Source organism: Triticum dicoccoides, chromosome 1B (genome assembly GCF_002162155.2).
Source record: "Triticum dicoccoides isolate Atlit2015 ecotype Zavitan chromosome 1B, WEW_v2.0, whole genome shotgun sequence".
In the NCBI taxonomy this organism is placed as follows: Eukaryota; Viridiplantae; Streptophyta; class Magnoliopsida; order Poales; family Poaceae; genus Triticum; species Triticum dicoccoides.
This window is the reverse complement of record NC_041381.1, coordinates 478,382,804-478,454,892: the sequence shown is the minus strand read 5'-3', so window position 1 is coordinate 478,454,892 and position 72,089 is coordinate 478,382,804. Positions and strand designations below refer to the sequence as shown.

General features: G+C 44.2%; 1 protein-coding gene and 1 long non-coding RNA gene across 4 annotated transcripts; one reads left to right on the top strand and one right to left on the bottom strand.

Moving 5' to 3' along the window:
• Positions 1-36,458: 36,458 nt before the first annotated feature.
• On the bottom strand, positions 36,459-42,146 carry LOC119342665 (nodulation protein H-like). Its single transcript, XM_037614111.1, has 9 exons — positions 41,652-42,146; positions 41,016-41,110; positions 40,531-40,731; positions 38,339-38,453; positions 38,002-38,246; positions 37,591-37,849; positions 37,230-37,409; positions 36,960-37,115; positions 36,459-36,864 (listed from the first exon to the last, which is right to left on the bottom strand). The coding sequence occupies exons 4-9, from the start codon at positions 38,357-38,359 to the stop codon at positions 36,703-36,705; spliced, it is 1,023 nt and encodes a 340-aa protein (XP_037470008.1). The 5' UTR covers positions 38,360-38,453; positions 40,531-40,731; positions 41,016-41,110; positions 41,652-42,146; the 3' UTR covers positions 36,459-36,702.
• Positions 42,147-42,436: 290 nt separating this feature from the next.
• On the top strand, positions 42,437-62,241 carry LOC119342646. 3 transcript variants are annotated; one of them, XR_005165650.1, is made up of 6 exons: positions 42,437-42,573; positions 42,655-42,740; positions 43,343-43,428; positions 43,518-43,624; positions 44,116-44,214; positions 62,186-62,241. It is a non-coding gene; the product is annotated as an uncharacterized LOC119342646 (long non-coding RNA). The 3 variants fall into 3 exon arrangements; XR_005165652.1 differs by lacking the exon at positions 62,186-62,241 and adding an exon at positions 57,317-57,844; XR_005165651.1 differs by lacking the exon at positions 62,186-62,241 and adding an exon at positions 51,634-52,684.
• Positions 62,242-72,089: the final 9,848 nt, after the last annotated feature.

Below are 72,089 nucleotides of genomic sequence, written 5' to 3'. Positions count from 1 at the left end.
AGTTCGGAGTCCCGGATGAGATCGAGGACATGACGAGGAGTCTCGAAATGGTCGAGACGTAAAGATTCATATATTGGATGATATGGTTAGGCCAAGGGGTCAAGCCCATGAGGCTTTAGGTCGGTGCAAAAGGAGTTTTGCGGAGGCCAGGGGGCCAAACGCCGAAGACCCTGGCGTCTGGCCCTGGGCCAGACACCGAGGCCCATGGCGTCTGGGCCAGACGCCAAGGATTGTGGCGTTTGGTCCTGGAGTTCGAGTGGGACTCTTGCCTTTCGGGCAAAACCGACTTTGAGGAGGCTTTTGCTCCAAGTTTCAACCCCGGGGCTCAACATATAAATAGAGGGGCAGGGCTAGCACCAAAGACACAACAATTTATCCCTTGGATCTCTTAGCCATGTGCGGTGCCCCCCTCCACCATAGTCCACCTCGATAATATCGTAGCGGTGCTTAGGCGAAGCCCTGCGACGGTAGAACATCAAGATCGTCACCACGCCGTCGTGCTGACGGAACTCTCCCTCGACACTCGGCTGGATCGGAGTTCGAGGGACGTCATCGAGCTGAACGTGTGCTAGAACTCGGAGGTGCCGTAGTTTCGGTGCTTGATCGGTCGGGCCGTGAATACGTACGACTACATCAACCGCATTGTGCTAACGCTTCCGCTTACGGTCTACAAGGGTATGTAGACAACACTCTCCCCTCTCGTTGCTATACGTCACCATGATCTTGCATGTGCGTAGGATTTTTTTTTGAAATTACTACGTTCCCCAACAGATCACTATGAGGAACTTGAAAGACGAAAGAACCAAGATTTTCCCTCAACTACGAGGGGAGGTAAGGAACTGCCATCTAGCTCTGCACTAGATTCTCCTTCTATTTTGAGTAAGCTTGCGACACCTAAACCTGCTACTGCTATGAATTTTGATATGTCGCATGTTATTGATGATGTCACTTCTGCTATGCATGATACTTATGATGAAACTACTTCTGTGCGTGATACCACTTTGCCATTAGGTGAATTTCTTGATGAACAACTTGCTAGGGTTAGAGAAAATGAAATTATTGAAGATGCCATTATTGATGATAGTGATGATGAAAGTTCTCCCCCTGATTATGAATTACCTATTGTTCCTGAGGGTTATGTTATGGAAGAGGAAGCTGCTAGAGCTATCTTTGCTTGTAAAGATAGGTATGATCTTAAAAAGTTATTAGCTAAATGGAAGCAACAATCTCTTAATGCTAGAATGAAACCTGACCCTGCTTTTGCTACTTCACGTATTTGTGTTACTGATAAGGATTATGAATTCTTTGTTGATCCTAAGATTATTACTTTGGTTGAATCTGATCCTTTTTATGGCCTTGAATCTGAAACTGTTGTGGCACATCTTACCAAGTTAAATGATATAGCCACCATGTTTACTAATGATGAGAAGTCTCGCTATTATTATATCCTTAAGATATTTCCGTTCTCATTAAAGGGTGATGATAAGACTTGGTTTAATTCTCTTGATCCTGGTTGTGTGCGTAGTCCCCAGGATATGATTTATTACTTCTCTGCTAAATATTTCCCTGCTCATAAGAAACAAGCTACCTTGCGGGGAATATATAATTTTGTGCAAATCAAAGAAGAGAGTCTCCCACATGCCTGTGGGAGGCTTCTCCAATTACTTAATGCTTTGCCTGATCATCCTCTTAAGGAAAATGAAATACTTGATATCTTTTATAATGGACCAACCGATGCTTCCAAGGACTACTTGGATAGTTGTGCTGGTTGTGTTTTCAGGGAAAGAATAGTCGACGAAGCTTACTATTGAATAATATGTTGACTAACGAAAATAATTGGAATCTTCCTGAGCCAATTCCTAAGGCAATTCCTGAACCAATTGAGCCAACTCCTGAGCCTATTCCTAAACCCACTCCAAAGAAGAGAGGTGTTCTATTTCTCAGTCCTGAAGATATGCAAGAGGCAAAGAAATCAATGAAAGAAAAAGGTATAAAAGCTGAAGATGCTAAGAATTTAGCACCTATTGAAGAAATACATGGTCTTAATATACCACCTGTCGAAGAACCACATTGTCTTGATAACCCGACACAGGTAGTAAAGGTAAATTCTCTCTATAGATATGATAAAGTTGAAATTCCGTCTACTAAATTTCATAGCCCATGCTTAGATGAATTTGATGACTTTATGGCTAGACAAGAAAGTTTTAATGCTTATGTTGGTAGAGATTAAAGAATAATGCTTTCGAGATAGGATGCTTGAGTGATTATATGGCTAGAGTTAAAGGTGAACTTAAACTCATTAGCAAATATGCTTCTATGGTTGCCACTCAAGCTGACCAAGTACTTAAAGCTCAAAATGATTTGCTCGATGAATTAAATAATAAACCTGACTTTGCTGTTAGAGTGGCTACTAGAACTGGTAGAATGACTCAGGAACCTTTGTATCCTGAAGGCCACCCTAAGAGGATCGTGCAAGATTCTTAGAGAAACAATTTAGAGGCACCTAGTTCTTGTAAAAAGAAGAAAAAGAAAAATGATAGGACTTTGCATGCTTCTAGTGAACCTGTTGTAGACACACCTGAGAATCCCAATGATATTTCTATTTCTGATGCTGAAACACAATCAGGTGATGAACATGAACCTAGTGATAATGTTAATGATAATGTTCATGTTGATGCTCAACCTAGCAAAAACAATGAAGTAGAGATTGAACCTGCTGTTGATCTTGATAACCCACAATCAAAGAATCAACGTTATGATAAGAGAGATTTTATTGCTAGGAATCACGATAGAGAAAGAGAACCATGGGTTCAGAAACCCATGCCCTTTCCTCCTAAACCATCCAAGACAAAGGATGATGAGGATTTTGAGCGCTTTGCTGAAATGATTAGACCTATCTTCTTACGTATGCGCTTAACTGATATCCTTAAAGTAAACCCTTATGCTAAATATATGAAGGATATCATTACAAACAAAAGAAAGATACCGAAAGCTGAAATTTTCACCATGCTTGCTAATTGCACTTTTAAAGGTGGAGTACCAAAGAAACTTGGAGACCCCGGGGTACCAACTATACCATGCTCCATTAAAAAAAACTATGTTAAACCTGCTTTATGTGATCTTGGAGCCGGTGTTAGTGTTATGCCTCTCTCTTTATATCGTAGACTTGAATTGAATAAGTTGACACCTACTGAAATATCTTTGCAAATGGTTGATAAATCAACTGCTATACCTGTCGGTATTTGTGAGGATGTGCTTGTTGTGGTTGCAAATGTCACTATCTTAACGAACTTTGTTATTCTTGATATTCCCGAGGACGATAGTATGTCGATTATCCTTGGTAGACCCTTTTTGAATACTGTAGGGGCTGTTATTGATTGCAACAAAGGCAATGTCACTTTTCATGTTAATGGTAATGAGCATACGGTACACTTTCCGAGGAAACAATCTCAAGTTCATAGTATCAATTCTATTGGAAAAGTTCCAACTATCATTATTGGAGGTTTTGAATTTCCTCTCCCTACTGCCAAGAAAAAGTATGATATTCTTATTGTTGGGGATGTTCATATCCCCATTGAGGTAACTTAGTGTTATTCGAAATTTCTCCGGTTCCGTGTTATTCGGGATGAGTTTGTTTGTTAGTGGATTCATTTTGATGATCATGAGATGGATGAAACTAGAAGGCACAACCTTCTGTACCCTCTTTTTACTTTCTGTTATTAGAATAAATAAAGCAAAAATAGTATTATCTGTCTGTTTTCTGAATTATCCATGCAATAAAAAAATATCCCAAAAATAAAAGTGCTCCAAATGCCCTGCAAATTTAGTATGATTTTTTGTGGAATATTTGAGGATTTTAGGCACTAAAAACACTACAGGAGGGGCAAGCACCAGGCCACAAGAGTGGAGGGCGCGCCCCTTGTCTCGTGGGCCCCTGGTGGCCCCCCTCCACTTATGCCAGCACCCACACACTCCATATTCTTCCCAAAAAAAATCCCCATCCAGCTCAAGCATGAGTTCTAGCTCATTTTGCTACGATTTTCGATCTCCTTGCTCAAAGCTCCATTCACAAAACTGCTTTGGGAGATTGTTGCTTGGTATGTGACTCCTCCATTGGTCCAATTAGTTTTTGTTCTAGTGCTTTATTCATTGCAAACTTTTACTGCATAGGTGACCATGTTCTTGAGCTTACATGTTAAATTTATGAGGTCCCAAGTAATTCTAATGCATGATATAGGCTCTAGGAACTTGTAGGAGTAGTTGCTATCAATCTTGTTTAGTTTTATTAACTTTTATTTTCAAGTTACTAAAATTTCAGAAATTTTCAGAAATATGTCTAGGAGAATGTACCAAGGTGGTTCCTCAGTAATGAAAGGACCCAGGATTGCTATACGTGAGCAAGACTATGAACTACCGAGGGACGCAGAAGTACGAGCTTGTGAGTGGCCATCCGAAGATTTTATGGTCAAAGCAGGATTTAAGGAGGAATTTGACGCGTATGTGCGTAATGCCGATCTGGAGGACTTCTTACAAGATAAGTGTCCTCAGTACTATCAATTGACTGATTCATTTGTGCGAAGGTTTAAATATAAATGTACACGTAATTCTCTGAGTGTCTTATTTGATATCTATGATACATCTTATACCATGGACTTAGAGGATTTTACAACTGCTTGCAAACTTCCGCAGTGGGGTAATATTAATGATCCCCACAAATCTGAATTTAGAGATTTTCTTGCTAGTATTACTGTGGGAGAATCTAGGGACATAGCACAAGCTACCATAGGGAGCATTCATTTTCCTGCTATACATTATTTTGCTCTTTTCATTGGTAGATGCATTAACGGTAAAGATGAAGCATGTCATATGTGTGTCCCTGATCTTTGTGTCCTTAAGAGTGCCGTGTTAGGTTATAAAGATTATAACTTGGGGCAATAGTTGCACGTAGGTTGCATAATAATGGTAGAGCTGGAGATTTATTTGGAGGAATTTATGCGACCCGTGTGGCAAATTATCTTGGTATAGCCCCACGAGAGGGGGATATGATGTTGTCTCTTGCTTATTTAGATTATGACGCTATGGTCCAACATCATTTTCTTAAGAGGAATGAACAATTCCTCCAGTATCGACTAATCTTTGACAGACGTAGCGCTGTCCATGTTACTCTTCCCGCTCCTTTCCTTTTTGATTACCAGGCAAAAGGAAGATATGTTGTTACCAGGGAGGAAGCAGCTAAACACGAGGGGAGAGCGGAGCCGGTTCGCCAGCATGCCACAACTCAGGAGGCATTTGTTGCTGCATCTCAGTACGACCCCAGTTACAACTACGGATATCAGCCAGGCTACCCTTGGTATTAGACCAACTTAGGCCAAAAGTCTAAGCTTGGGGGAGTACATATTTCTCACCGACTTTACATTCATGTTCACACACTATTCTAGTCGTCGGTGCTCATACTCTTTCATTGTATTATCCATGCTAGTTTAATTTTCTTTTTCTAGCCTTTTTCTTGTGAGCTTGATAAACCTTAAGAAAAAAAAATAGTTAGTTTAATTTCCATGCTTGTAGTAGAAATTAAAATGAAAACCCAAAAAGATTTCTCGTTCTTCTGTTACTTGTTGGGAGCTTTCCCGTGTAAATAGTTTTATTTTCTTTTCTTTCCTTTGGGGGTTGAGAGTAGAAGACCATGTTGAAAATGTTTAGTGGCTCTCATATGCATGATTGTTTATTTAACTTAGAGCCCATATTACTTTGCCTTCCCTCTTGACTTGAATGCTTGCAGATTCCAGCTTAGTCCAATGCACGTGCACTATTATTATTATACACATCGTTCAGTTGTGCAAGTGAAAGGCAATAATGACGATATATGATGGACTGATTGAGATGAGAGAAGCTGGTATGAACTCGACCTCTCTTGTTTTTGTAAATATGATGAGTTCATCATTCCTGATTCAGCTTATTATGAAGTAAACATATTTGCAATGACATTTAGAGATTATAGTTGCTTGTCCCATGCTTGATTAGCTATGAGTTATAATGTTTTACCTTGCGTGCCAACATGCTATTAAAATGATTATGATGTGGTATGATGGGATGGTATGCTCCTTTGAATGAATTGAATGACTCGACTTGGCACATGTTCACGCATGTAGTTGAAACAAATCAACATAGCCTTCACGATATTTATGTTCATGGTGGATTATATCCTACTCATGCTTGTACTCGGTCTGAATTAATTTTAATGCATGTTTATGACTGTTGTTGCCCTCTCAGTCGGTCGCTTCCCAGTCTTCTGCTAGCCTTCACCTGTACTAAGAGGGAATACTGCTTGTGCATCCAAACTCCTTAAATCCCAAAGTTATTCCAATGAGTCCACCATACCTTCCTATATGCGGTATTTACCTACCATTCCAAGTAAATTTGTATGTGCCAAACTCCAAACCTTCAAATGAAATTCTGTTTTGTATGCTCGAGCAGCTCATGTTTCAACTAGGGCTGCCTATATCTTCCATGCTAGGTGGGTTATTCTCAAGAGGAGTGGACTCCGCTCCTCATTCACGAGAAAGGGCCGGTAACCGGGATGCCCAGTCCCATGATCCAAAAAGATCAAAGCAAATCAATATAATTAAACAAAACTCCCCCAGGGCTGTTGTTAGTTGGAGGCACTCGTTGTTTCGAGCAAGCCATGGATTGATGCTTGTTGGTGGTGGGGGAGTATAAACTTTTACCATTCGGTTTGGGAACTGCCTATAACTCATGTAGTATGGAAGATACAGCCATCTCATAGTTGTTGTGTTGACAGTGAAAGTATACCGCTCAAAATGTTACTCAATCTCTATTTTAAAATCGAGCTCTGGCACCTCTACAAATCCCTGCTTCCCTCCGTGAAGGGCCTATCTATTTACTTTTATGTTGAGTCATCATCCCTCTTATTAAAAAGCACCCGCTGGAGAGCACACTGTCATTTGCATTCACTACTATTGGTTTATATTGGGTATGACTTGACTGGATCTCTTTCACCATGATTTACAATGTTTAGTCAGTCCTTGATCTTTAAAGGTGCTTTGCATTTATGTTTTGCGGTCTCAGAAAGGGCTAGCGAGATACCATTTTGTTATATCATGTTATGATTGTTTTGAGAAAGTGTTGTCATCCGAGTTTTATTATTATGGCTCGCTAGCTGATTATGCCATTGATATGAGTAATTGTGAGACCTAGGTGTTATTGTGAGTATGATTAGTTCATAATATTTGCTAAAGCCTGAATGCTGGCTTTGCATGTTTACAACAACAAGAGCAAACAGAGTTTGTAAAAGGTTTTCTTTATCACTTTCAGTTTATCAACTGAATTGCTTGAGGACAAGCAAAGGTTTAAGCTTGGGGGAGTTGATACGTCTCCAACGTATCTACTTTTCCAAGAACTTCTACCCTTGTTTTGGACTCTAACTTGCATGATTTGATTGAAACTAACCCGGACTGACGCTGTTTTCTGCAGAACTGCCATGATGTTGTTTTATGTGTAGAAAACAAAATTTCTCGGAATGACCTGAAAATCCACGGAGGCAAGTTTTGGAAAATATAAAAAATATTGGCGAAAGAAACAAGACCAGGGGGCCCACACCCTGTCCACAAGGGTGGGGGGCGCGCCCCCCTGTCTCGTGGGCCCCCTGAGGCTCCACCGACCCCAACTGCAACTCCATACATTCCGTTTCACAGAGAAAAAAATCAGAGAAAAAGTTTTATCGCGTTTTATGATATGGAGCCGCTGCCAAGCCCTAATCTCTCTTGGGAGGGCTGATCTGGAGTCCGTTCGGGGCTCCGGAGAGGGGGATTCGTCACTGTCGTCATCATCAACCATCCTCCATCACCAATTTCATGATGCTCACCGCCGAATGTGAGTAATTCCATCGTAGGCTTGCTAGACGGTGATGGGTTGGATGAGATTTACCATGTAATCAAGTTAGTTTTGTTAGGGTTTGATCCCTAGTATCCACTATGTTCTTAGATTGATGTTGCTATGACTTTGCTATGCTTAATGCTTGTCAGTAGGGCCCGAGTGCCATGATTTCAAAACTGAACCTATTTGTTTTCATGAATATATGTGTGTTCTTGATCCTATCTTGCAAGTCTATAGTCACCTATTATGTGTTATGATCCGACAACCCCGAAGTGACAATAATTGGGATACTTCTCGGTGATGACCATAGTTTGAGGAGTTCATGTATTCACTATGTGTTAATGCTTTGGTCCGGTTCTCTATTAAAAGGAAGCCTTAATATCCCTTAGTTTCTGCTAGGACCCCGCTGCCACGGGAGGGTAGGACAAAAGATGTCATGCAAGTTCTTTTCCATAAGCACGTATGACTATATACGGAATACATGCCTACATTACATTGATGAACTGGAGCTAGTTCTGTGTCACCCTATGTTATAGCTGTTACATGAGGAATCGCATCCGACATAATTATCCATCATTGATCCAATGCCTATGAGCTTTTCATATATTGTGCTTTGCTTATTTACTTTTCCGTTGCTACTGTTACAATTACTACAAAACTTTTATCTTTACTTTTGCCACTGTTACCTTTATTATCATACTACTTTGCTACTAAATACTTTGCTGCAGATACTAAGTTATCCAGGTGTGGTTGAATTGACAACTCAACTGCTAATACTCAATAATATTCTTTGGCTCCCCTTGTGTCGAATCAATAAATTTGGGTTGAATACTTTACCCTTGAAAGCTATTGCGATCCCCTACACTTGTGGGTTATTAGTTACCCGAAAGGGATTGACAACCCCTTTAACACGTCGGGTTGCGAGTATTTGTTATTTGTGTGCAGAGGCTGTTTACATGGTGTTAGGAGGTTCTCCTACTGGTTCGATAACCTTGGTTCGATAACTGGTTTACCCGAAAGGAAATACCTACCGTCGCTATACTGCATCATTGTCACGCCCAAGATGCGACCCTATCCTAAAGGAACTCGAGGGTCCCACCAAGGATAGAAGCGCATCTTGAAGACGCTTTTGCAAGGTGGATATCATTACATCAACATTACATAATAGATAGGGATACATACATAAGGCATACAATGCCACATGAATACAACATCATCTTACAAAAGAGCATCATCCAACTACGGATGAAACACAAACAGAAACTCAAACGACATCCACCCTGCTAGCCCAGGCTGCCGACCTAGAACCTATCCCCTGATCGAAGAAGAAGCAGAAGAAGAACTCCAAGACAAGCAAACATCGCTCTCGTGTCATGATCATCACATAACCTGTACCTGCAACTGTTGTTGTAGTAATCTGTGAGCTACGAGGACTCGGCAATCCCATTACCATGGGTATCAAGACTAGCAAAGCTAAATGGGAAAGGAAGGGGTAAAGTGGTGAGGTTGCAGCAGCGACTAAGCATGATATGGTGGCTAACATACGCAAATAAGAGCGAGAAGAGAGCAAACGGAACGGTCGTGAAGCTAGCAATGATCAAGAAGTGATCCTGAACTCCTACTTACGTCAAACATAACCCAAGACCATGTTCACTTCCCGGACTCCGCCGAAAAGATACCATCACAGCTACACACGCGGTTGATGCGTTTTAATTCGAATCTGGTGTCAAGTTATCTACAACCGGACATTAACAAATTCCCATCTGCCACATAACCGCGGGCACGGCTCTCGAAAGATTATACCCTGCAGGGGTGTCCCAACTTAGCCCATGATCTCGCGATCAACGAAGGATATTCCTTCTCCCAGGAAGACCTGATCAGTCTCAGAATCCCGGTTTACAAGACATTTCGACAATGGTAAAACAAGACCATCAAAGCCGCCCGATGCACCGTCAATCCTGATAGGAGCTGCACATATCTCGTTCTCAGGGCAACACCGGATGAGACATCCTACGAGTAAAACCAGACCTCGAGTTTCCTCGAGGGGGCCCCGCAGTCTACTCGGTTCGGACCAGCACTTAGACAAGCACTGGCCCGGTGGGGCTAAAATAAAGATGACCCTCGGGTTGGCTGACCCCAGGGAAGGGTATAGGTGGTGGTGAGGCAAATGGTAAAACCAAGGTTGGGCCTTGCTGGAGGAGTTTTATTCAAAGCAAACTATCAAGGGGGTCCCATAAATCACCCAACCGTGTAAGGAACGCAAAATCCGAGAACATAACACCGGTATGACGGAAACTAGGGCGGCAAGAGTGGAACAAAACACCAGGCATAAGGCCGAGCCTTCCACCCTTTACCAAGTATATAGATGCATTAATTAAATAAGAGATATTGTGATATCCCAAAATGATCATGTCCATCATGGAGCAATCTTCAACTTCACCTGCAACTAACAACGCTATAAGAGGGGCTGAGCAAAGCGGTAACATGGCCAATCAACGGTTTGCTAGGAAGGGTGAAGAAGGTTAGAGGCTGACATGGCAATTTTGGAGGCATGATAAACAAGTGATGGGTAGCGCAGCCTAGCGATAGAACGAAGCAACTAGCAAGCAAAGATAGAAGTGATATCGAGGGTAATGGTCATCTTGCCTGAAATCCCGCTAGGAAGAAGAACGAGTCCATGAAGAAGACAAACTGACGGAGTCGAACGAATCCTCACAACTCCGGAACGAAACCGAAGCTAACGAGAGAAGCAAACCGGAAAGAAGCATACAACATGGTAAACACACAAGCATAATCATGGCATGATGCACAATCAAGTATGATGCATGTCCGGTTTAAAGAGGCATGGCATGACAAAGTGCAACAAACAATACTACAAATTAAGTGGAGCTCAATATGCAACGAGTTGCATATTGACGAAACACCACATCAATTATTTAGTTTTCTCTCGTTTAGGAACACAACAATATTACATGTTGTTATAAACATGGCAAGAGGTGAAACATAATTAAACTACCTATCTAGGCAAGTTTAAGTGAGGCCGGGACCAACAAACAACAATTCCGATAAATCCTCATGTTATTTAGCAATTTATTGCAACAACAATTTTAAACATTTTAAATGTTGTTATCATGATGCGGATGACATATGCAAGTTTTATGCAATTTTATGAAAATGTTGACATGAGCTATTATGAAGCATTTGTCACCGTGGCGGAACGAAAGAGGTGCCACGGCAACTACAACGGAAATGGTGCCACGGCAACATTCCGATGATCCGACAACCCATTGAGGTACCGGTGCAAAAGAAAGTGTGGACGTACGGTACATGCAAAAGAAGGTGGGGTGATCCCGGATATCGGGTTCCCACGGGTCGACGACATGACAAACAAGGAGGAACGTGCAAGGATCAACTTGGACACGGTTTGAACATGAGCATCTCATACAACATGCATTCGTTCTCAGAAGGTCGCCTCGGCGGTTATACCTTCGAAGCATGCATTCGGAGTGGAACGCGTTAGTCGAAGGAAGTAGTGGTACACGGGCCGTAGTGGAAGTAGTTGTACACGTCCGTTTCGGAGAGGTACTTGACGAATCCAACGTGTTCGGGGCGACGGTAGTGGTACACGTTATCTTGTCGAATCCACGGTGGTGGTAATGGTTCACTTGACAGTCTTCGGTGATGGTTGTCATACACGTTCGAGGAGGGTCTTGGCGGGTCGTAGTGGTACTTGGGATCTTCTGAACTTGCCGGTATTGACGAAACGAATGGGTACTTGGTCTTGATGTCCACGGGAACCGGAAGTGAAGATGCACGGAGGCAACAATAGTGTACAGCACCAACCCAAGGTGGTCAGTGCGGCGGCCACCTGCGGTGGTGCTCAGGACTCGCAACAGTGCTAGTGCTCCATGGAGAAAGCGCTGCTGGTCATGCGTGATGAACTGGCCGAGGAAGAGTGGTCGAACAAGGCAGGGGCAGCTCGGTCACGTGCGTTGCGGGCGACAGAGGACGAAGCAGAGGGGTGGAGCATCTTGGGTGCAGGTGCGAGAAGCAAGGCGGTGACGCTCGCTGGATGTGCAGCTAACAACAGAGGTCGAGGTCACCGATGGAGAAGGAGGCTGCAGGGGTGCGGCGATGCTGATGGCCTTGCGGGCCATGGCGAGCGACGGGCACGATAGGAGAAGGCGGGTGCCGTGACGGTGTGGCTCCTATGGTTGAGGACGAACGGAGGGAGGAGGAGGCGCGGGCGCTGACGAGGGCGGCGGAGCACGGGTAGGAGGTGATGCGGGTCGTCCTCCTCGCCCTAGACATGACGAGGCAGGGGAGGTCTTGGCGCGGGGCTCCGGTGACGCAGGGCGCCGCGGCGGGGCTTGAGCGACGGCGAGGAGCGGCGGGATCGAGAGGCACGGGAGGAGGGGATCGAGGAGAAAGGAGGAGAGCGGGGTCGAGCGCAGCCTCCTGGCGTTGGTTGTGCGTGGCGGCGGCGCACAGGGGAAGATGGGGAACGAGAGGGAGAGATCGAGAGGAGGGAGTGGCGGCGCAAGGGAGGAGAGCAGGGTGCGGGCTAGGGTTAGAGCTGGTGGGGGCGCCAACTGGGCTTTGGGCTTAGGGGCCGGCTGGGATGCAGGCTCTCTTCTCTCTCACTAATTTGTTTAACAGAAGAGCATTAGAGAGAAGGAAAAGGAAGATGGGCTAGGGAAAAGAAGTTGAGCAGGAGGACAATTTTCCTGGACTCATAAAAATGTGCTCGTTCCAAGAAAAATGGAGTGGGCAAGATTGCGAGGTTTACATTTGAATTTAATTCAAATGGTTTGAACAAGGAGTAGGAATCTGAAGTTTCTGAAAATGTTGAACATTTAGAAAGAGCCTCGATAAAACGATAAAAGAATAAGAGGACAAGTCGGAGACCAAGAATTGAGATAACAAAGGCATTGAGTTTTGTTTGCAAGTGTGTCAAAGGTAATTCCACATCCATGGAATACTTTATAATAGCTCCCTAATATTGGGAGGATATGTTATAAAGAGAAGTCACCCTTCCCTCGATTTAAATAGATGAACCGTCTATGCAATTTATTAGTTGAGTTGAGATGCAAAGATTAAAGACATGAATGCATGATGACATGATGCAATGCAAAAATAAAAGAGCAAGCACAAAATAAACACAAGGCGAAACTCGGAATAGCTGGAAGTCTTCTGGAGCATCGGTCTCGGGGCGTTACAATCATCCCTTCCTCTTTGGGGAAATACCGACGTAGTTCTAGCATACATCAGTTTGTTGCACCAACAAACTATAGGGGTCTCTCTTATAGTCTTTCTATCAAAAGAAAACATTACAAAACAAAATATGATATTCCTCAATGTGTTGCTATTTGTAGTTGTTATTATCAGTACTATTAAATGACAATCACAACTTTCTTAATACAACAAAAAACATTTTTTTTCTTATCTTACCGAATCACATATATTTTCTTATCCTATCAAATCACATATATCTCTATATTAAATGTGAGTTGGTAGTCCGCCACGCACGGTATATTTTCGCCTACATGGTTTATTTTCGCCTTCAGCTCCCACCACCACCACTCCATGCTAGTTTTTTCTCCCTTGCACACTCCCACCTTTGTGGTGGTAGGCGGGTCGTCGGACCGCCACATACATGCGTTCGTGGAAGTGGTCATATTATATTTCTTGCCAGTCATACAGAGAGCCAGACATACTACATTCTCAAATCAAGTGTGTCCATTCAAATGTCAAAAAATTCGTTAAGAAAATGTGTCCTACATTACTCGATAGGCCTTGGAGATATGAATCCACTACAATAGGCGTGTCAAATGTGTAATATCTCTATTATAAAAGAGAATATTTACGTAGTTGTCATTCATAGCAACCATTCATGCGAAAATAATATAAAGCGAGCATAGAATCAATTTGGAAATAAAGTAATTAATGCAATTAATTAGCTAGATAATTAATTACACATGCAATTGTAGGATCGAAAGTATGTCTAGAGGGGGGGGGTGATTAGACTACTTGCCAAATAAAAATCTAGCCTTTTTCCAATTTTAAGTCATGGCATATTTTAGCAACTTAGCACAAGTCAAGCAAACAACCTACACATGCAATTCTAAGGGTATAGCAGCAGAATGTAAATCATTGCATATGAAGGTAAAGGGGAGGAGTTTGGAGGGAGCAAACACAATGCACACACGGATGTTTTTGTCGTGGTTCCGATAGTTGGTTCTATCGTACATCCACGTTGATGGAGACTTCAACCCACGAAGGGTAACGGTTGCACGAGTCCACGGAGGGCTCCACCCACGAAGGGTCCACGAAGAAGCAACCTTGTCTATCCCACCATGGCCATCGCCCACGAAGGACTTGCCTCACTTGGGTAGATCTTCACGAAGTAGGCGATCTCCTTGCCCTTACAAACTCCTTGGTTCAACTCCACAATCTTGACGGAGGCTCCCAAGTGACACCTAACCAATCTAGGAGACACCACTCTCCAAAAGGTAATAGATGGTGTGTTGATGATGAACTCCTTGCTCTTGTGCTTCAAATGATAGTCTCCCAACACTAAACTCTCTCTCACAGATTTGGCTATGGTGGAAAAATGATTTGAGTGGAAAGCAACTTGGGAAAGACTATAGATCAAGATTCGTGTGGTTGGATTGAAATGTCTTGGTCTCAACACATGAGTAAGTGGCTCTCTCTCAGAAAATGAGTAGTGGAAGTGTAGGCATGTTCTAATGGCTCTCTCTCGAATGGAGAAGGGGTGGAGGGGTATATATAGCCTCCACACAAAATCTAACCATTACACACAATTTACAAAACTCGATGGGACCGAATAGTGAAACTCGGTGAGACCGACTTGGTTCAAAATGTGAATGTTAGGCTTTTTGGTGGGACCGACAACATCAACTCGGTGAGACCGATGCGCTAGGGTTAGGGCAAAACCTCATCTCAGTGAGACCGATCACATGAACATGGTGAGACCGATTTCAGTAATAAGCAAACAGAGACGTGGTCAGGCAAACTCGGTGGGACCGATCGCTCATCTTGGTTAGACCGAAACATTACAAAAAGGAAACAAAGAGTTTGCATTATGAACTCGGTGGGACCGATCACTCATTTCAGTTAGACCAAAACGTTACGAAGGAAAACAGAGAGTTTACAATCCCATCTCGGTGAGGCCGAGATCCCTATCGGTAAGACCGAACTAATTAGGGTTTGTGGATATGGCTATGTCAAGTGAACCCGGTGGCGCCGGATAGATCAAATTGGTGTGGCCGAGTTTGACTTTAGGTTTAGCACATATGTGGAAATGAGAAAGTGGTTGAGGGTTTTTGGAGCATATCACTAAGCATTTGGAGCAAGCAAGCCATTAAGCAACACCTCATCCCCTTTTAATAGTATTGGCTTTTCCTATGGACTCAATGTGATCTTGGATCACTAAAATGAAAATGTAGAATCTTGAGGTTTTACCAATAAGTGTGTTGGAAATATGCCCTACAGGCAATAATAAAATGGTTAATATTATATTTCCTTGTTCATGATAATTGTCTATTGTTCATGCTATAATTGTATTGATTGGAAACCGTAATACATGTGCGAATACATAGACCACACCATGTCCCTAGTGAGCCTCTAGTTGACTAGCTCGTTGATCAACAGATGGTCATGGTTTCCTGACTATGGACACTGGATGTCATTGATAACGGGATCACATCATTAGGAGAATGATGTGATGGACAAGACCCAATCCTAAGCATAGCACAAGATCGTGTAGTTCGTTTGCTAGAGCTTTTCTGATGTCAAGTATCATTTCCTTAGACCATGAGATCGTGCAACTCCCGGATACCGTAGGAGTGCTTTGGGTGTACCAAACGTCACAAAGTAACTGGGTGACTATAAAGGTGCACTACAGGTATCTCCGAAAGTGTCTGTTGAGTTGGCACGAATCGAGACTAGGATTTGTCACTCCGTATGACGGAGAGGTATCTCTGGGCCCACTTGGTAATGCATCATCACAATAAGCTCAATGTGACTAAGTAGTTGGTCATGGGATCATGCATTATGGAACGAGTAAAGTGACTTGCCGGTAATGAGATTGAACGAGGTATTGGGATACCAACGATCGAATCTCGGGCAAGTAACATACCGATTGACAAAGGGAATTGTATACAGGATTACTTGAATCCTCGACATCGTGGTTCATCCGATGAGATCATCGTGGAACATGTGGGAGCCAACATGGGTATCCAGATCCCGCTATTGGTTATTGGCCAGAGAGCTGTCTCGGTCATGACTGCATGATTCCCGAACCCGTAGGGTCTACAACTTAAGGTTCGATGACGCTGGGGTTATAAGGAAGATTTGTATGTGATTACCGAATGTTGTTTGGAGTCCCGGATGAGATCCCGGACGTCATGAGGAGTTCCAGAATGAGCCGGAGGTGAAGATTTATATGTAGGAAGTCATCATACGGTCACCGGAAATATTTGGGGGTATACCGGTATTGTACCGGGACCACCGAAGGGGTTCCGGGGGTCCACCGGGAGGGTCCACCTTCCCCGGAGGGCCTTATGGGCTGTAGGTGGAAGGGAACCGGCCCCAAGTGGGCTGGGCGCCACCCCCCTAGGGCCCAAGCGCCTAGGGTTGGGGGGGGGGCCTAAAGGGGGCGCCCCCCTTGGCTTGTGGGGCAAGCCCCCTCCCCCCTTGGCCGCCCCCCTCTAGATCCCATCTAGAGGTGCCGAACCCCTTTCCCCTTCTCCCTATAAATAGAGGGGTGGAGGGAGGGGTGCAGCACCACATCCAAGGCGCAGCCCCTTCCCTCCCCAACACCTCTCTTCCTTCGCAAGAGCTTGGTGAAGCCCTGCCGGAGAACTGTCACTCCATCACCACCACGTCGTTGTGCTGCTGTTGGAGCCTTCTTCCTCAACCTCTCCCTCCTCCTTGTTGGATCACGGTGCGGGAGACGTCACCGGGCTGCACATGTGTTGAACGCGGAGGCACTGTTGTTTGGTGCTTAGATCGGATTCGGCCGCGATCTGAATAGCTACGTGTACGACTCCTCCAACTGCGTTCTTGCAACGCTTCCGACTCGTGATCTTCAAGGGTATGATGATTCACTCCCCTCTCTCTCGTTTCTAGTTACTCCATAGATTGATATTGGTGATGCATAGAGATTTTTTTAATTTCTGCAACGATCCACAACAGTGGCATCATGAGCTAGGTCTATGAGTAGTTTCTATGCACGAGTAGAACACAAGTTTGTTGTGGGCGTCGATTTTGTCAATTTACTTGCCACTACTAGTCTTATCTTGTTTCGGCGGCATCGTCGGATGAAGTCGTCCGGACCAACCTTACACGTACGCTTACGTGAGACAGGTTCCACCGACTGACATGCACTAGTTGCATAAGGTGGCTAGCGGGTGTCTGTCTCTCCCACTTTAGTCGGATCGGATTCGATGAAAAGGGTCCTTATGAAGGGTAAAAAGTAATTGGCATATCACGTTGTGGTTTTGGCGTAGGAAAGAAACGTTCTTGCTAGAAACCTATAACAGCCACGTAAAAAAACTTGCAACAACAATTATAGGACATCTAACTTGTTTTTGCAGCATGTGCCGTGTGATGTGATATGGCCAAAAGGATGTGATGAATGATATATATGTGATGTATGATATTGATCATGATCTTGTAATAGGAATCACGACTTGCATGTCGATAAGTATGACAACCGGCAGGAGCCATAGGAGTTGTCTTAATTTATTGTATGACCTGCGTGTCATTGAATAACGCCATGTAATTACTTTACTTTATTGCTAAAGCGTTAGCTATAGTAGTAGAAGTAATAGTTGGCGAGACAACTTCATGAAGACACGATGATGGAGATCATGATGATGGAGATCATGGTGTCATGCCGGTGACGATGATGATCATGGCGCCCCGAAGATGGAGATCAAAAGGAGCAAAATGATATTGGCCATATCATGTCACTATTTGATTGCATGTGATGTTTATCATGTTTTACATCTTATTTGCTTAGAAGGATGGTAGCATAAATAAGATGATCCCTTGCTAAAATTTCAAGAAAGTGTTCCCCCTAACTGTGCACCGTTGCGAAGGTTCGTTGTTTCGAAGCACCACGTGATGATCGGGTGTGATAGATTCTAATGTTCGAATACAATGGGTGTAAGCCAGATTTACACAAGCAAAACACTTAGGTTGACTTGATGATCCTAGCATGTACAGACATGGCCTCGGAACACAAGAGACCGAAAGGTCGAACATGAGTCGTATAGTAGATATGATCAACATGAAAATGTCCACCGATGATGACTAGTCCGTCTCACGTGATGATCGGACACGGCCTAGTTGACTCAGATCATGTATCACTTAGATGACTAGAGGGATGTCTATCTGAGTGGGAGTTCATTAAATAATTTGATTAGATGAATTTAATTATCATGAACTTAGTCTAAAAATCTTTACAATATGTCTTGTAGATCAAATGGCCCACGCTAATGTTGTCCTCAACTTCAAGGCGTTCCTAGAGAAAACCAAGCTGAAAGACGATGGTAGCAACTATACGGACTGGGTCCAGAACTTGAGGATCATCCTCATAGCTGCCAAGAAAGCATATGTCCTTGAAGCACCGCTAGGTGAAGCACCAGTCCCAGCAAACCAAGACGTTATGAACGCTTGGCAGTCGCGTGTTGATGATTACTCCCTGGTTCAGTGCGGCATGCTTTACAGCTTAGAACCGGGGCTCCAAAAGCATTTCGAGCAGCACGGAGCATATGAGATGTTCCAAGAGCTGAAAATGGTTTTCCAAGCTCATGCCCGGGTCGAGAGATATGAAGTCTCTGACAAGTTCTACAGTTGTAAGATGGAGGAGAATAGTTCCGTCAGCGAACACATAGTCAAAATGTCTGGGTTGCACAACCGCTTGTCTTAGCTGGGAGTTAATCTCCCGGATGACACAGTCGTTGACAGAATCCTTCAGTCGCTTCCACCGAGATACAAGAGCTTTGTGATGAACTTCAATATGTAGGGGATGGAGAAAACCATTCCTGAGGTATATTCGATGTTGAAATCAGCGGAGGTAGAAATCAAAAAGGAACATCAAGTGTTGATGGTGAATAAAACCACTAAGTTCAAGAAAGGCAAGGGTAAAAAGGGCTTCAAGAAAGACGGCAAGGGAGTTGCCGTGCCCAGTAAACAAGCTGCCGGGAAGAAGCCAAAGAATGGACCCAAGCCTGAGACTGAGTGTTTTTATTGGAAGGGAAATGGTCACTGGAAGCGGAACTGCCCCAAGTACTTAGCGGACAAGAAGGCCGGCAACACCAAAGGTATATGTGATATACATGTTATTTATGTGTACCTTACCAGTACTCGTAGTAGCTCCTGGGTATTTGATACCGGTGCGGTTGCTCATATTTGTAACTCAAAACAGGAGCTACGGAATAAGCGGAGACTGGCGAAGGACGAGGTGATGATGCGCGTCGCGAATGGTTCCAAGGTCGATGTGATCGCCGTCGGCACGCTACCTCTACATTTACCTACGGGATTAGTTTTAAACCTCAATAATTGTTATTTAGTGTCAGCTTTGAGCATGAACATTGTATCTGGATCTCGTTTAATACGAGATGGCTACTCATTTAAATCCGAGAATAATGGTTGTTCTATTTATATGAGAGATATGTTTTATGGTCATGCCCCGCTGGTCAATGATTTATTCTTAATGAATCTTGAATGTGATGTTACACATATTCATAGTGTGAATACCAAAAGATGTAAGGTTGATAATGATAGTCCCACATACTTGCGGCACAGCCACCTGGGTCACATTGGTGTCAAACGCATGAAGAAGCTCCATGCAGATGGACTTTTGGAGTCTCTTGATTATGAATCATTTGACACGTGCGAACCATGCCTCATGGGCAAAATGACCAAGACTCCATTCTCCGGAACAATGGAGCGAGCAACCAACTTATTGGAAATCATACATACTGATATGTGCGGTCCAATAAGCGCTGAGCCTCGCGGTGGCTATCGTTATGTTCTCACCCTCACTGATGACTTAAGTAGATATGGGTATGTCAACTTAATGAAACACAAGTCTGAGACCTTTGAAAAGTTCAAGGAGTTTCAGAGTGAGGTTGAAAATCAACGTGACAGAAAAATAAAGTTCTTACGATCAGATCGTGGAGGGGAATATTTGAGTCACGAATTTGGCACACACTTAAGAAAATGTGGAATTGTTTCACAACTCACGCCGCCTGGAACACCTCAGCGTAATGGTGTGTCCGAACGTCGTAATCACACTCTATTGGATATGGTGCAATCTATGATGTCTACCGATCTACCGCTCACATTTTGGGGTTATGCTTTAGAGACTGCCGCATTCACTTTAAATAGGGCTCTGTCGAAATCCGTTGAGACGACACCGTATGAAATATGGTTTGGGAAGAAACCTAAGCTGTCGTTTCTAAAAGTTTGGGGATGCGATGCTTATGTCAAGAAACTTCAACCTGAAAAGCTCGAACCCAAGTCGGAAAAATGCATCTTCATAGGATAACCTAAGGAAACCATTGGGTATACCTTCTACCTCAGATCCGAAGGCAAGATATTTGTTGCCAAGAACGGGTCCTTTCTGGAGAAAGAGTTTCTCTCGAAAGAAGTAAGTGGGAGGAAAGTAGAACTTGATGAAGTACTGCCTCTTGAAGCGGAAAGTAGCGCAGCTCAGGAAGATGTTTCTGTGGTGCCTGCACCGACTAGAGAGGAAGTTAATGATGATGATCAAGGTGCTTCGGATCAAGTTGCTACTGAACTTCGTAGGTCCGCAAGGACACGTTACACACCAGAATGGTATGGCAACCCTGTCCTGGAAATCATGTTGTTAGACAACTGTGAACCTTCGAACTATGAAGAAGCGATGGCGGGCCCAGATTCCAACAAATGGCTTGAAGCCATGCAATCCGAGATAGGATCCATGTATGAAAACAAAGTATGGACTTTGACAGACTTTCCTGATGATCGGCGAGTGATAGAAAATAAATGAATCTTTAAGAAGAAGACGGACGCGGATGGTAATGTTACCATCTATAAAGCTCGACTTGTCGCTAAGGGTTATCGACAAGTTCAAGGGGTTGACTACGATGAGACCTTCTCACCCATAGCGAAGCTGAAGTCCATCCGAATCATGTTAGAAATTGCCGCATTCTATGATTATGAGATATGGCAAATGGACGTCAAAACGGCATTCCTTAACGGTATTCTTAAGGAAGAATTGTATATGATGCAGCCGAAAGGTTTTGTCGATCCTAAGAATGCTAACAAGGTATGCAAGCTCCAGTGCTCCATCTATGGGCTGGTGCAAGCATCTCGGAGTTGGAACATTCTCTTTGATGAAATGATCAAAGCGTTTGGGTTTATGCAGACTTGTAGAGAAGTCTGCGTTTACAAGAAAGTGAGTGGGAGCTCTGTAGCATTTCTCATATTATATGTGGATGACATACTGTTGATGGGAAATGATATAGAACTCTTGGAAAGCATAAAGGCCTACTTGAATAAGTGGTTTTCAATGAAGGACCTTGGAGAAGCTGCTTACATATTAGGCATCAAGATCTATAGAGATAGATCGAGACGCATCACAGGTCTTTCACAAAGCACATACCTTGATAAGATATTGAAGAAGTTCAATATGGATCAGTCCAAGAAAGGGTTCTTGCCTGTATTACAAGGTGTGAAATTGTGCTCGGCTCAAAGCCCGACCATGACAGAAGATACAGAAAAGATGAGTGTCATCCCCTATGCCTCAGCCATAGGGTATATTATGTATGCCATGCTGTGTACTAGACCTTATGTAAACCTTGCCGTAAGTTTGGTAGGAAGGTACCAAAGTAATCCCGGCATGGAACACTGGACAGTGGTCAAGAATATCCTGAAGTACCTGAAAAGACTAAGGATATGTTTCTCATTTATGGAGGCGATGAAGAGCTCGTCGTAAAGGGTTACGTCCATGCTAGCTTCGAAACAGATCTGGATGACTCCAAGTCACAAACCGGATACGTGTATATTTTGAATGGTGGGGCAGTAAGCTGGTGCAGTTGCAAGCAAAGCGTCATGGCGAGATCTACATGTGAAGCGGAGTACATGGTAGCCTCGGAGGCATCACATGAAGCAATCTGGATGAAGGAGTTCATTACTGACCTAGGAGTTATTCCCAATGCGTCAGGCCCGATGACTCTCTTCTGTGACAACACTAGAGCTATTGCCCTTGCCAAGGAGCCCAGGTTTCACAAGAAGACCGGACACATCAAGCATCGCTTCAACTCCATTCGTGAAAATGTTCAAGATGGAGACATAGATATTTGTAAAGTGCATACGGATTTGAATGTCGCAGATCCGTTGACGAAACCTCTTCCGCGAGCAAAACATGATCAACACCAGAACTCTATGGGTGTTCGATTCATCAGAATGTAACTAGATTATTGACTCTAGTGCAAGTCGGAGACTATGAAAATATGCCCTAGAGGCAATAATAAAATGGTTATTATTATATTTCCTTGTTCATGATAATTGTCTATTGTTCATGCTATAATTGTATTGATCGGAAACCGTAATACATGTGTGAACACATAGACCACACCATGTCCCTAGTGAGCCTCTAGTTGACTAGCTCGTTGATCAACAGATGGTCATGGTTTCCTGACTTTGGAAATTGGATGTCATTGATAATGGGATCACATCATTAGGAGAAAGATGTGATGGACAAGACCCAATCCTAAGCATAGCACAAGATCGTGTAATTCGTTTGCTAGAGCTTTTCTAATGTCAAGTATCATTTCCTTAGACCATGAGATCATGAAACTCCCGGATACCGTAGGAGTGCTTTGGGTGTACCAAACGTCACAACGTAACTGGGTGACTATAAAGGTGCACTACAGGTATCTCCGAAAGTGTCTGTTGAGTTGGCACGAATCGAGACTGCAATTTGTCACTCCGTATGACGGAGAGGTATCTTTGGGCTCACTCGGTAATGCATCATCATAATGAGCTCAATGTGACTAAGTAGTTGGTCACGGGATCATGCATTACGGAGCGAGTAAAGTGACTTGCCGGTAACGAGATTGAACGAGGTATTGGGATACCGACGATCGAATCTCGGGCAAGTAACGTACCGATTGACAAAGGGAATTGTATATTGGATTACTTGAATCCTCGACATCGTGGTTCATCCGATGAGATCATTGTGGAACATGTGGGAGCCAACATGGGTATCTAGATCTTGCTGTTGGTTATTGGCCAGAGATCTGTCTCGGTCATGACTGCATGATTCCCGAACCCGTAGGGTCTACACACTTAAGGTTCGATGACGCTGGTGTTATAAGGAAGATTTGCATGTGATTACCGAATGTTGTTCGGAGTCCCGGATTAGATCCCGGACATCACGATGAGTTCCGGAATGGGCCGGAGGTGAAGATTTATATATGGGAAGTCATCATACGGTCACCGGAAATATTCGGGGGTATACCGGTATTGTACCAGGACCACCGGAGGGGTTCCGGGGATCCACCGGGAGGGTCCACCTGCCCCGGAGGGCCTTATGGGCTGTAGGTGGAAGGGAACCAGCCCCAAGTGGGCTGGGCGCCACCCCCCTAGGGCCCATGCGCCTAGGGTTGGGGGGGGGGGCCTAAAGGGGGCGTCCCCCTTGGCTTGGGGGGCAAGCCCCCTCCCCCCTTGGCCATCGCCCCCCCTCTAGATCCCTTCTAGAGGGGCCGACCCCCTTTCCCCTTATCCCTATAAATAGAGGGGTGGAGGGAGGGGTGCAGCACCACATCCAAGGCACAACCCCTCCCCTCCCCAACACCTCTCCTCCTCCGCAAGAGCTTGGCGAAGCCATGCCGGAGAACTGTCACTCCATCACCACCATGCCGTCGTGCTGCTGTTGGAGCCTACTTCCTCAACCTCTCCCTCCTCCTTCCTGGATCAAGGCGCGGGAGACGTGACCGGGCTGCACGTGTGTTGAACGCGAAGGCACCATTGTTTGGTCCTTAGATCGGATTCGGCCGCGATCTGAATCGCTACGTGTATGACTCCTCCAACCGCGTTCTTGCAACGCTTCCGACTCGCGATCTTCAAGGGTATGAAGATGCGCTCCTCTCTCTCGTTGCTAGTTACTCCATAGATTGATCTTGGTGATGCTTAGAATTTTTTTAATTTCTGCAACGATCCCCAACAAAGTGTCCTTAGCATTTTGAGGGGTCCACATCTCTAGTCCATGCCATACCAACCGTTGAACTTTCTGAAACATTGATCTTCAAGGAATATTAGTTCAATGAGCTATATGTTGTTACAAATTACCAAAACCACCCGGGGATTAGTTGCACTTTCAGCAATTAATTAAGTCCATTTGGAAACTGAACATTAAAGAAATTAATTTATTAGGCAGATAGCTAATTATGTCTAAAGATAATTAGAAACAAGATTTTTTATCAATTAGGCAGATAATTAATTGACTTGGTCGATAGTCAATTAGGGATGCAGAGAATTAGGTAGGCAATTAACTATTTATGTAATTAATTAATTAAGCAGGCAGCTAATTGATGACCCACAAGTGTAGGGGATCTATTATAGTCCTTTCGATAAGTAAGAGTGTCGAACCCAACGAGGAGCAGAAGGAAATGACAAGCGGTTTTTAGTAAGGTTTTCTCTGCAAGCACTGAAATTGTAGGTAACAGATAGTTTTGTGATAAGATAAATTGTAACGAGTAACAAGCAATGAAAGTAAATAAAGTGCAGCAAGGTGGCCCAATCCTTTTTTGTAGCAAAGGACAAGCCTGGAAAATTTCTTATAATGAGAAAAGAGCTCCCGAGGACACTTGGGAATTATCGTCAAGCTAGTTTTCATCACGCCCATATGATTCGCGTTCGGTACTTTGATAATTTGATATGTGGGTGGACCGGTGCTTGGGTACTGCCCTTACTTGGACAAGCATCCCACTTATGATTAACCCCTATTGCAAGCATCCGCAACTACAAAAGAAGTATTAAAGTAAACCTAACCACAACATTAGACATATGGATCCAAATCAGCCCCTTACGAAGCAACACATAAACTAGGGTTTAAGCTTCTGTCACTCTAGCAACCCATCATCTACTTATTACTTCCCAATGCCTTCCTCTAGGCCCAAATAATGGTGAAGTGTCATGTAGTCGATGTTCACATAACACCACTAGAGGAAATACAACATACATCTCATCAAGATATTGAACGAATACCAAATTCACATGACTACTATTAGCAAGACTTCACCCATGTCCTCAGGAACAAACGTAACTACTCACAAAGCATATTCATATTCATAATCAGAGGAGTAATAATATGCATTAAGGATCTGAACATATGATCTTCCACCAAGTAAACCAATTAGCATCAACTACAAGGACTAATCAACACTACTAGCAACCCACAAGTACCAATTTGTGGTTTTGGATACAAGATTGGATACAAGAGATGAACTAGGATTTTGAGAGGAGATGGTGCTAGTGAAGATGTTGATGGAGATTGACCCCCTCCCGATGAGAGGATCGTTGGTGATGACGATGGTGATGATTTCCCCTTCCCGGAGGGAAGTTTCCCCGGCAGAACAGCTCTGCCGGAGCTCTAGATTGGTTCCGCCAAGGTTCCGCCTCGTGGCGGCGGAGTTTCGTCCCGTAAGCTTGCCTCTGATTTTTTCCAGGGTAAAAGCCTTCATATAGCAGAAGATGGACACCAGAGGGCCACCAGGGGGCCCAGGAGACAGGTGGACGCGCCTAGTAGGGGTGGGCGCGCCCCCCACACTCCTGGCCAGGGTGTGGGCCCCCTCTGGTGTTTCTTTCGCTCAATAATTCTTATTAATTCCAAAAATAAGTTCCGTGGAGTTTCAGGATTTTTGGAGCTGTGCAGAATAGGTTTCCAATGTTTGCTCCTTTTCCAGCCAGAATTCCAGCTGCCGGCATTCCCCCTCTTCATGGTAAACCTTGTAAAATAAGAGAGAATAGCCATAAGTATTGATATATAATGTGTAATAACAGCCCATAATGCAATAAATATTGATATAAAAGCATGATGCAAAATGGACGTATTAACTCCCCCAAGCTTAGACCTCGCTTGTCCTCAAGCGGAAGCCGATATCGAAAAATATGCCCACATGTTTAGAGATAGAGGTGTCGATAAAAATAAAATGCAGACATGAGGGCATCATGATTATTCTTATAACAGCAACATATATAGGTTTTATCATGTAATTTCTTATGCTCAAGTAACAATCAATTCACAATATCAAGTATGGTTCAGAAACTTCATTGGGAACTAACAAACTATAATCTCAGTCACTGAAGCTGCAATTTGTCATAACATCAGAAAGAGTCAAGAATAGAGCTTTTCAGCAAGTCCACATACTCAACTATCATGTAGTCTTCTACAATTGCTAACACTCACGCAATACTTGTGGTTATGGAGTTTCAACCGGACACTGAGAAAGATAGGGGCTTATTGTGTTGCCTCCCAACGTATTCACCTTTATGTGATGTCAACAATAATAGTCCATGCTAACTTACATCCAATTGGATATATATATCAAGATCTTTCTAACACAAGGAGCTTGCCAAAGGATAAAATGAAAAAGGGAAAGGTGAAGATCACCTTGACTCAAGCATAAAGTAAAAACATAAAGTAAAAGATAGGCCCTTCGCAGAGGGAAGCAGAGGTTGTCATGTGCTTTTAGGGTTGGATGCACAAAATCTTAATGCAAAAGAACGTCACTTTATATTACCACTTGTATACGGACCTTTATTATGTAGTCCATCGCTTTTATCGCTTCCATAACAAGATCGCATAAATCTTATTTTCTCTGCACTAATAAGTCACACATATTTAGAGAGCAATTTTTACTGCCTGCAACATGACAACTTACTTGAAGGATCTTACTCAATCCATAGGTAGGTATGGTGGACTCTCATAGCAAAAACTGGGTTTAAGGATATTTGGAAGCACAAGTAGTATCTCTACTTGGTGCAAGGAATTTTGGCTAGCATGAGGGGGAAAGGCAAGCTCAACATGTTTGGAAGGTCAATGACAATATACTTTAACTGAGATGTGAGAAAACATAAACCATTGCGTTGTCTTCCTTGTCCAACATCAACTCTTTCAGCATGTCATACTTAATGAGTGCTTCACAATCATAAAAGATGTCCAAGATAATATATTTATATGTGAGACCTCTCTTTCCTTATTACTTCCTATTAATTGCAACGATGACCAAAACTATGTTTGTCCACTCTCAACAACTTTTATGCCTCATACTTTCTATGTGTGAAGTCATTACTATTCATAAGATCAACATAAGCTCTTTTATTCTTTTTATTCCTTCTACTTTATCAAGATCATAGCAAGATAGCAAAGCCCTTGACTCAACACTTATTACTTTCTCAAGATCTTTATTATAGATAGCTCACGGACTCGATTACATAAAGAGATCACAAAGCAAAACTCAAAACTACTTGATATCAAAACATCAATCTACTAGATCAAGATACTACTGAAAGGATCGAACTAAATAAAATGGTAAAGACAGGAGTGTGATGGTGATACGATACCGGGGAACCTCCCCCAAGCTTGGCAGTTGCCAAGGGGAGTGCCCATACCCATGTGATTATGGCTCCTTCTTCATGGTTGGTGTTGTGATCTTCTTGGCGATGATGCCCCTTAGGATACGATTCTCCTCCTCGAGCTTATTGACTTTTTGTTTGAGGTACATAATTTCTTTATGGAGCTTGCCCGTTACGGCTAAAGCTCCCTTTACCCAAGGATGATGCATAGCTTCTGGAGAACAAGTGATGCTCTTTTTCATGTTTTCATAAGAAAGAAATTTAACGTTGGAAGGGATGACCAAATTTGGAATAGCCGAGCTATGTAGTTCCCCCATCATGAATCCTGCTTGGAGACGAGAGGTAACTTCTTGATCTTCCTCCATGGCATCTATCCTTTTCAAGTCGGCCTCCATCTCATCCTCCGTTGATGGTCCAAAGTGATAAGCATCGCTACTTGCTCTTGGACCTGGTGTCACGTGAGACACCCGACTCTCCCCGGCTGACTCTTGAGAAGATATCTTGCTCTTAAACTGCAACAGGAACAACTCGAAACAAAAATAGAGGATATTTGCGTGATACGGTGGTCAAAGCCTTCGGGAGATTATATAATGAATTTTTACCGACCAAAATACGTAACGTGCAAGAAAAAAGAGTCCGGGAGGCACACGAGGTGGCCACGAGACAGGGGGGCGTGCCCAGCAAGGGTGGGCGCACCCTCCACCCTCGTGGAGGCCTCGTGTCCTTCCCGGACTACTTCTTTCTTTCTAAAATTCTTAAATATTCCAAAACTTATAAAAAATGCCATTAGAATTGTTTTGGAGTCGGTTTACTTACCGTACCACATACTATTCCTTTTCGGAGTATGGAACGTTCTGGAAAGTGTCCCTTATGTATTCCTCCGGGGTTACGGTTTCAACAATATTAGTTTCAACATTGATAGGATTGCCTGAGATATAATGTTTAATTCTTTGACCGTTCACCACCCTCGGACTTGTGCCTTCAAAATTGTTGATTTTTATGGCACCGGAATGATAGACCTCCTCGATAATGTAAGGACCTTCCCATTTAGAGAGAAGTTTTCCTGCAAAAAATCTTAAACGGGAGTTGAATAATAACACATAACCACCTACGTTAAACTCACGCTTTTGTATCCTTTTATCATGCCAGCATTTGACTTTTTCTTTGAATAGCTTGGCATTCTCATCGGCTTGGGTTCTCCATTCATCAAGTGAGCTAATGTCAAATAATCTCTTCTCACCGGCAAGTTTGAAGTCATAGTTGAGCTCTTTAATAGCCCAATATGCTTTATGTTCAAGTTCAAGAGGTAAGTGACAAGCTTTTCCATAAACCATTTTATACGGAGACATACCCATAGGATTTTTGTATGCAATTCTATAGGCCCATAATGCATCATCAAGTTTCTTGGACCAATTCTTTCTGGATCTATTCATAGTATTTTGCAAAATTAATTTGAGTTCTCTATTGCTCAACTCCACTTGACCACTAGACTGCGGGTGATAAGGAGATGCGATTCTATGATTAACATCATACTTAGCAAGCATCTTACGGAAAGCACCATGAATAAAATGTGAACCACCATCAGTCATAATGTATCTAGGGACTCCAAACCTCGGAAAAACAACTTCTTTAAGCATTTTAATAGAAGTGTTATGATCAACACTACTAGTTGGAATAGCTTCTACCCACTTAGTAACGTAATCAACAGCAACTAAAATATGTGTGTAACCATTAGAGGCAGGGAAGGGTCCCATATAATCAAAGCCCCAAACATCAAACGGTTCAATAACAAGAGAATAATTCATAGGCATTTCTTGACGTCTACTAATATTACCAACTCTTTGACATTCATCACAAGATAAGACAAACTTACGAGCATCTTTGAAGAGAGTAGGCCAATAAAAACCGGATTGCAATACCTTATGTGCAGTTCTATCTCCAGCGTGGTGTCCTCCATAGGATTCAGAGTGACACTTGTGTAGGATCTATTCTTGTTCATGCTCAGGTACACAACGTCTAATAACACCATCTACTCCTTCTTTATAAAGGTGTGGGTCATCCCAGAAGTAATGTCTTAAGTCATAAAAGAACTTTTTCTTTTGCTGGTATGTGAAACTAGGTGGTATAAATTTAGCAACAATGTAATTAGCATAATCAGCATACCAAGGAGCAGTACGAGAAGCATTAACGACTGCTAATTGTTCATCAGGAAAGCTATCATCAATAGGCAGTGGGTCATCAAGAACATTCTCTAACCTAGACAAGTTGTCTGCAACGGGGTTCTCAGCTCCCTTTCTATCAATAATATGCAAATCAAGTTCTTGGAGCAAGAGAACCCATCTAATAAGTCTAGGCTTAGCATCTTTCTTTTCCATAAGATATTTAATAACAACATGATCAGTGTGAATAGTAACTTTGGAATCAACAATATAAGGTCTAAACTTATCACATGCAAACACAACTGCTAAGAACTCTTTTTCAGTAGTAGCATAATTTCTCTGGGCAGTATCAAGAGTTTTACTAGCATACTGGATAACATTCAATTTCTTATCAACTCTTTGCCCTAGAACAACACCTACAGCATAATCACTAGCATCACACATAATTTCAAAGGATAAATTCCAATCAGGTGGCTGAACAATAGGTGCAGTGATCAAAGCTTTCTTAAGTATTTCAAATGCTTCTACACAATCATCATCAAAGACAAAAGGAATATCTTTTTGCAATAAATTAGTCAGAGGCCTAGAGATTTTAGAAAAGTCCTTAATGAACCTCCTATAAAAACCGGCATGACCAAGGAAACTTCTTATACCTTTTATGTCCTTGGGACATGGCATCTTTTCAATAGCATCAACTTTAGCTTTATCAACTTCAATACCTCTCTCAGAAATCTTATGCCCTAAGACAATGCCTTCATTAACCATAAAGTGACACATTTCCCAATTCAAGACGAGACTAGTGTCTTCGCATCTCTGCAAAACTCAAACAAGGTTGCTCAAGCAATCATCAAAAGAGGACCCATAAACGGAGAAATCATCCATGAATACCTCACAAATCTTTTCACAAAAGTCAGAGAATATAGCCATCATGCATCTTTGAAAGGCAGGTGCATTACATAAACCAAAAGGCATACGTCTATAAGCAAAAGTACCGAAAGGGCAAGTAAAAGTAGTTTTAGATTGATCCTTCGCTGATACAGGTATTTGAGAGAAACCAGAATAACCATCTAGAAAGCAGAAATGTGTGTGTTTGGACAGGCTTTCTAGCATTTGATCGATAAAAGGTAAAGGGTAATGATCTTTCTTAGTAGCTTTATTTAATTTATGGAAATCAATTACCATCCTATAACCTATAATAATTCTTTGCGGGATCAATTCATCTTTATCATTAGGAACAACGGTAATACCTCCCTTTTTAGGAACACAATGGACAGGGCTTACCCAATCACTATCAGCAATGGGATAAATTATACCTGCCTCAAGGAGCTTTAGTATCTCCTTTCTTACCACTTCTTTCATCTTAGGATTCAGTCGTCGTTGAGGATCTCTAACTGGTTTGGCATCGTCCTCCAAATTAATTTTGTGTTGGCATAACGTTGGACTAATGCCCTTGAGATCATCCAGAGTATATCCAATAGCAGCACGGTGCTTCTTCAGAGTTTTCAATAATCTTTCTTCTTCTTGCTCTGAAAGGTTAGCACTAATAATAACGGGATATATTTTGTTTTCATCGAGGTAAGCATACTTAAGATTATCTGGTAATGGTTTGAGTTCAAACACGGGATCACCCTTGGGTGGAGGGGGATCCCCTAGAATTTCAACGGGTAGGTTGTGTTTCAGCATAGGTTCCTGTTGAAGGAACACTTCATCTATTTCCCTTCTTTCCTTCATAAACATATCATTTTCGTGGTCTAGCAAATATTGTTCTAACGGATTAGTAGGAGGCACGGCAATAGAAGCAAGACCAATAATCTCATCCTTACTAGGTGATTCTCTATCACGAGGTTGTCTACGAAACTTAGCAAAATTAAACTCATGAGACATACCCTCTAAGCCAATTGTAACAGTATCCTTTTCACAATCAATCTTAGCATTAACTGTATTCAAGAAGGGTCTACCAAAAATAATGGGACAACAGTCATCTTGTGGGGAACTAAGAACAAGAAAATCAGCAGGATATTTAACCTTCCCACACAAGACTTCAACATCTCTAACAATCCCAAATGGCTTAATAGTATCTCTATTGGCAAGCTTAATAGTAACATCTATATCTTCCATTTCAGGGGGTGCAATATCATGCATAATTTCTTTATATAAGTCATAGGGTATTGCACTAGCACTAGCACCCATATCACATAAGCCATGATAATAATGATCTCCTATTTTGACAGAAATAACAGGCATGCCTACAACAGGTCTATGTATCTTAGCATCTGGTCTAGCAATATTAGCAGTCTCACCACAGAAATAAATAACATGCCCATCTAAATTATCATCCAAGAGATCTTTAACCATAGCAATACTAGGTTCAACTTTAATTTGCTCAGGAGGTGTATAAGTCCTAGTATTACTCTTATGAACAACAGTCGAAGTTTTAGCATGATACTTTATCCTAACAGGAAAAGAAGGTTTCTCAACATAAGTAGTAGGAACAATATGATCACTATAAGTGACAGTCTTTTCTTCGACTATAATAGGTTAAACTACTTTTACTTCAATGGGAGGGTTATATTTAAACCACTTCTCCTTAGGGAGATCAACATGAGTAGCAAAAGATTCACAGAAAGAAGCTACTATCTCAGAGTCAAGTCCATACTTAGCGCTAAATCCACGAAAAGCATCAGTATTCATAAAAGATTTAACACAATCAAACTTACGTGTCATACCTGACTCCTTACCATCGTCGGAACCCCAATCTTCAGAGTTGCGTTTAATTCTTTCCAATAAGTCCCATTTGAATTCAATAGTCTTCAGCATATAAGAACCAGCACAGGAAGTATCAAGCATGTTGCGATCATTGAGAGAAAGCCGAGCATAATTTTTTTGAATAATCATTTCTCTGGAGAGGTCATGATTGGGGCATGAATATAACATTGACTTAAGCCTCCCCCAAGCTTAAGCGATGCTTTCTCCTTCGCGAGGCCAGAAATTATATATGTAATTACGATCACGATGAACAAGATGCATAGGATAGAACTTCTGGTGAAATTCCAACTTCAATCGTTTATAATTCCAAGATCCCGTATCATCACATAGCCTATACCATGTCAATGCATCTTCCTTCAAAGATAAAGGGAAGACCTTCCTTTTGACAACATCATTGGGAATACCTGCAAGCTTAAATAATCCACAAACTTCATCCACAAAGATAAGGTGTAAATCGGGATGCAATGTTCCATCTCCTGCAAAGGGATTAGCTAGCACTTTCTCTATCATACCCGAAGGAATCTCAAAGTAAATATTTTCAGTAGGTTGAGGAGCAACTCTTTGCTCTTCTGGTTGGGGTGAAGATACCCCGAACAAGCCCCTCAAAGGATTAGTTTCCATAGTAATAAGTGACAAAAATTTCAGCACACTATATAAATGTTTCCTTACCAAGTTCCACTCACCAAAAGCGCTACGCTCCCCGGCAACGATGCCAGAAAAGAGTCTTGATGACCCACAAGTATAGGGGATCTATCGTAGTCCTTTCGATAAGTAAGAGTGTCGAACCCAACGAGGAGCAGAAGGAAATGGCAAGCGGTTTTCAGTAAGGTTTTCTCTGCAAGCACGGAAATTGTAGGTAACAAATAGTTTTGTGATAAGATAAATTGTAACGAGTAACAATCAATGAAAGTAAATAAAGTGCAGAAAGGTGGCCCAATCCTTTTTTGTAGCAAAGGACAAGCCTGGAAAATTTCTTATAATGAGAAAAGAGCTCCCGAGGACACATGGGAATTATCATCAAGCTAGTTTTCATCACGCTCATATGATTCGCGTTCGGTACTTTGATAATTTGATATGTGGGTGGACCAGTGCTTGGGTACTGCCCTTACTTGGACAAGCATCCCACTTATGATTAACCCCTATTGCAAGCATCCGCAACTACAAAAGAAGTATTAAGGTAAACCTAACCACAACATTAGACATATGGATCCAAATCAGCCCCTTACGAAGCAACGCATAAACTAGGGTTTAAGCTTCTGTCACTCTAGCAACCCATCATCTACTTATTACTTCCCAATGCCTTCCTCTAGGCCCAAATAATGGTGAAGTGTCATGTAGTCGACGTTCACATAACACCACTAGAGGAAAGACAACATACATCTCATCAAAATATCGAACGGATACCAAATTCACATGACTACTAATAGCAGGAACAAACGTAACTACTCACAAAGCATATTCATATTCATAATTAGAGGATTAATAATATGCATTAAGGATCTGAACATATGATCTTCTACCAAGTAAACCAATTAGCATCAACTACAAGGAGTAATCAACACTACTAGCAACCCATAGGTACCAATTTGTGGTTTTGATACAAGATTGGATACAAGAGATGAACTAGGATTTTGATAGGAGATGGTGCTGGTGAATATGTTGATGGAGATTGACCCCCTCCCGATGAGAGGATCGTTGGTGATGATGATGGTGATGATTTCCCCTTCCCGGAGGGAAGTTTCCCCGGTAGAACAGCTCTGCCGGAGCTCTAGATTGGTTCCGCCAAGGTTCCGCCTCGTGGCGGCGGAGTTTCGTCCCGTAAGCTTGCCTCTGATTTTTTCCAGAGTAAAAGCCTTCATATAGCAGAAGATAGACATCGGAGGGCCACCAGGAGGCCCAGGAGACAGAGGGCGCGCCCAGTAGGGGTGGGCGCGCCCCACCCTCCTGGCCAGGGTGTGGGCCCCCTCTGGTGTTTCTTTTGCTCAATAATTCTTATTATTTCCAAAAATAAGTTCCGTGGAGTTTCAAGATTTTTGGAGCTGTGCTGAATAGGTTTCCAATGTTTGCTCCTTTTCCAGCCAGAATTCCAGCTGCCAGCATTCCCCCTCTTCATGGTAAACCTTGTAAAATAAGAGACAATAGCCATAAGTATTGATATATAATGTGTAATAACAACCCATAATGCAATAAATATTGATATAAAAGCATGATGCAAAATGGACGTATCACTAATCATGCTGAATCATTTGGAAAATGCTCGCGAGAAAGAATGGTCAACGGGCTTCGGCCGAGAATCGCTTGCCAACATGGACAATGACCACCATGCGCTTGTGACATGGGTGACCAAGCTTTCACCAAGATGGATGACAACCATGCTCTGTAGGGTGTCCATATGTTGAAGATTGCTGAAACATTCATGGGCGAGGACAATACAACACGACATTGGCCAGGTGGTTCATGCCATATTAGAAAGGAAGTGTGTTCCAAGAATAAGAAGAAAAAAGAACTAAAGTGGCCTAGTGATCCATAGTGTAGGAGAAGGAAAGAGTGTTTCATAAAAATAAAGTGAAAAAAGAAAGAAAAGGTATTCTAGGAAATAAGTAGGAACGAGAACTAAACCTGACAAGGAAGCGGAAGAAGAAGATGAGGCATTGCTGACGAACGCACTGATGTTGACATGGTGCTGGTTGGCGCCAACGAAACGGGTTGTTGAAGAGGCTCGGAGTAGAAGATGTAGGGGAGGACGGGAATGAAAGAATGACAAGTATCCCTTCTAGCAATGAATGGCGTGTTGGCTGGAGGTAGAGCTTATTGGTGACTAGTAATATGTTCAACTTACCACTCCCCCTACGTCAGTATGCATATGTGTTTTTTCTCGTTTCCTCAGTTGCAGAATTCAAGGAGCATATGATGTCTTTTCATCATGACATTGACATGTTGAACTAAAGATGTTGCAAACTCTAAATAGATGCGAGATACGAGAAATGGGAGAAAAATATTGTCACATGTTGCGACACAATTATAAACCCTAAAAAAGATGACATTGACTGCGTGCATTTGCAAAGTTGAATGAACCTATTGAAAATGATCTCTAGGTATTTGTTGTTTTGTGGCAATAATATGTGTTAGTTTGACCCACTCTATTATATTGTAAATATGAAAAAAAAAGTCCCTGTTGTAACACACGGTGAAGGTGAGGTGGGCGCATTCGGTTTTAAAGGAGAGGGCTCCAGCGAGAAATGTCCCGCTACGGCGGGAAATCAAGTGGGGAAGGGAGGGTCCATCAGGAAAAGTGAAGGGTTTGTCATGATGTTTTTGTTTTGGGCCCGGGTGTAGGAGATAACATGGCAGATAGTCCGCAGTACGATATTTCTCCTCACATATGGTTTGGATTTAGGGGAGACCTGACTGTCCGAATGGTTGGCGACTGTTTACTGTCCGAACACGCCCAAACGTATGAGGGAGAAATAAACTTCGATCTTGAAGATGATCTTAATCATTTGTCTGATTCATTTATATATGCATTATACCCCTGTAGCAATGCATGAGGGAGAAATAAACTTCGATCTTGAAGATGATCTTAATCATTTGTCTGATTCATTTATATATGCATTATACCCCTGTAGCAATGCATGGACGTTCTACTATCATTTGTTCGATTCATTTATATATGCATTATGCACGGACGTTCTACTAGTTACCTGTAGATGAGAATATGTGCATGTCATTTTTTGCTTGTATCATTCATTCCTGAAATAATCAATTGTTTTGACTTTTGACATTTGCCTCCTGGCTTATTAGTCTCCTTGTATTTTGGATCATATTTTGATTACGATTTTACCTAACAAAATATAAGTATGCATAGTAAAAATAGTATCATTTGAAACTATATTTAAATACAAATTCAACAATAGAATGACATGTATTAACATTTTGCTAGTCAAATATATGATCAAACTTTGACCCAAATTACGATGGGACTGATAAGACAAGATGAAGGCAGTACTTTATTATCTGGGCACTCCCAAAAGCAAAGTTATTCAGTCTCATGTTCTATTATCTGGGCACTCCGAAAAGCAACCTTTGAGGAGGAAAACAGCTGAACAAATTCCAATCCCATTTCCCCTCCAAAAAAAAAAAGTTCCAATCCCATTGTGCAGTCCCAAGAAAAGAAAACACGAGGGCCTGCCGGAACAAAAACAGATGAATCGACATAGTCTAGTCTTCAGCCGTCAAGTAAACGAGCAAACTCCGTGGGCTTGAGCGTGCGTCTCACGTCCTCCCAGTTGTCCACCAGGTCCGGGAGTGGGCTGGTGTGGATCTTGACGTGCCTGCTGGACAGACTCCTCACCGGGAGTCCCAGGAACTCCTGCACCCGAGACAGCGCCTGCAAACCAAACCATTCCAGCAACAATGCTTAGTTACCCGCTTACCCCGATGGATGATATGATATGATATGATTGATATGGCCGGGGAGCTTACATTGTCGTCGCGGATTACGTCCTCGTAGTAGAGGATCATGTGGCGCGTGGCGCGGAAGCGGCGCAGGCAGGCGTCCATGGACTGCTCCGCGCTTCTCATGCTTGGGATCAGAGATGACACGTCCAAATCCGGCTTGAACCTCGCTAGGATCTCAGCCTGCATGCACACCACATATTCGGCAAGAGCTTTACTCTCTTTTTTCACTCTACTAGGCAACAAGAACAGATGGATGGGCATCGGATCTGAGAAGACTGCATGTGAGAGAGTCACCTCCTCTTGTGAGTGAACATGAGCTTTGTGGGTGCCGTTCAACTGCTTCGTTTTCCTGTCATAGTCGTTAGCCAACACAGAGACAAGCCTCCTTAATGTATTCCTCCTGAAGAGAAATATCACCATCACACCCTTTTTTATCAAATAATCCACAATCTCATCAGGATAATCCATAAGGCCCTGCAAACACATGCACGCACCGATTCATAAACTCCCTATTTTTATACTCTATTACAATCATTCTACCTAAAAATACTTTTGCTCGGCAATCTATATATATATATATATTTGCACCTAAACTTTGTCGGTGTAATAGCAACAACAGTATAGATAGCTGTTAAATAGCTGAATGATGGCGTACCTGATTTAGCATCCACTTCAATCCAAATGCAGCCGTGCATTCATTTTTTGCTGCGCTGGTGCGCCAATCCAAATCATACAGCTTGTCAAGAGTCCACAAGGTTGACGCGATATCCTCTCTGCGCTCCCTCACCGAGAAGATTTCACCATTTGAGCTCACATTGGGGTGGCTGTTGAGCAGAGTCTCAAACCACCCGCTGCCTGATCTTTGCATAGATACAATGACGAAGAAACGGACCGGGGTACATGCGCATTCTCCCCTACGATTTTAGCAACATGAATGGATCAGAAAGAGTCAAAAACAGAAAACGCGACATGTAAATATGCACTGCATTGCTCTACAAAAACAGGGTCAAGTACAGAAGAGAGGCAATCTGTCTGTGTACAGAGGAAGTTTTACGACAAAAGTTACCTGTCGTAACTCATAGGTCTTGGAAAGTGCACATACTGCATCTGATCATATGGAATTTCTGAAGGTCTTTTGCATAGAATGTTTGTTCGTTCTTCTGCTCCGTTCATTTCTCCTCCTTCATTTTCTAAGGCTATTTGAGTGAAGGAGAAGTAGCAGACATAGAAACCAAATAGTGCAATGAAGAAGACAAGCATTGATCGTACAGGAAACAGCGTTCCCTTTGAGCTTTTAGATGAGTACACGATCTGAAAATACGTACGTACGAAATTCAGTGATCACATGATGCAAAAATTGAACAGGTGGAACAAAGAAATGAAATATATTCCCATTATGTTACCATTTTTGCTTGCAACACCATAGAATTTATGCTGCATCAACTGGATGTTAATTGGTTTCCACGTTTGCGCCATGAAGTCTTCGTCCTCATTGAGAACACAGCTGACGCCACTGCACTACAGGTCATTCACAGGATTAGTAAGTTAGGTCTTCAGTCAGATATACAGATATTGCGGTTTCAAATGTTTATTTCTAGCAAATGAAAGGAACTACTAGTGCAATGATCTTTTTATGGCCCCTAATTGTTACGGCATTATAAAACATGTTTCTGCTGACACGCTTTTTTTCTCGAACACTTTCTGCTTACAACAATCGGAAAGAGTTATATGATGATTCAGGACAAAAAGAGCAAAGTACACTAAGAAAATCACGGGTGACGCTGTACCATTGATTGATTGTGAAGGATTTGTCTATATTGTTGAAGAATAATCAGTGCAGGCTTGATTGCGCAAGCAACAACCTAAGCAGGAGCATCATTTTCATTTACAAGTACAAGCTGCTCAGCAGGAGAGCAAAAAGAGCAGCAACAGCAGCAGCAGCAGCAGCAACAACAACAGCAGCAGCAGCAAATGGCTAGGCGCAACACACGGCAGTAACTGCTGAATTCTTGTGCCAAGAATTGGACAGAATGCTCGATCAACCGCGAGACAGGCGAGAACCTCATCAACGAAGTATGACTTCACTTGTTTTACCTAATGACCGATGACTCTGCTTCCAGTGTGGCTCGCGGAAGATATAATCTTGTCTGTCGGTTCTTCTCTCAAAATTGGAGGAGAAGGTGGCTTGGAATCCGGAGGGAGAGAAAGAGTGTGAGGGAGCGTTGCCGAGTTTGTTTGCTTGGAACTACTAGACCAGAGAGAAAAGAAAGCGCAGAGGAAGGGAAGTGTCAGTGCAGCAGCAGATATGATAGCTTGGAAGCAGCCAAACGGAAATGGCTATGTGTGTAACTGGGACTGCCAGTGTGCAGAGAAAGAGAGACCATATGGACGGGTGGTACTATGACGTAATTTCAGGGGAAACCACCTACCGCGCTATCTGTGTGTGAGAGAGACAAACGCATGCCTCCTAAATTGTGTGAAACACCAACCGCACAAACACTCGTATAGTATGAGCGCTTCATATAACACAACTGAAGACTGAATTTATAAATTATCTAAGAAAATTGAGCACGCCCAAAGTGTTGCTTTTTTAGTACGATCACCTCAATGATGAGTGACAAACAAGTTTATCTCCATGCATAGGTTCAATTTATTTTCAAATGCGTATTTTATTTGTCAAACAGTTTTATGAGAGTTTTAATAGTATAGCCAATCGATGGCTATATGCCGCTGCCATCTCATTTACATCTATCATTTTTTACACTCAATCCTCATTGGATTGGCACACGATTGAATCAACAAACCTAAACTGTTTATTTCCTTTTGGGTTACTTACCACGTACACCACCTTGTGACCATTCACATCTACTAGCTAAATGCCCGTGCTTTGCAACGGGAATAGAAAGCCATGAGTAGAAATATATCATTAATTCAAGGCACAACGAATATCAATGTTTTGCACACCCATTGAATAAAACATGTTAACAGTGCTTGGCAAGATGCCATGTAAATAGCTTATATGAAGCACACAAAAGAGGTTACCCTGTTTTTAGAGGGACGGATTGATCAGTACCAACATGGATGGAAACTTAACGCCTTTTGAGAATTAACCCACAAATTTTCTCCAAGCAAATAACACATTTTATTATAAATTTCCAATTAACATGAAAACGACACAACTATATGCAACCGAAACAACTTTTGCAGGAACAAAAGCAGATAATGGTAAAGTGTTTTGATAGCCAAATACATATAGTTAGAACAAAAATAAAGTTTGCAAACAGTAAATGGAAAAGAGTACATAGGAGCATCAGACGCAGTAATGCCATTCGATATGTATAGCAATAACTAATTTCACAGTTTTAGGATCTGAAAGACGTAGTAGAACATATGCACAGAAGAGACTTGGACAGATAATTGTAACTTTCACACTGCAGGATTATATAACCTTCAATCTAAAAAAAAGGATTATAACCTTCAAATTGTAGTTTGTATGGTACGCAGCTTGCTAGCAGGAGCAAGATCAAATTGTAGCTAATATAGAGCAATGTTGTAAACTAATTATGCAATAAAAAAACAAGTGTCAGGGTGGTACCTTCATGCATCTTGCTAGTAAGTTCAGGATCAAACTGTAACTCTCTTCGAAGAGATTTTGGACAAACAGTGCTTTCCTAGGAGCTGCAGTCAAATCAATATTAAAGGATTTTGCAAGCCCCTTTCTATATGATGAGATGATTGCTTCTGCTTCACGCTTCCCCAATCCAAATATATTTCTCACATCTTTCAAAGGAATACACTGCGATTTTTAATCACGCAAAGATTTATGTCATTAATATAGTAACGAATAAAACTTTTCAATAGATATACAACATGAGGCAAAATATAAACTGTGGAAGACCATGTATCATGTCTTTAGAGTCTCATGGTCATACCCAACTCATGAGCTCTTGAAAAGTAGGGCAACTCATATCTTATACACCATTAAAAAATATATAGCAAAAACATTTGATCAATGTCTATATGTCTAAGTTTATTGTTCCGTGCAACGCACGGGCATCCGATTACATAGATACCTCATACCTATGGTAGCATCCGACAGCCGAAAAAGTTTATTTGTCCAACACTGCATATTCTTTTCATATCCAAGTCTGATGTTAATATGTTATACATCACACCTGCCACAAAGAAAACTGAGGGTTCAGAAATCTTCCGAATAGAAAAGTAAGCATCCCCATTGATTTTAACATGAAAACTTCTTGGACATACTACATATCTATAAGGATGCTTACAAAAAAAGTGATCATAATCAACTCTAATTCGGAGTATTTACATTGAATATATAAGTGTTGCTAATCTCCTGTAATTCAGAGCTAGATACGGTAGTAATCTCCTCTGAATTTGCACATAACACAACTTGTACTCCCTCCTTCCGGAAATACTTGTCAGAGAAATGGATGAAAATGGATGTATCTACAACTAAATTGCGTTTACATACATCCATTCCTTCGACAAGTATTTTCGGACGGAGGGAGTACATTGCACACATAGATTTCAGCATACATTGCACCAAAAATATCATACACAGTGGCCTGCTACCCCACAAAATGTATTCATCACACACGTTAGCCTGCTGCATTACTAATTGCTGAAGCTGATGATCACAATCAGCAAGAACAAGACAAAATCATGAAAGAGAGGGTCGAGGTAGTGAGTTACCAGGTCTAATCGTGCTCCGGCGGGGAAGAGGAGCAAGGCCCCGGCGGCGGCGTCGAAGAGGAGAAGGATCCCGGTGACGGCGCACTACGGTACGCGGTGGCGAAGAACCGTGCGCCACGCGGCAGGGAACTACGGGGCGAGGCGGCAGCCAACGGATCCTGGCGGCCGTGCGAGGAGGTGGGGAAGCTGTCACGGCGGCGTCGCCTCGCACCGCGGCTCCCTCCTCCGCTTCCCGGAACAAGAGATCCACCGGCGCCACGCCATCGCCGCGACGCCACCTGCCGCCACGGGCGCAGGCGGCGGGACATGCCGCCACCGGGCCAGGCGGCAGGCCGTGCATAACAGATTTTTTTCGTCCGCGCGCGTTTGGCAACGGAACGGAGCAGGGTTATGTGGGCCCGGCCGCCACTCCCTGAGGCGGCAGCCACTGTTGCTGCTGCGGGCGACGCGATCGCTCACTCTGGTTGCCGGTTGGTGAAGTTTGGCCGTTTCTGCCGACGCTGCCGGTTAGTAAGCAACCAGCAGCACGCTCGCGCAGGCGACCACCCCTGCCGCCACACGGCCAGGCGGCCGGCGCCGCGTAACAGATTTCGACGGTAGCTGGCGAGCCGCAACGGAACGGTGCTCTTCCCTGCTGCCACAAAATGAGGCGGCAGCCCTGTTTCTGCTGCGCGCGACGCGACGGCACCGCGGGCTGTCGGTTGGTGGCTTTTGTACCGTTCTGCCGACACTTCTCTCGTTATAAGGCAGGATGTGCCTCATTTGCGCAGCACCCCGCTCACTCCTCTCCTCTCCTCCCTGCTCTCTCTGCTCTACCCTAGCACATTGAGAAAGACAGCTTAAATAGCTACTTTGATCACGATTTTGAGCGATTTGAAGGCCGATTCAGAAGAAGTTTTAGTTGAAGAAAAGATAGATCAAGGTAAGATCTATCCGTTTTTGTTGGTTTCGTTCACATGCATGATGTTTTTATTCCCTAAGTATGTATTCTCTGTTGTTTTAGGCATGATTTCATCACTTTAAGGAGTCATCTGGAGCTTCTGGAGTAGGATTTGCCGTGCGAAGTGAACTACGAAGTTGAAGATCAAGGTATGAGCTTTGCAATACATAGATTTTCTTGTGCATGCACGGTTAAAATTAGTTAGTTTTTAGCCCGTCATTATCTATATGATGTTTATTGTTAGAAGTTATAAAAGTTTTCAGATGACATATGTTGCATTTATAGTAATTTTTTGCACACGTGTAAGTTGAAGATGTCGTAGATCAATGTTAGCTGTGTCCATTACTAATTTTTTTTGACAAGCAAGATGTTGCTATTTTTGTTATTAAGTCCTAATTAGTACTTATGTTGAACGTTTAGGTTGGGTTAGAGCCAAAATTTGGACAACAAATATTTGACGGTATTGTAGATCACGTTAGGCCTTTCAAATGCATTAATTCAGTTTGACATGCGAAAAGTTCTTAATATGCTAATTAAGAAAAAGTTTGTACCATAATTGGTCATTGCATGATTAAATGTGATGCTATTTCTTTCGCAAAAAGAAAGTGATGCTATTTCATGTGGTATGTGGTATGTTTATTAATAATTTTTATAGTTAGGAAACCGTAGGTCTACTTTTTGTATGTCGCAATAATCTAAGTTTTGTATATTAAGATTAGATGCTAATATCCTTAATGATGTATGTAATTAGGTAAAAAAATATCATCTGAGTAACAAACAATGATGAGATGACGTGATTGAAGAAATTGTGTTTCGATCTTCGATGTCCCTTTTGAGGTGATGACCACATACATGCAAAGTGCCATTTGGATGCTTTTGATAGCAGAAAAAAATCCGTGTCTAATATTTATGTTCGTGTATAATAGGTTAACTCCATTGATATATTACTGGTGATATGTTCATGCTGACGGATTTTTTTTGAACTATTGCGGCGCTTAAGTTTATTCGGAACAACATCTATATTGAAGCTGAGGTATAAATGATCGTGTGTAATTTTTAAATATTTTTTATATTGATGTACTATTGTGAATGATGTTACTGCTGCTGCAAATATTTCTAGTGGAAATATGGTTATTTGTTCAGTCATATGATATTTAAATGGTATCATCATACTATTATGTTTAAGGTCCAACCGAATGATACTAACAAAGTAGATTATTTTCTAATGAAAATACGGTTATTAAAATGTATTCTCATTTCATTATTTGTAAATAAACTATTTTTATTGGATGATATGAAAATGTTATTAAAATCAAAATATACTAAAAGTTTTAATCATATCTTATTAAAGTGTTATGATTGTATTATTATGTTTAGAGTCGAACCGAATGATATTACAAAAGCACTGATTAGTTCAAACGTAAATATGGATATAAAAATGTTTTTCCCTTATTATTATATTTAAAGTTTTAGTCGGCTAATAATAAAATATCCGGTTATTAATTATTTGAAATGTAAATATAGATCAATGATGGCGGCGTTGCTACACCCACCTATTTTGACAATATAATGAAAATAAGTTCCATAAGTATATAAAGGAGTCCTTGATCGCCAAATTGGAAGGTAAAGTCATTTTTATCCGAGACAAAATTTTGCATTACTCATTAGGAATTAACAAGCTAAAATAAATGGCACCACTTGTCCAATAGTCAACATCCATCAATTCACCATCATAAAATTAGAGCAAGAAGATATAACATCATTCATCGACATCACATACTGATATGTGGACTTTACAACCACTGGTAGCAATATTTCCATGACATGTGCTTGTACCTTGGAATGGTGTCCTCCTAATCTGGATCTTTTGGTCCTTCCATTACTTGTGCTTGTCAAAGAAATATGCCTTTCCCAACCTGGATCTTTCGATCAAATGATTTTGTCGAAAAGGACCAGGTGCCCAACGCAATTGTCAAAAAGGACTACATGCAGATGAAATTGATAAAAGAGACCCCCCGGCATGGCGGCAGGCGCGACAGGCAACACGTGGCACCTGCCGTCACGCACTGAGGCGGCCATCATTGTATAACATGTATCCGTACCGGGATGGAACGGGGCCAGGTAGGTGGGCCCTGCTGCCACGGTACGAGGCAGCCTGTACTGCTGCTGCCGCTCGGTTGCCGACATGGCATCTGCACCCGCAACGAGGCGGTGGGCCATGTCGCCACTCTATGAGGCGGCTGCACTGTTTGTGATGCTTACTAGACGATAACATCCACTGTTGCTTCGGGATTTCTAGTCGAAAAGGACCCTCTGGCCAACACAATTGACAAAAAGGACCACCTACAAATAAAATTGACAAAAAAGACCCCCTCGGTAGTGGCGGCAGGCGCGGCGGCCGACACGTGGCTCCTACCGCCATGCTAGTAGGAGGCGGGCCCTACCGCCATGCGCTGAGGCAGCCGGCCGACTATTATGTAATTTCTGGCGCGTCGGGAGCCGGGATGGAACGAGGCTGGGCATGTGGGCCCTGCCGCCACACGACGAGGCGGTCGACACTACTGCTGCCGCGTACAGGCCGACAACACCTGCTGCACGCGCGAAGAGGAGGTGGGCCACACCGCCCCTCCCCGAGGCGGTCGCGCTATTGCTGCTGCTCGCGGCGCGACAACTTCACTGTGGCAAATGGCGATGATTCCCACACGCGGACGACGCTGATTTCCACGGGCGGGAATCCAATGTTGTGTGGTAGGTGAATTTTTAACATGTTGTGCAGACACTTTGCGGTGCTCCTCCGCACTCTCTTTGCTTCCTTGCGTACACTCTCCACTCCACTCTGTCTAGTTCGCATGCCATTCGGCGGAAATCGTTTCTGGTAGTGATTCCACTGCGGTGATGCCCGCTGTTTGATAATTGCCACTGCTTTCTATGCAAACGACACCGATCAAAAGTAGTGCCCGATTCCCGCCTAAAGTTTTGTTCATCGGTTGCTGCGGCCGACGCGACAACACCGAGGCATGCTATGCCGACACTCGATGCACTGTTTTGAATCACGCGTATGTCCCACCTAAAATTTAGTCTGTTCGCGCCTATTTTCTTGCCATCATTTCGTGAGGCCAACGCAACAAAAGAAGTTGGCGATGGAAAAGGAAAATATCCATGCTGGACTCAGTTGATACATGTGGTAGTATTTTAAATTTCGCAACTATTTGTATCTTAATTTTGACAGTCCAATGTACCTTTGTTTCAGTAGTTAAATGTAGCTTTATTTCAATAGTACAATGTAGCTTATTTTCAACGGTACCATGTCCAAATGTCTTATTTACCTTCTTTCCTTCTTTATCTCTCTCCCCACCAGAAAACACTTTAATAATGTAAACTAATTATCAAACATTGTGCAACAACTACAACATCAAATTAAGATAGAACATAATGCCCATACAATAAGACATTACAAACTAATAATGCAAGTACATCTGAATTAAACGGTAGAACTGAACTTAAAAACTAAAAATACATCTTAAAAACTACATGAAGGCACCATCGTCATCCTCCGTCGATGCATAACTCTTGACCTTCGGCGATGCAGAACTCTTTCCCTTAGACAATGCAGAACTCTTGGCCTTGGTACTCGACGTGAAGATATCGTCTTCATCCTCGTTGTCCGCAGTCCATAAAAAAGTATTTTCTGATGAAAACTTTAGGTATGATTCACCCTTACTCTGTTGCTTCATCCATCTTCCATGCAACCTGAGAAGTTCTTTCCAGGACGGAAAGAACTTCTCAGGTTGCATGGAAGATGGATGAAGCAATAGAGTAAGGGTGAATCATATCTAAAGTTTGCAGCAGAAAATACTTTTTATGGACCGCGGACAACGAGGATGAAGACGATATCTTGACATCGAGTACCAAGGCCAAGAGTTCTGCATCATCGAAGGGCAAGAGTTCTGCATCATCAAGGGCAAGAGTTCTGCATCGGCGAAGGATGACGATGATGCCTTCATGTAGTTTTTAAGCTGTATTTTTAGTTTTTAAGTTTAGTTCTACAATTTATTCAGATGTACTTGCATTATTAGTTTGTATTGTCTTATTGTATGGGCATTATGTTCTATCTTAATTTGATGTTGTAGTTGTTGCACGACATTTGATAATTAGTTTGTATTATTAAAGTGTTTTCGAGTGGGGAGAGAAAGAAAGAAGGAAAGAAGGTAAATAAGACATTTGGACATGGTACAACTGAAAATAAGATACATTGTACTAATAAAATAAAGCTACATTTAACTACTGATATAAAGCTACATTAAATTGCTGAAATTAAGATATAAATGGTTGCAAAATTTAAAATACTATCGCATGTATCTACTGAGTCCAGCGTGGATATTTTTCTTTTCCATCGCCAGCTTCTTCTGCTGTCTTGGACTCACGAAATGATGGCGAGAAAATAGACACGAACGGACTAAATTTTAGGTGAGAAATACGCGTGATACAAAACAGTACAACCAGTGTCGGCATGGCATGCCTCGGTGCTGTCGCGTCGGCTACAGCAACCGATGAACAAAACTTTAGGCGGGAATCACACACTGCTTTTGATCAGTGTCGTCTGCATAGAAAGGAGTGGCAATTATCAAACAGCGGGCAACACCGCAGCGGAATCATTGCTAGAAACGATTCTCGCCGAACGACATGCGAACCAGACCAAGTGGAGTGGAGAGTGTACGCAGGGAAGCAAAGAGAGTGCAGAGGAGCACCGCAGAGTGTCGGCACAAGACGTCAAAAATTCACCTACCGCACGACATCGGATTCCCGCCCATGGAAATCAGCGTCGTCCGCGCATGGGAATCATTGCCGTCTGCCACAACGAAGTTGTCGCACCGCGAGCAACAGCAACAGCGCGTCCGCCTCGGGGAGTGGAGGCGTGGCCCACCTCTTCGCCGTGCGTGCAGCAGGTGCGGTCGGCCTGCGTGCGGCAGCAACAGTGTCGGCCGCCTCGTCGAGTGGCAGCGGAGCCCACATGCCCGACCCCGTTCCATCCCGGTTCCCGGCGCGCTGGAAATTACGTAATAGCCGGTCGGCCGCGTCCTAGCATGGCAGCAGGAGCCACGTGTCGGCCGCCGCGCTTGCCGCCACCGCTGAGGGGGTCTTTTTTGTCAATTTCATTTGTATGTAGTCCCTTTGTCAATTGTGTTGGCCAGAGGGTCCTTTTTGATAAAAAATCCGATCAAATACCACCACATCCTACATTAAAAACAACGACAACAACAACAAAGCCTTTAGTCCCAAACAAGCTGGGGGTAGGCTAGAGGTGAAACCCATAAGATCTCGCGACCAACTCATGGCTCTGGCACATGGATAGCAAGCTTCTACGCACCCCTATCCATAGCTAGTTCTTTGGTGATACTCCAATCCTTCAAGTCTCTCTTAACGAACTCCTTCCATGTCAAATTCGGTCTACCCCGCCCTCTCCGCACGCTTTAGCCGTCCGCTATGCACTGGAACTTCTGGAGGCCTACGCTGAATATGCACAAACCATCTCAGACGACGTTGGACAAGCTTCTCTTCAATTGGTGCTACCCCAACTCTATCTCGTATATCAATATTCCAGACTCGATCCTTCCTCCTGTGGCCACACATCCATCTCAACATACGCATCTCCGCCACACCTAACTGTTGAACATGTCTGCATTTTAGTCGGCTTTTGGGTTTCATCTCCATAAGAGTGGCTGAGTTTTTACGATGGCTCGCCAAACCTATCACAACCCTCCTCCTTACCGGGGCTTGGGACCAGCTATGTTGAGACAACATAGGCGGAGTTCACCACATCCTACATTAGTATAGCACGAATCATTAACATGTAGCAATATGATATGAGAAAGCATGTAGATTTACTGATTATGTATCTTTGATCTTTTATAAAATTAAGATATCTTAGCTTGGGCTGTAACGAAATAAACAAGTGTTGTACTCATAATTGCCTCTAATCCTACACATGGTCAAATAGTTTGCCAACTTTCTACTTTGTGGAATAAGAGGGACGCATATAGATTAACTAAATCCCACTAAATGAGGGAGCTCAGCAGCTAGAGAAGAGAACTGTAGCAGAACTTGAGAGTGCCGAAGTTGGTTAAGTCAGAGTCGGCAGAACAAAGAGAGTTATTCCATGGAATAACAACTTAACCAGGAAAGTCAGGAGCTAAAAATTGTTCCAATTGTAACAATGTGTCCTCTTGGTACTTCTCACAGAATTAGTAAACTACATTTACCCATACGAACAATAAGTCCACTACAAATATAGCCGAAAAGGAGAACTATTCAATTTATTATTGTCATAGATGTTCATGATAATCAAAGCTGGCCAAGCTTCAGAAAGGATAAGCTCATAACCTGGAAAATATTATTCTTTACTTATATTCTCCCAGGCTGAATATTTTCTTAGTACAACAAAAGTAATGTTTAGTGCGCTCAGGCTGCGCTAGCGGGGCAAAATCTTAGTCATGGACCCAGGCTCACCTATGAAATAGTCTTAGAGAACGTTAACAGTGCTAAACTCACAAATCAGGTAGACTCGAAAAATCACAAGAAAACAATCTGTAACAATATCTATTGAATTAAACCTCCCCTAAAATATCCAATATAAGCATTACTCTGTACAAAAAGAGCTTTCAAGAAGCAATCTGTCATCATATAAGCCAGAGCAACCAACATTTAACATACTATGTTCCACTGTTATTGACTTTGCCCTATCTCAGAAGTTAAAATTTGACCATTTATATTGTGTGATGCATTTATTAAATGGGAAGGAAATGCATATGGTAACCAAAAAAATGTAGGAAACATGTAAGCACGCAATTTTTTAAATACCATTAGCGAAAGCTTTCAAGGTTTGACTAGTCAGACACTGGGGGAGCACTTTATGAGGTTTGTAGGTTGAATCCACCGCAAGATGTATAAACCTTATTAGTTAAGCAACTAAACTCTCTTGCCTTTAAGATTGTATGTGCCATCCTTTATGACAAAGCTTCATCCAAGTTGAAAGCAAAATTTCCCAAACTACGTGGCACCGCCATGACAATACCTCCGAGAAATTCCAAGTTTTCCGAACTTCCAAATTTCTTCGTTATCTTTTATTTTGCTAGATGAGCAAGATTTCTGTCATCCCATGGAAGGCATTCAAGAATTATGTGAGCCAAAAAAAATGTTAGGTAAAAAACTTGACTATTTTGGAATGTAAAAAAATAAATTAAAATTGAGATGTTCACTAACATCATTTTTTAAAGAGGGAATTCTACATTTTTTAACAAATTAGTGCCAAGAAAAGAATTAATGTAACACTGGATGACTTAAAGAGGCACGTAACCATCCTCATTGTACATGCCAGCTTCTAGTATAGTTGCTGCATAGAAAATCAGAAAGTGGATTGGTTACTGTACTAATTTCTAGAGAAGAGAGAAATTAAAAATAGAAATGAATGCACAAAATAAATAAGAGAAATGCATAGGTGTTAGTAAACCTGGTTATACAACTGATTCTTGAATTTCTCAGCATGTGGTTTCCCCTCAGATCTAAATGCACAAGAAACTTGAACATCAACTTCTGTACAGAATTGAAGTATTCTCCAAGTTCAAACCTTTCATTGTTAAAGCAAACAAAACAGTCATATTCTTTTCTTTCTGCTCAATTCTGTAAAAGAGAAAGAACCAATTAAAAAAGTAGCACCAACATACAATTTGCACTTTAAAAAACGATCAAACTGTACATAAAAGAAATAAGAGAAATTTATGTTTAGTTAGAATATCTTGAACAAGTAGGCAAAAAATGATTAAATAGATACAATGGAACTCGCATGATTCAATCGAGTGTACCAGTGATAATTGTTAAGGGCCTTGTATCATGTCAAAGCTCTCACGTACATGAGATATTCTAAGACCTAGCAAGCTGCATGAGAGTGACTAGTGACTACATCCATTTCTTTTGGGATTCTCGTGTTTTGGTCATGCATTCCCGTGTGATTTTTTTGTCCAAAAGGACTCCCTACCGAACGCTATTGTCAAAAAGGACTACATGCGGATAAAATTGTCAAAAAGGACCCCCTCACTAGTGACGGCAGGTGCGGCAGGCGACACATGGCACCTGCCACCACGCCAAGAGGCGGCGGGCCCTACCGCCACCACAGGAGGTGGCCATCAAGGCAAACGGGAGTCCCAGCTACTCACCGTGCCGCGACGGAATGGGGCGGCAAGCGCTGCCACTGCCGCTCCCTGGCCGACAGCCCTGCTACGCGCGGGCCGAGGAGTGGGCCAGGCCGCCACGGGAGGAGGCGGCATCTTTCCCTGGCTGGCTGACAGGCCGTGCAGGCCACGGGCCCAGCCGGTGGGCCACGCCGCCACTGCTGCTGGCGGCAGCTTGCTGCACGCGCGACAGGCGCTGACGGCACTGATTCCCGGGCGCGACGGCGATGCTGACGGCGGTGATACTTTTGCCTCAGCGGATGCGACGGCACCGCGAGAATCGCTCTGGCTATTGCTTGAGCGGATGAGACGGCACTGCAGTAATCAGTCACTCGCTGCGGGATTCTGATGCTGCGGGAACCTTTTGTGCCGACACTACAGGGATCCTAAAATTTCCCGCCTAATTTCGTCCGTTCGCGCTTATTTTTTCGCCATCATTTGTCGTCTAAGCCTATAAAAGGAGACACCGAGGCTCTCGTCCAGCCATCCTCTTCCCGCCAACCCTTTCCCTCCATACCTCAGTCGTTCTTTCCCGCCATTTTGTCCTCTCTACCTATAAAACCCCCTTCGACGGAGGTGAATAAGCAGTGTAGTGTAGTGTAGTCGAGATGTCTCATTATCCTTTCGATCGTAGTTTTCACCCTGGGATGATCAGATGTCTTCTGAGGCTAGCCACTGATTTCAGGATGGACAATAGGATAGTTCCATGGGACGAACTCACCGGTAGTACCACCATAATGAATGAGTTGGCCCACGAATTACATAGGTCTGGGTGGCCTGAAAGGACTTATGAGGAGGTATGTACTTAACTTCTTAGGTTGCATGAAAGGTGGAGAAAGGTAGTGGAGCCGAAGAGTGAAACTTTCAGGATGATTGCAACAAAGCATCCATTTTTATGGACTGAAGAAAGCGAGGACAACGATGATATCTTCATGTCGCCGCTTCCGGGTTCTGCATCCTCGAAGGCAAGAATTCTGCATCATCCAAGGGAAAGAGTTCCGCGTCCTTGAAGGGCAATAGTTCTGCATCGACGGAGGATGACGATGATGCCTTCATGTAGTTTTTAAGCTACATCCTCGAAGGGCAAGATTGTCGTGGTTCTGAACGCTGGACAGAGGGACGTGGGGGACGATGTGTGAGTTTAGTGTCTTAATTTCTGCAGTTTCATATAGCTTTATTTCACAATCATTTGTATCTTAATTTCTGCAGTTTAGTGTAGCTTTATTTCAGTACTTAAATGTAGCTTTATTTCAATAGTATGATGTATCTTAATTTCAGTTGTACCGTGTCTTAATGAAAAAAATATAGTTTTACAATAAAATGTAGCATTTTATTTCCCTCCAGTAATTATCGAACGTCATGCAACAAGTACAACAAGCACAAACTAATAATGCAAGTACATCTGAATTTAACAGGACTAGCGCATTTTTATTTCAGCGTACATAATGTTTCATACATAAGTCGAAAAGTATGATACTAACATATGTAGATACAATGGGTCGCACACGTTGATAGATGAATCATTTTAGCCGACGACGGCCACCTGGCCTTCCCTTCGGACCGGAAAGCTCCAAGTGATTAGGTGGTCGAGTTACACGAAGACCGCGACCGTACTCCAGTTGGTCTTCCTGTGTCTGCGACTCCTGCATAGGTGGTGGAGTCTGTAATCCTTGTGACGAATCTGATGCGTAATTTTAGGCGTATGGTTGTTGTGGCTCCTCGGGGATAAAAGATGGGCCAATAACGTCCTCTCCGAAGAATTCTGTAACTACTGCATTAAAATTGTCGCCATCATCTTGCGATGATCCCTATATGCGTGTGTTGAGGCCAGATTGGGTGTACTCATCGTCCCAATTTACATTAGGTAAGTCCTGCACATAGAAACATTGTAAACAAAAACAGTTAGAGGATAATATGTAATATCACTATAAATGCATTAAAATGTAAACATGACTACCTGATCAGATCCCTCGGCTGTACTGTCTGGACATTCTACCTGGTACTGGTTTAAATCTGGGACACGAGTCTCCTCGGGCATGGAGATCCCTCGTGTGGAGAGATACGGCTAAGATCCCTCACCTTGAGTGTATGCACCATATCCAGTGTAGGCATATGGGTTTGAGGAAAGATACAGCTTGGGCATCGAATCCAAGCCCATGCCATGGTCCTACGATGTCTGCCCCTGACAAAGCAGCACCGAAGAAGAGCGATGTAGTGGCAGAGATGAGTCATGTCGTGGAAATGTCGTTGTAGTACTCGGACCCTCCCCCACTGCCCATGGCTTGTACGCGCCTCGCTCGACCTGGACGACGCCGCCGCACTCGGTTTGGCTGATCTCGGTACTGGCATGTTGTACGCTCCTGTGACAACGTCATCGCCTCTACCACATCTTAACTTTGTTACCATGTATTATTTAAGACATTTATGGAATGACTTGACAGCTGATCCCTTAGCCGGCATGCTTTCCGTCGCGATCTGCGCTATTTCGTTGGCAGTTTGAAGCTGAAAAATATTTGGTTGTTACTTGGTTGAAATGATTATGAAATAATGGACCTGAAAAAATTACTAGTGATTACCGTCTGGTCAGGATAGAAAGCTGGATGCAGCTCAACATGTCTCCGCATCTGCTCCTCGTGCGTGAGATTTGTTGGTATCGTAGCTGGTTGACTCGCCAGGCTTGTATGTGTGCTGATGCAGTACCACTTCTTGTACGCTTGAGCTGTACTTCCATCATACGGTCTGCAAAATTATATAATTACATTAACCGTTGTGATAAAAGCAAAGTATCTTCATGCATCATATGGTCATCGTAATAAAATAATGTAAATAAAATGTACCTAAGTTGACACACTATATCTGCTAGCGCTTCATTTTCCCACTTGTGTACCCATTGAATGTTGCGTTCCCTCCAATTGTAAGAACTCCAACCATGGCCCATATTGGTTAGCCTGCAAATTATGTAACAAAGTGAGAGTTTAGTAAATTAAAAAGGACACTAACTGTTTAGGGAGGTCACATCTTACTTATGAGTTTCCTCATCGGTACATCTTGGAAAAGGTGGTGGAATCTCCTGATACAGACCGAACTGTCTCATGACACACTCCGGGTTGTAAGGCTCAACACACCACAGGAATAATAAGTAGCAGCGAGTCAGCCAGAATGCACTATCGGTCAACATGCCTGCTGTGATGGGTCATATATCAAAGACCATCTGTACATGCTCCTGAGTCCATGGGTTCCATGTGACTACAGACTCATCAAGTACCTCAAACTGCTGGTGGTATATAGGGTAACAATTTTTCCCAATACTTGGAGACCAATGTTTCCGTGCCTTTGTCCACCTGCTGGCCATAGTTACAGTGCTTACCTTGCTACAGTCGTATGGGTGTATGGGATTTAGTATACGAGGTCGTCCTACAGGGAGGTATTCCCAGGACCACAACTGTAGAAACTCGTAGGGGACACAAAGTAACAGAGCTTTTTTTGCGAAGGAAGTTTTTTGTGTGGCATCACACAAGCCTCTATATGTATGAGATAGAATGGCAAAACCGAAGCTGTATTTTGGTTGCTCGAGTAAAGGTTCATCTGCCATCTTCTCCACAATGTAGATGAGACCAGGGAGAAGTACGTCCCCGTGTGAATTTGGAAACATAACCCCGAGGAGCCACAACAAATGCGCAAGCAGATGTCTTCTCCTCATCTCAGAATCTGCGCAGCTAGAAAAATTACGAAAGTTATCACGAAGTCAGGAGAGTGGGATGCCACGAGGGCCACCGGTACGTTGTGATTCTGGCATTGTCATCCAGAGACGATGTGATATATTTTTGTGCCCAAGATGTAGACACTCGTGGAGAGACTAACGGCTCACCTCTAATTGGTAGAGCAAGGATCATAGAAACATCTTTCAGTGTAGGTGCAAGCTCCCCAAAACGAAAGTGAAAGGTGTGGGTTTCAGGTCTCCACCGGTCAACGAGGGATGTCAAAAGGGATGGGTCCGAACATAACTAGTCTTCGCATGATGTGAGCCTAGCAAAAGCATGTAGTCCATAAGCGTCAAGGTGAGGAACGAAAGAATTGTGTATTGGCCAGGTTTTCTTTATGCTTCGAAGTCTGAAACTCTGATAATCATGTTCTTTATTTGGGTTCAAAAATAGGTGGCAACGGTAGCCGACATCATGGGGCCCCTCCAAAAGCACTGGCACTTGGCCACCGTTGCCACCTATTTCTGAACCCAAATAAAGAACATGATTATCGAAGTTTCAGACTTCGAACCATAAAGAAAACCTGGCTAATACACAATTCTTTCGTTCCTCACCTTGACGCTTATGGACTACATGCTTTTGCTAGGCTCACATCATGTGAAGACCAGTTACGTTCGGACCCATCACTTTTGACATACCTCATTGACCGGTGGAGACCTGAAACCCACACCTTTCACTTTTGTTTTGGTGAGCTTGCACCTACACTGAAAGATGTTTCTATGATCCTTGCTCTACCAATTAGAGGTGAGCCGTTAGTCTCTCCACGAGTGTCTACATCCCGGGCACAAAATATATTAGACCGTCTTGGGATGACAATGCCAGAATCACGACATGCTGGTGGCCCTCGTGGCATCCCACTCTCCCGGCTTCGTGATAACTTTCGTAATTTTTCTAGCTTCGTTGATTCTGAGACGAGGAAAAGGCATCTGTTTGCGTATTTGTTGGGGCTCCTCGGGGTTATGTTTCCAAATTCACACGGGGACGCACTTCTCCCTGGTCTCATCTGCATTATGGAGAAGATGGTAGATGAACCTTTACCCGAGCAGCCAAAATACAGCTTTGGTTCTGCCATTCTATCTCATACATATAGAGGCTTGTGTGATGCCACACAAAAAACTTCCTTCGCAAAAAAAGCTCCATTACTTTGTGTCCCCTACGAGTTTCTACAGTTGTGGTCTTGGGAATACCTCCCTGTAGAACGACCTCGTATACTAAATCCCATACACCCATACGACTGTAGCGATGGAAGTAGTGTAACTATGGCCAGTAGGTGGACAAAGGCACGAAAACATTGGTCTCCAAGTATTGGGAAAAATTGTTACCCTATATACCACCAGCAGTTTGAGGTACTTGATGAGTCTGTAGTCACATGGAACCCATGGACTCAGGAGCATGTACAGATGGTCTTTGATATACGACCCATCACAGCAGGCATGTTGACCGATAGTGCATTCTGGCTGACTCGCTGCTACTTATTATTCCCGTGGTGTGTTGAGCCTTACAACCCGGAGTGTGTCATGAGACAGTTCGGTTTGTATCAGGAGATTCCACCACCTTTTCCAAGATGTACCGATGAGGAAACCCATAAGTAAGATATGACCTCCCTAAATAGTTAGTGTCCTTTTCAATTTACTAAACTCACACTTTGTTACATAATTTGCAGGCTAACCAATATGGGCCACGGTTGGAGTTCTTGCAATTGGAGGGAACGCAACATTCAATGGGAACACAAGTGGGAAAATGAAGCGCTAGCAGATATAGTGTATCAACTTAGGTACATTTTATTTACATTATTTTATTACGATGACCATACGATGCGTGAAGATGCTTTGCTTTCATCACAATGGTTAATCTAATTATATAATTTTGCAGACCGTATGATGGAAGTACAGCTCAAGCGTACAAGCAATGGTACTACATCAGCACGCATACAAGCCTGACCAGTCAACCAGCTACGATACCAACAAATCTCACGCACGAGGAGCAGATGCGGAGACATGTTGAGCTTCATGCAGCTTTCTATCGTGACCAGACGGTAATCACTAGTAATTTTTTCAGGTCCATTATTTCATAATCATTTCAACCAAATAACAACCAAATATTTTTCAGCTTCAAACTGCCAACGAAATAGCGCAGATCGCGACAGAAAGCATGCCAGCCAGGGGATCAGCTGTCAAGTCATTCCATAAGCGTCTTAAATAATACACGGTAACAAAGTTGAGATGTGGTAGAGGCAACGACGTTGTCACAGGAGCGTACAACATGTGAGTACCGAGATCAGCCAGACCGAGTGCGGTGCCGCCGTCCAGACCGAGCGAGGCGCGTACAAGCCATGGGCAGTGGGGGGAGGGTCCGAGTACTACAACGACATTTCCACAACATGACTCATCTCTGCCACTACATCGCTCTTCTTCGGTGCTGCTTCGTCAGGGGCAGACATCGCAGGACCATGGCATGGGCTTGGATTCGATGCCCGAGCTGTATCTTTACCCAAACCCATATGCCTACACAGGATATGGCGCATACACTCAAGGTGAGGGATCTCAGCCGTATCTCTCCACGCGAGGGATCTCCATGCCCGAGGAGACTCGTGTCCCAGATTTAAACCAGTACCAGGTAGAATGTCCAGACAGTACAGGCGAGGTATCTGAAGGTAGTCATGTTTACATTTTAATGCATTTATAGTGGTATTACATATTATCCTCTAATAATTTTTGTTTACAATGTTTCTGTGTGTAGGACTTACCTGATGTAAATTGGGACGATGAGTACACCCAACCTGGGCTCAACACACGCATACAGGGATCATCACAAGATGATGGCGACAATTTTAATGCATTAGTTACGGAATTCTTCGGAGAGGACGTTATTGGCCCATCGTTTATCCCCAAGGAGTCACAACAACCATACGCCTACAATTACGCATCATGTTCGCAACAAGGATTACAGACTCCACCACCTATGCAGGAGTCACAGACACAGGAAGACCAACTGGAGTATGGTCGCAGTCTTCATGTAACTCGACCACCTAATCGCTTGGAGCTTTCTGGTCCGAAGGGAAGGCCAGGTGGCTGTCGTCGACTACAATGATTCATCTATCTACGTGTGCGACCCATTGTATCTACATATGTCAGTATCAGACTTTCCGACTTATGTATAAAACATTATGTATGCTGAAATAAAAATGCACCAGTCCCGTTAAATTCAGATGTATTTGCATTATTAGTTTGTGCTTGTTGTACTTGTTGCACGATGTTTGAAAATTAGTGGAGGAAAATAAAATGCTACATTTTATTGTAAAACTATATTTTTTTTCATTAAGACATGGTACAACCGAAATTAAGATACACCATACTATTGAAATAAAGCTACATTTATGTATTGAAATAAAGCTACACTAAACTGCAGAAATTAAAATACAAACGATTGTGAAATAAAGCTGCACGAAACTGCAGAAATTAAGACACTAAACTCACACATCGCCCCCCACGTCCCTCTGTCCAGCGTTCAGAACCACGACAATCTTACCCTTCGAGGACGTAGCTTAAACACTACATGAAGGCATCATCGTCATCCTCCGTCGATGCAGAACTCTTGCCCTTCGAGGATGCGGAACTCTTGCCCTTGGACGATGCATAACTCTTGCCCTTCGAGGATGCAGAACCCGAAAGCGGCATGAAGATATCATCGTCGTCCTCGCTTTCCTCAGTCCATAAAAATGGATGCTTTGTGACAGTCCTTCTGGAAGTTTCACTCTTCGGCTCCACTACCTTCTTCCACCTTTCATGCAACCTAAGAAGTTCAGTACATACCTCCTCATAAGTCCTTTCAGGCCATCTAGACCTACATAATTTGTGGGACAACTCATTTATTATGGTGTCACTGCCGGTGAGTTCGTCCCATGGAACTATCCTATTGTCCATCCTGAAATCAGTGGCTAGCCTCAGAAGACATCTGCTCATCCCAGGGTGAAAACTACGATCGAAAGGATAATGGGACATCTCGACTACACTACACTACACTACACTGCTTATTCACATCGTCGAAGGGGGTTTTATAGGTAGAGAGGAGAAAATGGCGGGAAAGAACGGCTGGGGTATAGCGGGAAAGAACGACTTGGGTATGGAGGGAAAGGGTTGGCGGGAACAGGATGGCTGGACGAGAGCCTCGGTGTCTCCTTTTATAGGCTTAGACGACAAATGATGGCGAAAAAATAAGCGCGAACGGACGAAATTAGGCGGGAAATTTTAGGATCCCTGTAGTGTCGACACAACAGGTTCCCGCAGCATCGGATTCCCGCAGCGAGTGACTGATTACCGCAGTGCCGTCGCATCCGCTCAAGCAATAGCCAGAGCGATTCTCGCGGTGCTGTCGCATCCGCTGTAGCAAAAGTAGAAAAAACAGACCGATTCCCGGGTGAAAGAACCAAAAGCGTACACATTCCCACGCGTAGGAATCACCACCGTCAGCATCGTTGTCGCGCCCGGGAATCAGCGCCGTCAGCGTCTGTCGCGCGTGCAGCAAGCTGCCCCAGCAGCAGTGGCGACATGGCCCACCGGCTGGGCCTGTGGCATGCATGGCCTGTCAGCCAGCCAGGGAAAGATGCCGCCTCCTCCCGTGGCGGCCTGGCCTACTCCTCGGCCCGCGCACAGCAGGTGCTATCGGCCAGGGAGCGGCAGTGGCAGCGATCGCCGCCTCACCCGATGGCGGTGGGGCCCACCTGGCCCGCCCTGTTCCATCGCGGCGTGGTGAGTAGCTGGGATTCCCGTTCGCCTCGGTGGCCGCCTCCTGCGCTGGCGGTAGGGCCCGCCGCCTCCTGGCGTGGCTGCAGGTGCCACGTGTCACCTGCTGCACCTGCCGCCACTAGTGAGGGGGTCCTTTTTGACAATTTTATCCGCAGGTAGTCCTTTTTGGCAATAGTGTTCAGCAAGGGGTCCTTTTGGACAAAAATCTTCCCCTATAGCCTAGGCATATTGCATAAGGGGAAAGGAGAACTGTACCTGTAGGCAAGGGACTAGCAACATGGAGCAAGTGCAGCCGGGCTGCGACCATCTTGAGCTGTACCTGTAGCAGTGGAGGCTCCAGGAATTTGCAACCAGGTATTCATGTGTATTCATTTTGACAAAATCATTTCTATTTTCGAAAATTGTCACTCTTTTGCCAAAATCAACACTGTTTTGTAAAAATCATGGGTATTCACATGAGGACCCAAGAATACCCCTAGACCTGTAGGCAAGGGACTGCCAACATGGAGCAAGTGCAGCAGGGCGGCGGCCATCTTGGGCTGTACCTGTACATGTGGATGATGACCTACTTGACAAGCAGGAAGAGATTGAGATCGGAGCCAGAGGACCAGATCGGTGAAGTCGGCGTCTAGCCTAGGTTTTCCCCGAGAGGTGGCGGCTGCCACCCCATAGTAGCCCTTGCGGATTTCAACCAGCACGCGGTGAATCATGCACCGCTTCACGTCAGGCGATCACTCGCACATGAGGGATCGAAATAATACTGGGTTGGTCCGTGACGGAGGATGCACAGAAGTAGGAGAGATACACAAACCTGTAGAGGATGGATGGAGGAAGTGATGCCGGCCGCTGCCATTGCCATGATCTCTTTTTTTCGTGCGAGATTTGGAGGCTAGGTCTACAAGGGCTGCGATCTAAGCGGTTCCACTCCGCATGATGTGCTTGGCGATCCGTTTGGCCCGCTGTTGCCATTTTCCCACACCCTCTCTCTCTCTTTCTCTCCACGGATACGACCACAACGATGACGCACCTGGAGGGATCCGGTGGAGAAATTGACTTTTCTTCTAAACTTTGATCATCCCCCCCCCACAATTGACGGGTGGGGCCAGGGGCCACTAGCCATTGAGACAAGCATAGGACAAATCATCAAACCCCATATAAAATGGAGCAAAAGATCCAATTCCCCGCAGGTGGAGTGGAGCAAAAGGGTGCGGGAAGGGGGTGAGGCTGCGAAGACACGAAGAAGAATCAATATTGACATCGGACGTTAGTGCATGCCAGTGAACGAGATTCTTTCTATTCGGCCAGGGGAATAGCGGCCTAGGACATCCGGCCCAACATCAACCCATACGTGAGGAAAACTTGCCCTGGACGGTCAGGGATAGCTGAGACGCGTGATCTGAAGGCCTAAATCAGTGGGGGCGTTAGAGGGCTCGGAAAGGGTTTAGTTTTACTGTCCTTCAATGGAAAATTTGTTAGTGTTCTATGGGGACGTTATACGCAAAGGTCCTTCCGGGGTCGATGTGTTCATGTGCGGGTTGGCGAGTTGTGAGAGACATGATCAAAGTAGGTTATGCGGCAGTCAAGAAAGCATCCAAGCGACGTTTGGCCCTGAGATGCGTGGAAAGAAAATGACCATGAAGGCCTTTGTCGTTGTCGGATGTAAAGATGGTACAGTTGTCCATTGGGGTCTGCGGCCGGTCATAGGAGAAAACTCATGGAGGTCGTACATGAGGTTTGCAAGCAATCATAGTTGCTCTATGTTTGGACAACTGATGGTGTATGTGGAGTTCATTTCCGTCAATGATGATGCAGGATGCAGTAGCGGTGGTGGTGACGTTGAGTTGGCCATCACAGCAGCCCCTACGCCGGCCCATCGAAATCGACAGGTGGCAACCAAGTGTAAGACACATGATATTGGTCTACGGCCGTTGACTTGAGAGAACACATGGAGGGATTGCCTGAGGCGCTAGATGATGACGATGACGGCCATTCTTCTGCCTCTTTGGACTTAGGCGAAGAAGAAGCTGTTCCTCCTCAGGACGGTCGCGGCACCACTAGAACCTGAGTTTTTATAGGTTATGAGCATCACCAATGAATTTCACTTTGTTTCTGGACTAGAAGCGGGAAGTCTGCAGGTTGGGCAGTTTTTCCCACACAAGAAATCTGCTTACCAAGCAATAAATAGCTATGCAATCGCCCTCCACCGCCAGCATGGAGTGAAGAGGTTTGTGTCATATTTCGGGGTCCGGCAACCTGTGAGAGGTTCGAACACTAGGGTGTGTGCGGAGATCTCAACCTGCCCAGCCTGCCTACTCGCGATCCTCCCTAGCCTAGCGCGTAGAGCTCACAAAGACACAAAGACACAAAGATTTATACTGGTTCGGGCCACCGTTGTGGTGTAACACCCTACTCTAGTGTGGTGTGGTGGATTGCCTCGAGGGGCTATGGATGAACTAGTACAAAGGATGAACAAGCCTCAGGAGGTGAGGTGTTCTTGAGCTGGTGTGGTGCTCGGGGTGGAATCAATCCCTCCACTATGGTGGTGGCTGAGTACTATATATAGTCGCCCTGGTCCTCTTCCCAAATATGAGCGGGAAGGGATTCCACAACAGCGGGATTTGAAAGGGGACAAGTAGTATAGTCTATCCTAACAAAAGTAGTCTTCGCCTGCGAAAAGCCTCTGGTCGTGACGCTGTCGTGGGCTGATACGTCTCCAATGTATCTATAATTTTTTATTGTTCCATGCTATTATATTACCCGTTTTTGATGTTTATGGGCTTTACTTTACACTTTTATATCATTTTTGGGACTAACCTACTAACTGGAGGCCCAGCCTGAATTGCTATTTTTTTGCCTATTTTAGTGTTTCGAAGAAAAGGAATATCAAACAGAGTCCAAATGGAATGAAAACTTCGGGAGCGATGTTTTTGGAACAAACGTGACCCAGGGGACTTGGAGTGGACATCAAGCAACAGAGGAGGCGGCCACGAGGGTGCCCGGTGCGCCCCTACAGGTGGGCGCGCCCCCACCCTCATGGGCTCCTCGAGCGTCCACCGACCTACTTCTTCCTCCTATATACACCCACGTACCCTGAAACCATCCAGGAGCACCACGAAAAACTATTTCCACTGCCGTAACCTTCTGTATCCGCGAGATCCCATCTTGGAGCCTTCGCCAGCGCTCCGCCGGAGGGGGAATCGACCACAGAGGGCCTCTCCATCATCTCCAAGGCCCTTCCGATGAGTTGTGAGTAGTTTACCATAGATCTTCGGGTCCATAGTTATTAGCTAGATGGCTTCTTCTCTCTCTTTGAATCTCAATACAACGTTCTCCTCGATCTTCTTGGAGGTCTATTCGATGTAACTCTTTTTGTGGTGTGTTTGTCGAGATCCGATGAATTGTTGGTTTATGATCAAGTTTATCCATGTGAAATATTTGAATCTCCTCTGAATTCTTTTATGTGTGATTAAGTTATCTTTGAAAGTCTCTTCGAATTATCAGTTTGGTTTGGCCTACTAGATTGATCTTTCTTGCAATGGGAGAAGTGCTTATCTTTAGGTTCAATCTTGCGGTGTCCTTTCCCAGTGACAGCAGGGGCAGCAAGGCACGTATTGTATTGTTGCCATCAAGGATAAAAAGATGGGGTTTATATCATATTGCATGAGTTTATCTCTCTACATCATGTCATCTTTCTTAATGCATTACTCTGTTCTTTATGAACTTAATACTCTAGATGCATGCTGGATAGCATTCGATGTGTGGAGTAATAGTAGTAGATGCAGGCAGGAGTCGGTCTACTTGTCACGGACGTGATTCCTATATACATGATCATGCCTATATAATCTCATAATTATTCGCTTTTCTATCAATTGCTCGACAGTAATTTGTTCACCCACCGTAATACTTATGCTATCTTGAGAGAAGCCACTAGTGAAACCTATGGCCCCCGGGTCTATCTTTGCCCATATAAGCTTTCAATCTACTTTTATTTGCATCTTTTACTTTTCCAATCTATATCAAAAAATACCAAAAATATTTATCTTATCATATTATCTCTATCAGATCTCACTTTTGCAAGTGGTCGTGAAGGGATTGACAACCCCTTTATTGCGTTGGTTGCGAGTTCTTGTTTGTTTGTGTAGGTGCGTGGGACTTTTGAGGAGCCTCCTACTTTATTGATACTTTGGTTCTAAAAAACTAAGGGAAATACTTATGCTACTTTGCTCACTCTTTCCTCTTCAAGGAAAACCAACGCAAGCTCAAGACGTAGCATGGGCTCGGTGATGACCTCCGTCCTGGCGGTCTTGGTCTTGTTGCACCAGAATGGAAACCTTTGGCTGATTCCTTCGAACTCCGTGCTTGTGGCTTTCCTCCCTTGCACCAAAGAGGAAACCTGCGCTCTGTACCCGCCAGGCGCCCACCTGGCCTTGGTCATCATGGCTCACATCAGCTGAGCCTCATGAGGTAGCTGCATAGATCTCTCCGCCCCTAAGGAGCCCTCCTAAGGAGGCCAACTCCTTCAGGGGTCTTGGCGTCGTCCGCCTCGCGAGGTTTGGCCCCTCGCGAGGGTCTTGTGGTGTTGATGTCGAAGCTGGGCCATACCAGGCCGTCGATGGAGCCACGTGGTGGGCTGCAGGTAGGCAGGACTGGATACCCCCAAGTCCAGGACGCCGACAGTAGTCCCCGGTCCCAAGGCGCGCTCGGACTTGTCTTCCAGGCGAAGCCAAAGGGCAAGGACGGAGCGCAGCGGGCCCTAACATCCTGCGGCCCTGAAGACATGTGGCAGTTGATGGGACGTGGGTGTCTCCACTTCCCCACACCGCCTTGATATCCGGGAGACCTAGCAGCCGCCCGTTGTCAGCGCAACTCGCCCTTCATGGTGTACCGTGCCCAGATCTTGTTTCTTCCTCCCCAATCTCGCCGCCGCGTCCATAGATCTGGTGCCGGCACCTTGTCCTCTCTTGGTATTCGTATGGCTCCCAAGCCAAGGAAGAAGAAGGTGAAGCCGCGCGTGCCGGCCTGTCCTCCGCCGGCCCTGGAGCTGACCCTTGAGCAGTCGACGGTGATCAATCAGGAAGGGCTGGACAAGGTTCGCCACACGCTCGCTGCCAGCTCCAATGAGGGGGGGGGGGCGATGGCTGCTCGCCCTATGTCTTGGTGAACCAGAGATGAGTGCCACCGAGATTCCCATCCATCTCCATGCTCTTCTTGCTGGATTGATCCTTCCTTTTCTTGTCACATTACCAGATCCACCTGCTCCATCTGGACCCCCGCTCCGTCATCCTTCTCGTCGTCTTCGCCTTCCTCTGCCAGGCCATGGTGGGCATCACTCCCTCCGTGGCCTTGTTTCGACATTTCTTCCTACTCCGGCTGGTGGACGCACGTCAGCGCTCTGGGTGCGTGACCTTTGAGGCCGTGGCTATGGCCACCGGCTCGGGGATCGACTTCGAGCTCTCGCCCGTCGCGAAGGGATTCCAGAAGCGGTGGTTTCTGATGGACGCTCGTGCATTCAGCCTCCTGCCATGATTCCTGGGTCACTGGCTTCACAAAGCTCTGGTTGGTGCCATGTGAGGCTCACTGACCAGCGTCTTGCTTTTGTCTGGAAGAGGTTGGCAAGGCTCCAAGAGCTGCGGGTGACTGCGCCAATGGTGGTGAAGGAATTCATGAAGCAGCGCCTTGCTCCCCTCCAGCGCCATTCTTGCCCGATGTGGGACTTCACCGGCACCGAGGATCCGATGAGGCTGCAGAAGCCATCGCTTGCTGCCGATACCTTGATCATGGTGCTCAAGCTCCTAACTGGCGAGCCCGAGACTGCTGACCTCCCGTGGGGTGGCTGCCTTCTTTATCTGTGCTCAAACAAGGAGGCCTTCGCGGGGCAGATGCCCCTGTTTGATGAGTGAGGGTTGCTTCCCGAGGGCATTGTGGGGCCCCGTGAGAATCCAGTCTTCGTGGCCCCTCTCCTGATTGATCCTTCTGCGTGTGCCCCAAGTGTGGTGGCAGGGGGATGCGGGCCTCTGTCAGCTGTCGAGAACTCCTCCGGAGGCTCAGCCTCGTTAGAGGCTCAGGAGCCTCAGGCTTCTGGGGTTCCGGCAGGGGCTGCTGCAGAGCCTGCGCTACACCAAGCTTCGGAGGCAGAAGCCTCTGACGTCCGGGATGGTGGCTCCAGAGCTGCTGCTGGTGACGAGGAGCCCACTAATAGCCCCGGAGCTGTGAGCCAGGATGCCCTGCCGGGCGCCCTGCCGGGCGCCCTGCCCTCGGGACCTCTGCCCCAGATATCATGCCGGACGCTCCCCCTCCCGAGGGTCGCCCATCGGGACCAGGTCGGTGCTGCCTGTGCCTTGAGTTGCTCCTGAAGAGGAAGAGGTTCCCGTGTCGCGACGATGGCACCCGCCGGCCGCTGAAGCCAAGGAGATATGTGGCCACCGACGAGTAAGTATCTTCGCTCCTGATCTCCAAGCGCACTACATTTTCTCATTGCTGGGGTTTTGCAGGATCTTCATGAAGGAAAAACCTCGGGAGGCGGGCGCCCCCAAGAGCTCCAGCACGGTGCAGGAGCGCAGCCCTAGCGCCCTGAGCCTGTGCAGGGTGTGAATCCAGCTCTCTCTAGCACGACGTCGCGAGGGTGCACCGGAACCGAGCCCCATGTTCTCTCCCCCTCCGACTCTGTCCGTGAGGGGAAGGGTGCGCCGGTGATCCTTCCTCTTGTCCTTGCTGGCAGGGGGCGCCCTTCGGGCAGCCTTCGTCTTCAAGCTACGGGGCCCCACCGGCCAGCCCCAGCCGGCGACTGGCGGAGCCCCCAGCGCCTCCCGAGCGACCTCCGAAGCTGGTGAAGATCTTGGCGACGAGCTCGCGCTTGCTCGCGGGCACAGTGCGGTGTGCTTCGGGCTCTTCGGTGAAGCAATGCATGCGATGGTCCATCTTGGTGGGGAGCTCGCCAACGTCGACACCAGGCTTGAAGCAGAGAGCTGCCGCTTGGAGGGTGAATGGCAACGGCTGAAGGTGGCCATCAACCTTGGGAAGCTTCAGCGAGACGAAGCCGAGGCGCGCGCGGAGGCCTCGCTCGCGGCTTCTCGAGAATCTTGCGCTCGCGCCATGGAAGAGGCCGAGGCAGCCAAGCGCCGTTGCGAGGTGGCTGAGGAGCGGGAGCGAGATCTTCTATCTTCGAGTGCTGCCCTGCTGCGCGAAATCGAGGAGCGTCGTTCCTTGCTGGCCTCCTCACCAGGTGAGGTGGCCCTTGCCGAGGCGGAGCTCCTGAGGCACCATGAGGACTTGACACTGGAGGCCGTGGATCATAGCTTGGCGCTCGAGAGGCTGGAGGTGAGGGAGCGACAAGCCGCCGTGGCTGAGGATGTTGTCGCCGCCCGAAAAGCTCAAGTTCAGGTGGAGGTGGAGGAGAAGGTGGTGAAGGCACGTGCTGAGCTAGCCGAGGGCCACCTCCTGGACCTGGAGCTGCTCAAGGCTGAGTTTGAGGGTCGAACCTCCGTCCTGAGGACCGAGCTGCAGGCGGTGAAGCAGCGCGAGGGCGTTGCCCGGGAGGCCCTAGCTTCTTTCGAATCCGCCCTGGATTCTGCTCGCGCCAAGATATCCTCTCTCCGGAAGCAGGCCGAGGATGCCGCCTCCCTCCTGGAGAAGGCTTCGAGTGAAAAGTGCGGCCGCCGAACGCTGGAGCGCGAACACGGCCCCATGCTCCAGGGCCTGCGCATCAGAGCCAACAACACCTTGGGTGCCGTTTGTGATGAGAGCGCTCCTCACCCGCACGAGAGCGATTATGCTAGCCCTCTCTGCTTCTTCACTGATGTCGTGACCTACCTGGAGGATCAGGCCGCAAAAGCCCGCCAGCTCGTTGAGGAGAGGATCCGGGGCCTCCTTGGGCGCACACTCTCGCGCATCTTCAGCAACCTCCTGAACCTCGACTCCCACTTTGAATTCAGCACTATGCTAGCCCCCGTGCTTGTGGCTACCCAAGACAAGCTTGCCAAGTGGGTGGACGGTCATGTGGATGCTCTGGTGAAGGAGCTGACTCCTGAGGAGGACACGGCCGTGCTCGCAGCCAAAGGAGCTGGCACGGGTGGAGACGACGAGGAGGGTGGCCACTCTAATAGCAAAATCATGTTTATTATTTAATTCATCAAGCAAGTCACTTTGAGCTTTAAGTACTTGCTCTACTTGAGTGGTAACCATAGAAATATATTTGCTAATGTGTTTAAGTTCACCTTTAACTCTAGCCATATAATCACTCAAGCGCCCTATCTCAAAAGCATTATTCTTTAATTCTCTACCAACATAAGCATTAAAACTTTCTTGTCTAGCCATAAAGTCATCAAATTCATCTAAGCATGGGCTATGAAATTTAGTAGACGGGATTTCAACTTTATCATATCTATAGAGAGAATTTACCTTTACTACCTGTGTCGGGTTATCAAGACAATGTGTTTCTTCGATAGGCGGTAAATTAAGACCATGTATTTCTTCAATAGGAGGTAAATTCTTAACATCTTCAACTTCAATACCTTTTTCTTTCATTGATTTCTTTTCCTCTTGCATATCTTCAGGACTGAGAAATAGAACACCTCTCTTCTTTGGAGTTGGTTTAGGAATAGGCTCACGCGCTAGCTCAATTGGCTCAGGATGAGTCCAATTATTTTCATTAGTCAACATATTATTCAATAGTAATTTAGCTTGGTCGACTGTTCTTTCCCTGAAAACACAACTAGCACAACTATCCAAGTAGTCCTTGGAAGCATTGGTTAGTCCATTATAAAAGATATCAAGTATTTCATTTTTCTTAAGAGGATGATCAGGCAAAGCATTAAGTAATCGGAGAAGCCTCCCCCAAGCTTGTGGGAGACTCTCTTCTTTGATTTGCACAAAATTGTATATTTCTCGCGAGGCAGCTTGTTTCTTATGAGTAGGGAAATATTTAGCGGAGAAGTACTAAATCATATCCTGGGGACTACGCACACAACCAGGATCAAGAGAATTAAACCAAGTTTTAGCATCACCCTTTAATGAGAACGGAAATATCTTAAGGATATAATAATAGCGGTACTTCTCATCATTAGTAAACAAGGTGGCTATATCATTTAACTTGGTAAGATGTGCCACAACAGTTTCAGATTCATAGCCATAAAAAGGATCAGATTCAACCAAAGTAATTATCTCAGAATCAACAGAGAATTCATAATACTTATTAGTAGCACAGATAGGTGAAGTAGCAAAAGCGGGGTCAGGTTTCATTCTAGCATTAAGAGATTCCTACTTCCATTTAGCTAATAACTTCTTAAGATCGTATATATCCTTGCAAGCAAAGATAGCTCTAGCAGCTTCTTCATGCATGACATAACCCTCAGGAACAACAGGCAATTCATAATCAGGGGGAGAACCTTCATCATCACTATCATAAATAATTTCATTCTCAATAATTTCATTCTATCTAACCCTAGCAAGTTGTTCATCAAGATATTCACCTAATGGCACAGTAGTATCACGCACAGAAGTAGTTTCATCATAAGTATCATGCATAGCAGAAGTGGCATCATCAATAACATGCGACATATCAGAATTCATAGCAGTAGCAGGTTTAGGTGTCGCAAGCTTACTCAAAACAGAAGGAGAATCTTGTGCAGAGCTAGATGGCAGTTCCTTACCCCCCCTCGTAGTTGAAGAAAAATCTTAGTTCTTTCGTCTTTCAAGTTCCTCATAGTGATCAGCAGATATAAATCCCAAGTGACTCAAAGAATAGAGGCATGCTCCCCGGCAACGGCGCCAAAAATTAGTCTTGATAACCCACAAGTGTAGGGGATCGCAACAGCTTTCGAGGGTAGAGTATTCAACACAAATTTATTGATTCGACACAAGGGGAGCCAAAGAATATTCTCAAGTATTAGCAGTTGAGTTGTCAATTCAACCACACCTGGATAACTTAGTATTTGCAACAAAGTATTTAGTAGCAAAGTAGTATGATAGTAATGGTAACAGTGATAAAAGTAAAGATAGCAGTGTTGTAGTAGTTGTAACAGTAGCAACGGAAAAGTAAATAAGCAAAGCACAATATGTGAGAAGCTCATAGGCATTGGATCAGTGATGGATAATTATGTCGGATGCGATTTCTCATGTAATAGCTATAACATAGGGTGACACAGAACTAGCTCCAGTTCATCAATGTAATGTAGGCATGTATTTCAAATATAGTCATACGTGCTTATGGAAACGAACTTGCATGACATCTTTTGTCCTACCCTCCCGTGGCAGCGAGGTCCTAGTGGAAACTAAGAGATATTAAGGCCTGCTTTTAATAGAGTATCGGACCAAAGCATTAACACATAGTGAATACATGAACTCCTCAAACTATGGTCATCACCGAGAAGTATCCCGATTATTGTTACTTCGGGGTTGTCGGATCATAACACATAATAGTTGACTATAGACTTGCAAGATAGGATCAAGAACTCACAAATATTCATGAAAACATAATAGGTTCATATCTGAAATCATGGCACTCGGGCCCTAGTGACAAGCATTAAGCATAGCAAAGTCATAGCAGCATCAATCTCAGAACATAGTGAATACTAGGGATCAAACCCTAACAAAACTAACTTGATTACATGGTAAATCTCATCCAACCCATCACCGTCCAGCAAACCTACGATGGAATTACTGACGCACGGTGGTGAGCATCATGAAATTGGTGATGGAGGATGGTTGATGATGACGACAGCGACGAATCCCCCTCTCCGGAGCCCTGAACGGACTCCAGATCAGTCCTCCCGAGAGAGATTAGGGCTTGGTGGCGGCTCCATATCGTAAAACGCGATGAAACTTTCTCTTTGATTTTTTCTCCGTGAAACGTAATATATAGAGTTGGAGTTGAGGTCGGTGGAGCATTAGGGGGCCCACGAGACAGGGGGCGCGCCCCCACCCTCGTGGATAGGGTGTGGGCCCCCTGGCCTTGATTCTTTTGCCAGTATTTTTTATATTTTCCAAAAGTTATCTCCGTGGATTTTCATGTCATTCCGAGAACTTTTGTTTTCTGCACAATAAACAACACCATGGCAGTTCTGCTGAAAACAGCATCAGTCCGGGTTAGTTTCATTCAAATCATGCAAGTTAGAGTCCAAAACAAGGGCAAAAGTGTTTGAAAAAGTAGATACATTGGAGACGTATCAACTCCCCCAAGCTTAAACCTTTGCTTGTCCTCAAGCAATTCAGTTGATAAACTGAAAGTGATAAAGAAAAACTTTTACAAACTCTATTTGCTCTTGTTGTTGTAAATATGTAAAGCCAGCATTCAAGTTTTCAGCAAAGATTATGAACTAACCATATTCACAATAACACTTAGGTCTCATATTTACTCACATCAATGGCATAATCAGCTAGCGAGCAATAATAATAAAACTCGGATGACAACACTTTCTCAAAACAATCATAATATGATATAACAAGATGGTATCTCGCTAGCCCTTTCTGAGACCGCAAAACATAAATGCAGAGCACCTTTAAAGCTCAAGGACTGACTAAACATTGTAATTCATGGTAAAAGAGATCCAGTCAAGTCATACCCAATATAAACTAATAGTAATGAATGCAAATGACAGCGTGCTCTCCAGCGGGTGCTTTTTAATAAGAGGATGATGACTCAACATAAAAGTAAATAGATAGGCCCTTCGCAGAGGGAAGCAGGGATTTGTAGAGGTGCCAGAGCTCGATTTTAAAATAGAGATGAATAACATTTTGAGCGGCATACTTTCACTGTCAATGCAACAACTATGAGATGGCGATATCTTCCATGCTACATACATTATAGGCGGTTCCCAAACAGAATGGTAAAAGTTTATACTCCCCCACCACCAACAAGCATCAATCCATGGCTTGCTCGAAACAATGAGTGCCTCCAACTAACAACATCCCTGGGGGAGTTTTGTTTAATTATTTTGATTTGCTTTGATCTTTTTGATCATGGGACTGGGCATCCCGGTTACCAGCCATTTTCTCGTGAATGAGGAGCGGAGTCCACTCCTCTTGAGAATAACCTACCTAACATGGAAGATACAGACAACCCTAGTTGAAACATGAGCTGCTCGAGCATACAAAACAGAATTTCATTTAAAGGTTTGGAGTTTGGCACATACAAATTACTTGGAATGGCAGGTAGATACTGCATATAGGAAGGTATGGTGGACTCATATGGAATAACTTTGGGGTTTATGGAGTTTGGATGCACAAGCAGTATTCCCGCTTAGTATAGGTGAAGGCTAGCAAAAGATTGGGAAGCGACCAACTGAGAGAGCGACAACAGTCATGAACATGCATTAAAATTAATTTACACCAAGTACAATCATGAGTAGGATATAATCCACCATGAACATAAATATCGTGAAGGCTATGTTAATTTGTTTTCAACTACATGTGTGAACATGTGCCAAGTCGAGTCACTCAATTCATTCAAAGGAGGATACCATCCCATCATACCACATCACAATCATTTTAATAGCATGTTGGCACGCAAGGTAAACCATTATAACTCATAGCTAATTACGCATGGCACACGCAACTATAATCTCTAAATGTCATTGCAAATATGTTTACTTCATAATAGACTGAATCAGGAACGATGAACTCATCATATTTACAAAAACAAGAGAGGTCAAGTTCATACCAGCTTCTCTCATTCCAATCAGTCCATCATATATCGTCATTATTGCCTTTCACTTGCACGACCGAACGGTGTGTATAATAATAATAGTGCACGTGCATTAGACTAAGCTGGA

Bases quoted from the DNA above. Each gene is read 5' to 3' on its own strand.
- LOC119342665 (XM_037614111.1), bottom strand. From the start codon at position 38,359: ATGGTGTTGCAAGCAAAAATG. The intron at 37,850-38,001 runs GTAACTTTTGTC...CTAAAATCGTAG, and splicing joins AGACCTATGAGTTACGACAG to GGGAGAATGCGCATGTACCC. The intron at 37,116-37,229 runs GTGACTCTCTCA...GTGTGCATGCAG, and splicing joins ATGTTCACTCACAAGAGGAG to GCTGAGATCCTAGCGAGGTT.